Source organism: Populus nigra, chromosome 2 (assembly GCF_951802175.1).
Source record: "Populus nigra chromosome 2, ddPopNigr1.1, whole genome shotgun sequence".
NCBI lineage: Eukaryota > Viridiplantae > Streptophyta > Magnoliopsida > Malpighiales > Salicaceae > Populus > Populus nigra.
In genome coordinates this window covers 39963912-40034102 of record NC_084853.1, presented here as the reverse complement: position 1 = coordinate 40034102, position 70191 = coordinate 39963912, and the positions used below count along the sequence as shown (strand labels likewise).

The following is a 70191-nucleotide window of genomic DNA, read 5'->3' as shown; positions in this document are numbered from 1 at the left end:
GAGGAAGAAGTAACTGAGAGTCTCTTGAGAATGGAAGTGGAAACGGCGAGGAGAGCAGAATCATCGAAAGAAGAAGCTAGTTTGTCCTCGGATAATCGGAGAATTCCTGCCAATAGCTGTAAGCTGGGAGACGGGGAAATGTCGTCTGTTGCGAGTGGGAGTTGGTTTTGTTCACTGCTAGTGCTGCTGAGTGGAGAGGAACGGAGGACGGAACCGATGAGGATTTTTGTGGAGGAGAGGATAAGAGGCTTCCTCCTCCTCTCCACCATTTCTAATTAGATAGCAAAACCCTAACAATTTACCAAATTATGATTTTTAGAGAAGACCTCGAAGGATTGGATTGGATGAGCCTGCAAAGAGAGCAAATCGAAGAGTTTGCAATTTCCAGCAGCTGGTGCATCGTTGACGTCATAATCTAACCGTTTCAACGTTAGCAAACTTCTTGGGCCGGGCCGGGCCGGAGTTAACTTGAAAATATCTATACAAAGCCAGACAAGTAATAGCCGGGCTCAGTCATGCGGGCCTATGACCTAATATGGAGACATTTAAGATGCCTCGAAAAGGTTTTTTCGTTTGAGGTTGCCATCAGTGAGGCTAGTCGGCCGTTGCTAGCTTTTGCTAAAAGCGCGGGATAAAGCGAGGCGTTCGTGCGGGTGTCCCGCGAGCATTGCTGATTGCCAAGCTCAAAGTGGCGTGAGACATTTAAGATGCTTCGGAAGGGTTTTTTCCGTACAAGGCTGCCATTAGCAAGGCTAGGCGGCCATTGCTGGCTTTTGCTTAATGCGCGGGGCAAAGGGAGGTGTTCGTGTGGGTGTCCATCAAAACTTGAATTTGATTTACCGTTAAAGTTTAAGTTTTTTGAGTTTGTAGTGTTTGTCAAATTTATGTTATCTTGAGTTCGACTGACTGTTAAGCCTAAATTTTTTAAGTTTGTTGTGTTTGCCAGACTTATTTTATTTTTATAATTTTTTCTATTTAAAAAAATCTATAACAAAAAAAAATATTGATTCATTAGTTGTCCGCTAAGTTTTTAATATATAATATGGCATTAGGGGATTAAGACATTTTTAGAGAGACAATTAACTCGACAACGCACAATAAATATTGTTGTCTTTTGCCCCATAGAGTTATAATAAGGTGCCATGTCTTTCATTCTTTTCTTCCCCTTTTCTTTTACTTTTGCTAAACTTTTTTTCTTTCCAGAACTTCTAATTTTTCACAAGAAAAGAGCAATTTGACAATAGAGAGGATTTCTTTGGTTAGGTAAACCCAATTTTCTTTCTTTATATTTACATAAAACCTCTTTCAATTTTTTCTTTCCTATACCATTATGATTTCTAGAAAAGAAAAGAGAAATGCATATCTTGAAAGTGATTTCAATTTCAGATTTGAAAATGAAATCACTCGTCGAAGATCTCCAATTATAAGGATTGACCCTATATTTGAGAACAATGATGTTCAAACTTCTTTTGCTAGAAGAAGAGATGAGGACATTCCTTAGGAGGTTTCAAATCCGAGAGGACAATTGAGGTTGCCCAGAACTTATATAGATGACACACGAAGTTCAGTGACTTGAGACCAACACTGGCCAATGCTAGTCAGCTAGGAGATTATACAGTGGTTGTCCTTGAAGCTAGTGACTGTATTTCTCAGGTCATAAAAAATATGGTGGGGGTAATATTATCATTACTGCCCCTATATGTCTATATGATTTTGAATACTTGTTTCCCTTATAGGGATTTGTAAAGGATGTTTCAAGGTACTACAACTTTAATCTTGCTTGGATTCATCTCAATGGGCGGACCATTCTATCCTCGTTTGATAAGTTATTGAGGATTATGGATAAGGAGCAATGTTATACCTTGATCAATAGGTACAACTCTATATTGGACTATACCCATCCTAAGATCTTGTAGTGTCATTGAACATCATTATCACCCATTGCTCCCTCTATTTTTTTAAGTGAGAGGACTTTCCTCTCAAGGTGTTCTTTATATACCCATTTTGTCTATTGAAAAAGGCTAAAACCTAAGGGATTGAAAGTTCCCCTTTCAGTGCTACTAATCAAGGTATAACATTGCCTCAATACCCTGACCGTAGGCTCCTCATTCATAATCCTCAATGACTTATCAAACAAGGATAGAATGGTTCCACTAATTGGGATGGATCTGAGTAGGACTGAGGTTGTAGTACCTCAGAACATCATTTACAAATCCTTATAAGGGAAACTAGTATCCAAACTTATATAGACATATGAGGGTAATGATAATAATATTACCTCCATCATATTTGCTAGTGACTTGAGAAATACGATCCCTAGCTTCAGGGATGACCACTGTATAATCTTCTAGCTGGTTAGCATTAGCCAGGGTTACTAGGTCCCAAGTCACTAAACTTCATGTGTCATCCACAGGAGTCTTAGGAAATCTCAGTTGTCCTTTCAGGTTTAAAACATTATAGGGAATGTCCCCTATCATTTCTTTAAGCAAAAGAAGGTTAAACACCATCCTTCTCAGATTTAAGGCTAATCTTTATGGCCAGAGATAAGGGTGTACACAGTTCGGTTTGGTTCAGACTTAAAAAACCAATTGAACCGAGTTATATTGGTTTTGTAAAATATTAATCGGACTGAACCGAAATCAGGTTCAAACCGAACTGGTTCAGTTCGGTTAAATTTGGTTTTTTTGTCATAAAACTAGGAAACCTAATCCCATCATAGATCAAACACTAAGTTTTCTTTATTTGGAATTTTATATTTCCTGCTATTACAAACTTGAGCCGATAAGCGAGGAACAATACAGTTTAGCTAACCATTAAGAGGATTTTGTAATAGATCCATCTTTGTTACAGTAAAAAACAAAAGCTATAAATTCATCTTCGATCATTAATCATTGTTTCATGTTGATATGATTTGGATCCCTGGTCAAACCCAAGTACCGGGTTAAAATTTACCTTGCCGTCTTTTCTCTAATGAAGGAGTCATCTTTTTCTGTTGCAACTTGCAAGAATAAAGAAGGATCACGACGACTTGTGCATAAGTAAAGAGAGAAGAGAAGCTAGGAAGATGGAGAGGTGGGTTTGTGTTTGGCTAGAATCTAGATAATATGAGACTTTTAAGATGGAGACAAAAGCAGAGCAATTAAAACTTGATAAGGAAAGGAAGATTGAGATAAATATTCTCAAGGGTCAGGGCGAAGACTTTTTGTGAGGGCAAGAGAGGTTATGTTCGGGGTAGGTTAACTTCAGTATTTAACTATTTATATCCCTCTTAATTTATATAGCTTTTAGGTTTTTGGTTGGTCCGGTTTGATTTGTTAGTTTTAGTTTTAAAACCGAAACCAAACATGACCTATTAGAATTTATGGTTTTGAAAATCAGTTTAATCAGTTTTTCATCTTAGTTCGGTTTTTTCGGTTAATTTTTCATTGGTTTTTTCGATTTTCTTGGTTGACCGATTTTTTTGAACACCCCTAATCGGAGATCTTTGACGAGTGATTTCATTTTCAGGTTTAAACCTAAAACCACCTTCAGGAAATACATTTCTCTTCCCTTTTCTAGAAGTCATAATGGTAGAGGAAAGAAAAGATTGAAAGAGGTTTTACATAAGCACAAGGAAAGAAGATCTGGTTTACCTAGTCAAAGAAATCCTCTTTACTGTCAAATCGCTCTCATATTGTGAAAAATTGAAAATTCATAAATCAGGGAATACTAGAATAAAAAGGTTTAGCAAAATTAAAAGAAAAGGGAAAGATAAGAACGAAAGATATATGACACCTCATTATAACCATAGGAGGTCTAAAAGCCAATAATATTTATTGCGCGTTGTCAGATGATTTTTCCAAAAAACTATTTGCTTCCTTTTCCCTAGAAAATCCTTTAGATTAACAACGCCTAAACGCCTCTTTCTAAAGGAAGATAAGATGTGTATTGACCAATTGTCTCCCTAAAAATCTCTTAAGCCTTTAATGCAATATTACACATTAAAGGCTTGGGGCAACTGATAAGTTAATATTTTTTTTTGTTATAGATTTTTATTAATAAAAACAATCTTAAAAACAAAATGGGTATGACAAACATGCCAGACCTAAAGAACTTAGGCTTGGTAGTCAATCAAGCCCAAGGTAGCGTGAGTTTGACAAACACGCCAAATCCAAAGAACTTGAACTTGACAGTCAACCAAGCTCAAGGTGACGTGGGTCTCTCAAACATGTCAAATCCAAAGAACTCGGGCTTGGAAGTCAGCCAAGGCCAAGGTGGCGTGGGTTTGGAAATCATGTCAGAGCCAAAGCATTTGGGCTTGGAAGTTAGCCAAGCTCAGGTAGCGTAGGTATGACAAACATGCTAGACCCAAAGCATTTGGATTCAGAAGTTTTAAAACTATATATTTGATTCTAGATGATCCCCTAAAATAAAAGTATTGAAGACATGATAAACCGTTATCGTTATGTCTCTCCATCTAGAATAATTATGTGAATTATTCAAATTAATTAAATGTTTTTCCTATATTTATAAGTGTAGACAAGGTCTTTTAAGATATCTACCATACTTACTATCTCATTAATGATATGTAAGAAATAATTGTCTCCCATTAATATTGTCGAAAGCAAAGAGTTTTCTAGTCCTTTTCTCTCTCTAAAAACACAAGATTTATGAGGTATAAATACCCTCTGAACCATCCAGGTAAGAATTCAGAACTTTTTATCTCTTAAGATAAACTCAAATAAATTTCAAAGCATTAACCAACTTAAAATTCAAGAACAAACATCTTTGTTCCCTGAATTTAAAGTTATTTTAAGTCATTTATTTCCTTTCTTATAAATATATTGAATTTATCATCAGAGGGTCTTTAAGTCGCTCCCTTGATTGAGACTATTTTTTTGCAAATACTCAAGCTTTTACCATAAGCCTTGAATTTCTTAGTCTAAAGAAAAGATATCCAAGTATCTGAACATATTAATTAACTACTATCCCAAATACTAAATAACCTATTATTTACATATTTTGGATATTGGGACATTATCATTGGCATGTTCTATGGGAAATGAACAAAAAATCAATTCATTCATGTTTTTCAAAAGCTCTTTCAATGGCTGAACAACCCTGATACAACAATTGCTATGCCAACGACATGTCGGTAGCTATGCCTAGGCTATGCTTCACGTGGCTACACCAATAGTTATACAAAGCTACCACCACAGTTATGCTCCAAGATTACGCCCACAAACTACTTTTACAAAGAATTGTACATACAAAAGGTGTCACCGAGACTTGAGAGCTTTGATGATATATAAAAGGTAGCACTACCCACTATAAGTATTTTCTCTCTTATTCTTGCTAGGTCAAGTCTCCTAAACATATCTGTTTGCAAGACTTGGAGAGCTCTGATGATACTTGAAAAAACCACACAAATATTTTATACAATGTACACACCTCCATAAATAACCTAGATTTTTATAAGATATTTATATTAAATATTTTATAACATATTTATGAGATATTTATATAATAACATATGTTTGGTGATTTTTATGTTCATCTTATCAATCAAATTGGTTTGCATTTTGAATGCTTTTTGGTTTAGGGAGGAGCTATTCCCTGATAACTTTACTACCTTCTAAAAGATGAGAAAGATGTACACTTTACATTTGGAACCTATCGAGGGGATGGGATCGATAAAGCAGGCCAAGGGATGGCTTCTTCCAAATTCTGTCTAAATATTGCGGGGGATACCCCTTCCTCCAATCGCCTGTTTGATGCCATTGCGAGGCAATGTGTTCCTGTGATAATAAGTGATGGCATTGAGCTGCCATTTGAAGATGTCCTAGACTACTCAGAATTCGGTGTATTTGTTCGCGCATCTGATGCTGTTAAAAAGGGGTACCTACTGTATCTTCTTCGTGGAGTTAAGAAAGACCAGTGGACCATATTGTGGGAACGATTAAAGGAAATTGCTCCACAATTTGAATATCGGTATCCATCCCAGCCTGGTGATGCTGTGGATATGGTTTGGGAGGCTGTGTTACGCAAAAAATCTTCAGTACAATTTAGACATCACAGGAAGAACAGATATACGAGATCAGAGGCTTTGCTGAAGAGAATTTGACATTAGAAAATGCTACTTCAAAGCTAAAGAAATTTCTTGGCCTTGCATCATAGTAGATACATATGGTGCTCAGCTGATTGCCAGTTTTGGGATCAGATTTCAAGCTTGTTTTTTTCTGAATATCTGTAGGGGCGGTTTTTTTCCTGTCCACCATATAGGGATCTGTTTAGAGTGCTCAGGTAAGATGGCCTTTGAGCCGAACCACGGTTCCCTCTTCCCTTCGCTTGTGTTGACTAAACAAAAGAATAAAACATCTAAAAAAGACTTCGTTTCCAGTTATAAATTGATTTTTCGAAATTGCATCATATATTACTAAACTGAATACCGAAGAGATGGAACAGCACAAATCAAGAGAAGAATTCATTATGAAACCACCTTCGAGCCAACTACCTGAGCTGTATGGTATTTATAAGAGGAAGAGGAAGAAGAAGAAGAAGGCACTCAGCAACTGTGTTAAATCTCAGATTGAATAGTATTTATAAGAAGCAATCATAAATTAGGAATTTCTGAGCTCCTGACACCAGAAACCTCACAAATTAGGAAACCGCAAGTTTAGAGAATATTAAGTTCCAACGTGTAAAACCTTCCTAGGAAGGCCAAGCTGATAGTAATAAAGTAGTAAATTTTAAGGTTTAAGTAACTTCAATTGCAAATATAGAGCACAAAGGACAAATAGATTTTTAGTAGCTAAAAACATTCTATTTCTCAAAGAACAAGACTGGACTATTAGTGCTCTTGCAAACATAAATAATGTCAGAAACCAAGCAAAGTGAACAGTATATATAGTGAACAACTGCTCTGATTTAAGACTAAAAACTGTTGGATCTCAGCAATTTCTTCATGTCCAAATCATACTCCCTCAGGATCCACCTTCCCTTCATAGACACTCAATAATTGAGGTACTTCCTCTTCAAATTTGGTCACAAACCTCTCCAGAAAGCGCTTCTCCACAGGAAGCAACACGGTATTCAAGCTGATATCTTTCTTTATCAAACCCTTTGACCACAAAACCTGAATAACCTTACACCTGGGGATAATTCTCTTCTCTAAGCTTAAAAACAAGATAACAGGGCAATGCACAATCTCCTTTGAAGGCCAACCCATCTTGTTCACAAAAAAATCCATTCCTTTCATGATTTTCTTCTCCGATAGCATCATACAATGGGGATGCTTTCTAAATGCTGAAAGAATGTCATCTTTAGTCCAACCCCACCTCTTATAAACCTCAAAACAGCGTTCCCAAATTGACTTATTGCACTTTCCACAAAGGGCATGCACAGCCAGCACAAAAGTTGATTTATTTGGATCAAATCCCATTTTTCTCACTTCCTCTACATTTTCACTAAACTCTTTATGATTTTCCATCACAGCTTCAGGGAAATGTGTAAGCAATAACGAAATGCAAGAATGTGGCACGCCTACTTTTCTCAAAAGCTCAAGATTTGGTATAAGATTCTTTGAAAGATCCTCTAGAAATATCCAAGTGGTACGCTTAAAAGCAGAAACAATCTTTTCATCAGAACGCAAGATGGTTTTGAGAAAGTTATAAGAGGGTACAATTTGGTTTTCCAAGCTTCTAGTCAATAGGGTTGGGTCTGAAGAAAGAGTTCTGGCAAGGTGAGGCCTTGACATACCTAAAGAGAGAAAGAAGTCAAGTTTAGGCAAAAGTGTATTCGTAGGATTGGATAAAAGAAGAAATGGGCGCTTTTTAACAAGACTTGAGATCTGGGTTCTGGAGAATCCATGGTTTCTTAAAAGGGCCAAAACGGAGTCTGGTCTTTCAGGGGATTGAAACTGTACCTTTTGGGATGTTAAGATTGCAGATTCCAAGGGCAACCCACATGAATGTACGAGGTAGTTGATTGTGAAAGAGTCTTGTTCTGTTGAAATTTTGCAGCTGATTGGTTTTGGAAGCGGTTGATTTGGAAAAGAGACATGTGGGTTTTTGTTGAATTCTCGTGAGAAGGAGAAGTGTCTTTTGGAAGGGGAAAAGGAGAAGATTGATGATGGATTGTCCAATCTTACACAACGGATATTTTGGATGAGCTCCATGTTAGAACTTTCTGGAGGCTAAAGAATGCTTGCGACTCGCTGCTTGTAGTGAATGAGCGTACCGTCGGTTTAAACCCCCGCCATTCGCCAGGGTTTATTCGCCCTTATCGGTATTGGCTTGGCTCTCCACTTTTTGGAGGCTAAAGATTAAAGAATACTTGTAGTGAATGAGCGTAGCGTCTATTAGCCACAGTTTGATATTGCGGAAAAAATAGAGGTGGGTTAATTTTATTAAAAAAAATTTATATATTTTTATTATTTTAATATTAAAAATAAATTTTTAAAAATAAAAAAATATTTTTTTAATATATTATTTTTATAAAAAATATTTTAAAAAATAACTTTTATTATACTCCCAAACACTCAACCCTCTCCACTCATGATTTTTTCCGAGAATGGTAATAAATATCTACTAGCCCATTGTTGAACTGTGGGTTGTCATATTATTTTAATATATTTTTTTATAAAAAATATTTTAAAAAATAACTTGTATTATACTCCCAAACACTCAACCCTCTCCACTCATGATTTTTTCCGAGAATGGTAATAGATATCTACTAGCCCATTGTTGAACTGTGGGTTGTAATAAAATTTCTTTTGAGAGAAAAAAGTGGTTTAGGTATTAGAAATGTGTTTTCTAAAAAAAAAAATTAATCATAAATTAAAAGATATTTTGATCTAATTCTAAGATAGAAAAATATTTGATTTACCTTGGTTAACCTGGTTTAAACTGCAAAACTTAAGAGGATAATTTTAAAAAAATAATTGGAAAGCTCAATTCTGAATTAATTCAATTTTAAAAGATAAAATTGATGAAAAACAAAATTTGATTAAAAATCGGAGTGAACTTAGTAGACCAAGTAAATCTACGACAAAAATTATGCACGTAATTGGATTCAATAATTTTTTTATTTCAAAAATTATTTTTTATTTAATTACACGAGAATAAAGCGCATGATTTTTTTTTTATGTAAAACAATATTTAAAAAAAACATGACAGACACGTGGAGGCAAGATAACAAAGGTGGATCATTGACAACAAAAAGTGAAATTGCATTATTATAAATTTAGAGTTAAATAAAAAAATAAATGATTGATAATAAATGATGAAATTATATTTTTTTTTAATTGAGAGACAAAAAAAACATTAAACAAAAACAAAAAAATAAATGTCACGAATCAACCCATCAAACTGCTCTAGAAAATAGATTCAATTGGGTTAAATAATTTGTTTTATAATTTTCTTAAGCCAAATATAAAATATAAAAAAAAATAGAGCCTAGCTGTGTAGGTCTGGGCATTAAAAAAATAGCCTAGATGCGTGGGCTTTTCAGCCCAACCAGTGCACTCGAACCTATCTTATTTGTTTTCCAATTTTTTAAAGGGGTGGATCATTTTTTTTAATAGAAAAAACAATAAATAATGCATCATCTACTATCTAGAGTTTTCTAGAAAATTAGGAGTTTAATTTTTTTTTTAATTTAAAAATTATTTTTTATCCAAAACTTTTAAAATATACTGTCAAAACCCCCCAAAAAAAACCTCAAAAAATCAAAATTAATTCGAATCCAAAATGATTCTCGTGGTTTGATCTCCTTCCTTAGGCAATTAGAAGGGAAAAAAACCTATCACCTTTATGAAACAACAGACTGAGCAAAAGCAATTAATCTTGGGTACCATTGGAATCATAAGTCAATGCAAGAATTAATTTTTGAAAGAAACAAATTAAAATTTGGTACTGATTTGAATCATAATTCAATGCAATAATCAATTTGTGAAAAATCTAATGTGTTCATAACTGGTACAGGAACAGCCATACAGCAGACAAGGGCAGAGGGAAAAAAAGAGAAAAATTAAACAAGCTCAAGAACCAGAAGTCCCATTTACACATCAATTAGCCCTCATAATAATAACACCAAGAGACCATTAAAGGTAGCTGACAATTCCAGGAGAAAATGAATCAGTCAACAATTTAGCAACCTCTTCATCCTCAAAAGACTTCACCTCCATAACATGACACCTTACATAAACCAATGGACGTGGATGGAAGCAAAAGGCAAATACTTGACAAGAAAATGGGGACGTCTCTTCTACGTGCTTCCTCGCCCCATGGGTACCAATTGACCTTCAATTCATTACCAAAATATATATATATATATATATATATATGTATATATATATATCAATGAATGAGCAAAGAGACATCAACAAATATTTTCTTTTATATACTTGGAGGGGTTACGGGCGTGTTGAAGGAGATGTGGACAGTGCTCAGCTGCGAGACGGTTAGAATGCTTGTGAGTAGACGAAGATGAAGACGTAGTTTCATCCATGGCTAACACCTTGTGCATGTGAAAACGACCAACAAATACGGAGGAACTACGACAGGAGTTCAGGTAATTTGTTGCTCTTCTTAGTGATGATGATAATTTACAAGTTGTAATAAAAGAGTGATGGATTAGAAGCGAACAAGAGTCCAAACAGTTCAAGCATAGGAGGAGGGAGAGGATGGAAATGGAGAAAATTTCTTGTTATTAATAAATATGTGCTGAGAAATTTGTTCTTTTTTTCATAAGAAAATTTCTTTTTATTAATAAACACTTCCCATAGCTTCTGCTTTTTAAATTTAAATTGTTTTTTATCTGAAAAAAAAATCAAATTAATATTTATGGCTTTAATATGCTGATATAAAAAGAATTGAAAAAAATTATTTTAATATATATTTAATTGAAAAACATTTTTAAAAAAAAAAAACATGCAACACACATCTCAACAAGCATGGCATTGACGGACAACGTAATTTCCTACAATCACCTTTAGCTAAATGGAAAAAATAGGAGGAATACATTTTTTACAAATCAAATAATGGTCTACGTAACCTGTAAACTAGGCCGAAGTTCACATCCTGGATACAAATAAATTTGCTCCGTACGTAAATAAAAAACAACCATGTTTAGAATGTTGATCCTCCACATGCTCAACAGCATTTCTTTTCAAGGGTTTCCACTACTTGACAAATCAAGTTTCACAATCATATTCCGGCAAAAAGCTGCAAATCAGCCGCCAGCTGATGCACCTACAGACTCTGCAAGTTCTTCCAGGAGCTCCTTCTGCTCTAGAGCAGAACAAGCCTGCAAGAAACAAACATTTCCGAGGCCGTGGATTTAATGTTATATTCTTCTTACATTTGAAAACGTAAACTATTTAATTATTAAACCATATTAAAAAAGGAACAACAAAAAAAAAAACAAGAAGAATACTGCAAGTTTAAATACCTGAACTGCATTCTCTATATCGCCAGCAAGAAAAGATGTAAGCTCAAAGTTCACCTTCAACCGGTGGTCAGTGACCCTATTATCCTGATGAAATAACAAATAGAGGGGTTATAACCTTCCACTATTTTTTGGTTTGAGGACTCAAACTTGTCTCAATACCAAACAACATCAATGAAGCCAACTAGACATTGGCAGGTTTCAATTAATCAATCAGGTTCTATTTAACAGCACCAAGTGACTCTTAAACCTGCAATTCCCACCTCTTTATTTTACATTACCAATCAATTACAAAGTCTTCTCAATTTTCTTCTCACAAAGCTTTGAAGCATTTATCACATCTTGGCCATTTACAATCCATCATTGATACAATTTTACTTGGCTCTTAATAATCATGAAGAAATCTCGTCTTTCTGAAAAGCACGATTGGTACCACATTAAGCTCAAAGTAGAAAAGCAAAAGCAAAAACAATAAGCATACCTTGTAGTTGTATGTTCGAATCTTTTCTGCACGAGCACCTGTACCAACCTGCATTTTGGAAAATATAACTGAGGACACTTGCTTTAATGACCTTCATGCATAGATGATTTCTTTATGAATAACTAAAAGCTCAGTCATCAGTAGTGTTCTTTCTTCCCATAATAGATACTTTTGCGAGCATATTAAATGACCTGGAAGCAAGATATACCTGCATTTTTCGCTGATTTCTTATTGATTCTTGTTGTTCCCTGACCTTTATCTCATACCTGTCACAAGGTTGATGGATTATTATAAATTTACCAGAAAAGAAGCAACGAATGCAGCTCAGGTGTTAAGTCCATCTCTCAGTCTACCAATAAATAACTATAAGTATAAGAAGTGTACAAGTACAAGAAAAGTATGAGCATAAATCAAAATGATAGAATCATTCATTTAATGCAGCTATGCTCATAACTGTAAATCCCTCATGGAAGTTTAATCATTTACCTCCTCCAGGGAAAGGGTTGAAGAAATGAAGCATAGATGAAAATTATACTAAGAAAGTTTAATGTGTGAAACAAAAACAACTTGAACTTGCAGAATAAAGTCATGTTTTGGGTACTTATTACTCACAGTTTTGCTCGCAGAAGTTGGAGAGCGCGATTCCTATTCTGAAGTTGTGTCCTTTCTTCAGTACAAAAGATGCGGATTCCCGTTGGTTTGTGAATAAGATCAACAGCTGTCTCCACCTTGTTGACATTTTGCCCTGTGGGACAATCATGAAAAGGAACATGTTTACAGAGATATCTCTTTCCTTTTTCTTTCTGGAGAGAGAATGAAAGTCATGGAGAACTAATAGTCTGATGCTGAAATGTTAGCTCAAGCTTTCCTGTTGCGTACCTCCAGCACCTCCAGATCTTGCTGTTGTGAGTTCATATTCTTTTGGATCAATCACCACCTCAACTTCATCAACCTAGTTTACATGAAGCATAAGCACAAAGAATAAGACATGCTGATTATGAAGAGGACATAAATGCTAACATGAAGTTTACAAGCACAGTGACATATTGAACACATAATTAAGCAAAAAATAAACCATGTTCAGAAATTATGGAACCACTTTGATATTTTCCTTACACGTGAAAACTTTGTTAAAACAAATTCAGGATTTAAGTGAGCAATTTGCAATTCCTCCAAGCTTTGCCACTGTCACATGTATAGAAAAAAAATTGCTCAGGCATGATGTAATGTACCTCAGGCATGATGGCTACAGTTGCAGTAGAAGTGTGCACACGCCCCTGTGCTTCTGTTTGAGGAACACGTTGAACTCGATGGACACCAGACTCGTATTTCAATTTACTGTAGACACTTTTTCCTTTGACCTCCATCACATAGGTTTTGTATCCGCCTTTCTCAGCCTTAAAAAGGATTATGGCCAGTCAAAATGAAAAAAAGAAAAGAAAAGGGCTTGCATGTTTTTAGCTGATACAGCAGCAACACTATTACCTACCTCAGAACTTGAAATGACAGAGACCTTCCAAGAGTTCTGCTCACTGTATTTCTGATACATACGGACCTTAGCATTGAAAAAGATGCGTAGTATAAGGGTGTGCTCGAATGTTTTAGTGAAACTAAGGGGAAAGAAGATAAAAGAGTGCAAGTATATAGATAGAACAGCAATCCCTTAATAATAAAATTGATTCTACAGCAACAACCACATCCACATTATTAGCAGGGGAACCCAAAATTTTTGTTCAGCTATTGTTAGAAAGAAAAGAACACCTAAATACTCAATAAACAATATTGTTACTCCATCTAGAAAGACAACAGGCATAATCATTTTATTTCTTCGTACTTTTCCAGAAAGTCATCGCAATCTTTGTCCCATTTTTACACCCAAAATTTTTATTCTAGTCTACTTTCCACTAGTTTCTGGTTTAGAAACTTTTACATAACAAATTTGGAAGGTTGAGAGAAGCATGTACCTACAAGATCACCAGCCCATAGTCCAGCCTCGTCACCACCAGTACCTGCCCTAACTGCAAATGAAGAAAACAAGTAGATCTATAAAGTGAGTGAAATGAAGATAATTCGGAGGATAGGCACCAGAAATTGAGCACGAGGAACTGCATCAACTCTTTCTATATCAAGTACACAATAAGCAAAGCATGTATGCTGTAGCATAACCAGAATAACTCCAGGATATAAAATAAAATAAAACATGATCATACAAAGGACATAATTTTAATCCACATCCACAAATACATTCCAGAAGAAAAATAATCATCCAAGATTATGGTAATCATAAATTAAAGACAAGCACTTCCCGCCTCTTGTTTTGTCCATAATTTCAAAAAATTTAGGTAGTCAACAATTTCGATGTAAATGAACTAAAACAGCTTTATGACATACACATACATCATCACCTACATTCATGATTCACAAACAATTAGATAGTGCATTGTATTTGACAGAAAAGGATAATATGCATATATACCTTCAAGTAATATATTCCTTGCATCAAGAGGATCGCTGGGAAGCAGTAATACCTATCAACACGAGATGCGAAAATAAGACCCTAAACTCCAAAGTAAAATAAAAGCAAGATAAAATAACTGAAAACAACAACAGGAATGTGATGGCAAGAATGAGATGAGCACAGCATCTCCCTTGAAACTGCAAGACTCAACATCAATGATGAAACTAAAAGGACACTTCTACAAAAGGTCTCAAATTGAAATGACAGTGGTAATTTTTGTCCAAGCTATCAAGATTGAAATAAGATAAGCAGAACATTTCATCAAAATAATTGGACAAGCAAACTATTAAAAGAACTTATCCAAGAGACTAGAAACTGAACATGATAATGACAACATAGAAAGGATAAAACCGTAAGTTTCTCTTCAAGCTGTTTGAGTTCACTGGATAATGACTCAATTTCATATGCTATCATCTCTGCCATGTCTTCATCATTTCCATCCTCTTTCGCTAAAGCTGTCATGGATTATTAGTCCAAACCTCCTTCAATCTTATATTCCTTCTTTTTTTAACAATAAAAATAAAAATAAATTAAGAGAAAAGAAGTCGAAACCTTTAGTATCTTCTAGCATCTTTTCACAATCCTTGAATCTCTTAAAAATTGAAACCACCTAATTATCCAAACAAAATACAATAGCGTATCATAATTGAGTAAAAAATATGGAGTGATAATTTTTTTAAAAAAAGAGAGAGAAGAGAAATGGGATATACCTCGTCAAGCTCAGCCACAGACTGAGCCAGCTTTTGATATTCACTGGGATTTGAAACAACATCTGGGTCACCCAGCTTCACCTACACAATCAGAAAAAAAAAATCTAAAAACAAAAACCTCCCTCCTGTTAAAAATCAAATTATTTTTTTTTAAGGCAAATTTACTTACGGACAATTCTTTCCAAGTCTTCTCAGCAGATTCCAGCTTGGTTATCAAATATGGCTCCTGTATCATAACCAAACAGAAATAAGTATATCTACTTTTAATTACAGAGTCTTAATCAATTGCTCATTCATTTTTAACGCACCGCCATGCAAACGATTCTTGGAGTAGTGCTGCGAGAAAGAGAGGGTCGTAGGAAGAAGATACGACTTGGGGTTCGGCGAAAATGGTGGGGGTGTGGTATTGTTGGGGACATTCGAGCTGTTAAGCTCGTCGTTGCTAAGCTATTATTCATGCCTTTTCTTCTTCTTCTCGCTTGCTGTTTGCTAAGTTTCAGATAAAAAATTAAGAGGTTTTTTTTTTTTCACCCTTTTCTTATCTTTTTAAGACCTGAACTTGACAGGGAGAGAGAGCTATGGAGGAACTGATAAGGGCGGGTCTCTGTTCGAGTGATGTGGGTTAGGTTATCACCACAGATCTTCCTGCGTTTTCCCACAGCCTGGTTAGTTTATCCTCTCTCTTTTTTAATGGATATTTAACATTTGAGTTAATGCTTACTCTTTGATTTTTGTGTTTAAAAAGTAATTTAACTGTTTTTTTTTTCGAAATTAACTAAGAGAAAACCTAAAACATGTTGAAAAAGTACCAAGGAAATACCTTGATTTGTCGTGGATTAATCTCTTTTTTTTTAATAGTTTACTATGGATAATTGAATGTTTTTATATGGTCGATTAATTATTTTATGTTTTATTAGAAACATCTAGGCTCAGTATAATTACTTAATTATCATTAAACTTAAAAAATTAATGATCCGGAACTTTTTTGTATTTTTTTTAAATAGTTAAATGACTAAGTATCTTTAAGATATTAATTTTCTTTGTCTTATTTTTAGGGGTATTTTTGTATCTCTACACAATTTTTTTTTTTTGTTGTTAGATAGTTCGTTTATGGTATAGTTTTGAAATCCGGCCCGGTCCAATGGATCGACCCTAGACCTGACTGACCCAGAGCTAGAACTAGACCAAGTTTGAAAAAATAGAGAAAGTCAAAATCCAGGGTGACCGATGACCCGACAAGATCTAGTTGCAACTCGTTGACTTTTGTTTTTTTACTAAAATGATGTCATTTTGATTTAAAAAAACCAAATTAACCCGAGCGACCCGACAACCCGGTCAAAACCTGGAACCCGAGCCGAGTTTAAAAACTCTGGTTTATGGGCAATTTTATAATTTAAGAAGTGTATATATATATAAGTTGTTAACGCTTATGTGGACGCATAGGCGATGTGATCGGGGTCATTGAGTGCCAAACACAACCTTGTGCAGCAGCCTTTAAATCATCTCAATATTCTCCCATTATAAGGCAAGACGTATGGCCAATGGTGGTTTGGTTTGGCTTTCGCAACTTTTATTTTTTATTTTTCTTTTTTTCATATCCTCAATTTCAATACATACCCTTTCAAAATTCCAAAGCAACTATTTAATTTGTTATTTATTCATATTTGATCAATGTACTTTTGATTACTATTTGTATTATTTGAAAATCTTTTCTAATTTCATCCCTCTTTAATTTTTTTCATCTTTCAATTTTGATTTTGATTTTTTTTGCTATTTTTTTATTTGAAATAGTTTTTTAAATTGATTGTTTTTACAATTTCATCATTTTTTAATTTTTTTAATATCAAATTTGATATTTATTCTTCTTATTGCTATTTTTTTACTTTGATAATTTTTTAAATTTATTTTTTTATTTCTTAATTCAACATTAAATTCGTTGGGAATTGAGCTTTTTTTTTTAGCCCGAGTATAGGATTTCATGAGATGTGAAATTTAGAGATTAACACAGGTTTACAAAGTTCTTTTAGGTTTGTTTTTTTTTTTCTTATATTTTTTTTAAGCTCGTGTCTTTTCAATTTCAGACTTCAGCATTTATTCAATTAGAAATTAGGCTCTGTTATTTTTATTTATTTGCTTTCTATATAATTTTTTTACCAATTTAAAAAATAATCTCGGTTATCTCGGTTCTTTTTAGTTGTTATTTTTTTGTTGAATTTACTTTGCAAATCTTTTGAATTGATATTTTTTTTTATTTGATGTCATCTTTTAACATTTGATTAGTTGAGAATTTATTTATTTTTTTCAATTCAATCCTTCAAGGTTGAAGTTTTTTTTATATTGAACTTTATGATTTTTTAAATTTTTTATATATTTATTTTAAATGAAAGTTAATTTTGATTCATCCAGCTTTTTAGTTGTTCTAGGATCAATTTTTTATAGGACTTCATCTTTTGCACTTGATCTTTTCTATGTTTCAATTAAAGCCTCACTTTTTTTAAGTGAAGTCCTTATATAGGGTATGTATTCTAATCTCTAAGTCCTCATTGAAGTGTTCTTGCTATAAAGTTGATTTCTTTAATAAAAAATTTTAAACTTTATTATTGATGATAATTGGTGTTTTAGGGCATGATAATGTCTTTCAGGCCAACTCAATAACAACATTTTTATTTTTGGTGTCCTTTTCTTATTAAGTTTTCATCTACTGTTCAGTTGGTTAAACAGGCTGTCCTGTTAACTTTTGAGCAAGTATGGTGAAAGTAGCTTATAATGATGTCTAGGTCTTTATTACGAGTGTTTAGTGTTTGTGTTCTTAATTCACCCCTGGTTTAAGTGGATCAACCAAAAAGGATATCCTCAAGGATACATTACAACCCAACTAAATGTAAAAACAATAAGTACCAGTATGTGTTGTGGTTGCATCTCTGTGATCTCTACTATTATTATTATTATCTCTATTTTTGCTTTACTTTATAAAAAAATTGCTTTATGTTATGAACTTCAAAATTATATGGTGGTTTTTCTGTTTTCACGAAAAATAAAAAAAATACTAGCATATTGGTCTGCACTCCGTAGCGGGTCAATAATATTTTTTTCAAATGTAAAAAAAATACAAAGAGTATAGAGAATATTAAGTGTTTTGGGCTTGACGGCAATGCTAGACCCAAAATAGCATTGGGTCTGGTGGCCAAGAAGTTGAAATTTACTGGATTTAGTTAAACAACCGGACTCAATGCTAGTGAGTCCTACTAGGCAGCAGGACCCAACACTATTGAGTCATTTTGGCAGCATGACCCAACACTAAAAAAAAAGAAATTCAATTCAACTTAACCTCAAATGAAAAAATTTTATCATCACCCAACTTTTATACAATATAAAAAAAATCTCATCAATTTATTTTCTTTTTATTGTATGAAATAAATAAATAAATAAGAGAACATAAAAAAAATCTAAAGAGACAAATAAATAAAATTGAAAATATCTGGCAGCAGGACTGAAGGCTAAGAGAAAAGCAATTCAACCCAACCCAACCTCAAATGAAAAAAAAAAATATTATCACCCAACTTTTATATAATATAAAAAAATCCCATCAATTTATTTCATCTTTATTGTATGAAAAAAATCAATAAGAGAACAGAAAAAAATCGAAAAAACATTTAAGATGAAAAAAATATATTTGAAGGAACCAGATGAGTGTTAAGTATATGAGAATGAAAGAAATACATATGTAAGTCAGAAATAGACTAAAAGTATATTGAGTTTGAAAATTTATATGAATGAGCTATAATGAACGTAATTAGCATTGAAATTGAAAGTGATATTAATGAGCTAATAATGATATAATGGGTGATGAGATGAATTACCAAAATTAGTTAGTTGAAATAAAATAAATGTTCAGGGAAGCCAAGAAGGCCTAAAATTGTAATTAAGAGTTGAAATGTGGGATGAATTAAGGGTGCTAAGAAATGATGGAATGAATTAATTACGCTGATAAGATGAAAGTATTACATTAAAAAGGGCATGGATTGATGTGCTTATTGAAAGATTAATGATATTGGTTTCATTCATATAGTTGTAAAATATAGTAATCATGATAATATAAATACTCATTGTAATTTTCGTGATCTTGTGTGTTACAAGTATCTTTTTTTAAGGCTCTGCTTCAAATAAAAAGGGTTATCGAGCTGCTTGACTTGTTCTATCGGATAGGTACTAGTATTATCTAACAATTATATTGCAAACAAGTTTATGCATGTAATTTATAAGATATTGTAACCATACTAATATGTAAGTATAAGTTGTGTATCAATATACTTATGGATAAAATTATTGGAAGGTAAGCTTGATGATGTTATTGTGATATATATATATATATATATATATATATATATATATATATATATATATATCCTATTTTTCATGCACATAATTATCTGAAATGTGCAATTTGCATTGAAATTTCCAGGGTGTCGTGAGTTTTTTTTAATTAACGTGGGTGTCCTAATCAACTTGCGCGCACCTCGATTAATCTCACAGGCCCTGAAGTTAACGACCATGTAAGTTTTCAGGGACCATCATATTAGCAACTATAAGACGCGAACCTGAAACCACAAGAGAAATAAACATTTTAGTTTTAAATTCATACCATTGAACCACCTACTAGATGCTTAGCGTCATGAGTTTCTTATATGATATTGTAATGAGTAATCCTCGAGCCCTAAATTATCTTCTTTTTTTCAGAGTGGATAGCTTTTTAACAGATAACCTGAGAATGATTTGCTATTCTACTATGTATCATATGCCTAGGCATGTGCCTTTGCAAAATCCATTTTAATGTATTATACGTTGGAACAACCTTAAAGTTAGATTAAATTAATACAAAACTCCTAAAACCTAAAAAATCACAAGCATCTTTCATGACCATTGGATCTGCCATTGTTCCAAAAAAAAAAAAGTATTATTAATATTTTGCAAATACAAGCAACATTCATTCTACCAGGTTGGCAAGTTTGATGCGACATCATGCAGCCCAATAAAAGGAGGCCTGGCAAATGAATGCTGTTTGCAATAGTAAGAGGCCCACGTGTAGTCCTGATCCTAGAAATTCCACTATTCTGTCTCTTAACTCTTGTAGAGCACAGAGTTCAAGTATAAGATATCAAAGATATTGTGGGATTCCTCTTTTCTGCGTCTAATAATAATAAAGCTTAGGGTTTTGTGGTAAAGGGGCAGTTTCAGGTCTATTCATGCTGTTTATTGGGCAATAATTCGTAGGCTTGGACAAGCAAGATCATATCAATAAGCCTGATGGCATGCAATGTAGAATCATGCCCTTCATAGGATTAAAAATGGTGGGCTCACATGTTTTCTGCAAACCATAATTGAAACCACAGAGTTTGCTCGTCTGTCTAATGATTCAAAGGTCCTTTTCCCTTCATGTGCAATTCCCCCTTTGGCTTTCACTCAACCTTTTGCTCCCTCCACATACCATGGCTCGCATAGAGATAAAAAAACAAAAAAAAGGGTGTTTTTTTGTCTTCTTTTTTAATTACCTATTTGGCGTTGAAATAGAAATGTATCTTCTCTGAGTATGTATGTATATATATGTATATATATATATATATATATATATGTATGGGATAAAACATCAAAATGCTAAAATAAGCATGGATGAATTAGTTAAAACATTAAAATAAAATTGCAAGACATAAAATAAAATAAGTTTATCAAAACTGAATTTTTAATAAATTACTATTTGAAAATTACCAAAATAAAAAAATATTTTTTAGTAGATGAATCAGATGATTCACAACATTATTAAACCCAATTTAACAAGTTGATTTAGAAATCTCATGATTATATATATTTTTTTAATTAATTTTAGCTTTAAATCATATTATATAAAAATTATTTAATATGATTTAATTAAACTGATGAGTTCAAAGAAACTTGAATATTTAGTTAAATCATGATTTGATTTAAAAAATTAATATTTACATGTAACGGAATGGTAACGTTACATTAGCAAAGAGGGCACCATAAAGTATGGTGGGGCTATTGTGTTGGTTTTAACATACAATAAAGACACAAAAGTTGAAACGCACAAATACTTTAGTGGTAAGCACTGCCGTATAAGTGAAAATATTAAACCCACAAGGCCATCGTCTCCTTGCTTCCTGTTTGCATGTGTAGTGAATAGAGAGCTGAAATAGCTCCTCAAATATTTTGTCACCTTTCTTGACTCGAGACAGCAAGTCTCATTATTTTTTTTACTTTAATATGGATATCCGAGTTAGTTTATGTGTAACTCGATTAATTCTACAGGCTATGAAGTTAATAATCATACAAACCTCCAGTAATCATAATATAAGCAACCATATAATTCGAACTGAAACCATAAAAAAAACAAACCTTGATTTGAAACATTTATCACTGTACACCACATTGATCAAGTTCCATTATTGTTTCTTCAGGCAGCAGTCTCATTATTTAAGTCTTCTGATTGGCGCCAAGTAGTGTCATGTAGTGGAACTTGCACTGAAAGTGAATAGAATAAACATCATGTCACAGCATTACACAGCCAGAAAATATGCCAGCCTTCTGCGTGGCCTTTCTTGGTCCAATTCAGACAAATCAATCCCAGATCTTAGGCCTGATAACACACTCCTGGTCTACAGGGCTTAGTCATTTGGCAAAAGCCATGGACGGCATTCGATTCTAGACATTAAAATAAGATGCTGACTGTTTCAACGGAGGGGCAAAATCAAGACAGAAGGCAAGAGAGTTCAAAAAAAGAAGAAGAAAGCAGCCAAGCCCTCTCTCTACGCCTGCAAAATCTGTAAGGATGGAGGAATTAGCAGAGACCCCAGTATCTTAAAGAAAGAAGAGCTCAAAGGCAAATAGCACAGGATTAATGAACTTTTTATATATAGCTACCAATTAATTAGGTGTTATTGATAACATCACCAGCCGCAGAAAGGCTGGAATTGATGGAATCATTATTACCACTGATCGTGCAATCTCAAGTTATGATTAAGCCAACAGTCATCATAATTCATACATGCCAACACTAGATGTCTACTGACCCACATATATACATATATACATACACACACCAAGCTTTGTTTGAGGCAAAGTTCTAAATCAAACATGACTCGGAGGGTGGTAACCTCCTTTCTAAATTAACTCCTAGTATTTGCTTGTGAGAGCATGTGTTAATATAATTTTATAAATTATTTTAAATAAATATAAATAGCAATTAAAAAAATAGAGATCAAATATAATAAATAAAAATTTTCAATTAAGAAAATGATAAGAGAAAAGTAAATAAAAACAAAAACAATAAGGACTAAAAAGGATTTAAAACAAAATATATAGTAATGAAAAAGATTGATGATGAAATTTGATATAATCAGCAAACAACAAGACAATTATGAATTTTTTATAATTTCTAAAAAGTATTTTCTGTCCAAAGTAAAAGGAAAATACTTTTTTAAAACCTAAGCTAAATTTGTCTTTAACTGAAAAGTATTTTCTATAGTAAACAAACACAAGAAAGTTTTGAAAATGATTTATTTTGTAATTATTTATTTTTAATGCTCAACATCTTCATTAATTTATTGTGATCATATGAAGAGAATGTTTGGAAAAGCAACTCGCTGTATGTTTTAAAAATCTAAAATTTTTAATTTTTTTTATGTTTAAAAATATTTTTTTAATATTTTTTGAATAATTTTAATTTATTAATATAAAAAATAAATTTTAAAAATAAAAAATATTATTTAAATATTTCTCTAAAAAATAACCGTTATTACACCAACACCACGCAAGTAATCCAAAACTTACAGATGGAAAGAGAGTTCTGTACGCGTGTCGGTCCTCGACTCCTAGTAAACGTGGGATATGGGATCATCATCCGATTTGACAACTCATCCTCTTTTTAATTTTCCTGTAGATAGCTTAGCTCTTCTTTGTACTGGGTAGTTAATGCAATGTTCTTAGTGACTACGAAACCGAACTGTAATGTCCGAACTGTAACTATGGCGTGTGAGCGCTCAAAAAGCAGACTACTTTCTCTCAAAAGCTTACAGGTTCGCATCTTAGACTAAAATAGGATACATTAATCACCCATGAAAAAGCAGTTCAGGTTGGGGTGCTGTGGTTCTCATTACAACATGTTATCCAACTCATCCTCTCTTCATTCCACTTTTGCGAGCTTTACACTTAATATAGAATTAAATTAAGCTAATCTTTATGGGCGTAGCTTTCACTAGCCATGATTACATCCCCTAAAAGCACCGCAGCCCTTCAGGATTCCTGCAAATTTCTCAAAGCAAAAACCATGTAACAAAAAAGACTACATCTCACTGCCTTTCACCGAAAAGTGCTGTTGCACACCTCCAAAGCTCTTGACTTTCACCTTGTAAGCACTGATTAAAGTATATATATCATAAGTCTCCTCCCACAAAAAAAAAAAAAAACCCTCACTCTTGACTTTACATTGAGCCAGCAAGAACTGTTTATAAGGTTAATTTTTTAATTATAATGAGTTTTTATACCATATCCAGGTTTTTTTTTGTGTGTGTGTGTGTATAAAATGGTTTTGAATTTTACCCTAACTTCAACCTCATAATTCCACCTCTCTTTTTAAATAGAAATAAAGAAAGAGAGTTGTCCCTTGAACAACCTGTCAGAAGAAGAATAATAACTCCTGTTTTGGTTTGTACTAACAAGAGATGGGTTGTTAAAAACAGTTAGATTTTTGAAAGAGAGACACTCACTTGTTAGTTAGTGGGGTTGGTGGTGCAGAACTTTCAGACGGGAATCTAAGACTGAATTGCCGGGTTTCTTTTTCTAACAAGGAGATGGGTGTGGTTACAGTAGGTGAACTGAAGCCAAGTATATCAGGGAAGAGAGCATTTCGTCCAAGCTCAAGTATAAGGCATGCTACTGAATGGTAATCTTTTCTTCCCTAAACTACTTCTAACCAGCTTTGTCCCATGCTTGTCTTCATGTCACTAGCTATCAACTCCAATTAGCTGTTTAGTGACGCTTGTTTCTATGTACATTTCATAGTTCTAGCATAAAATCTTCTGATGCTTGCTCCGAGTTTTCAGCTGCACAACCTAGCTAGAGTATAATGCTTGAGAGGGTTTTTGTTATTAGAGAGATCACTGGAAGTTCGATATGTTGATTGGGTTCAGAATTGTAAGAAAGTGATTATAGTCTCAGAGGAAGACGTGATTTTTCTTCATCAAGTTCAGATTTTTCTTGATTAATATGGAAATAAAAAAAATTAAGGCAGGATGCTGGAAACTGTAAAGTGTATTCCCAGAAAAAGAGGTCTGGAAATTTTATTTTTTGTTTTTGAAAGATTCTTCCAACCTTGTTGTTTTCTTTTTGATGAAAAAAATATTCTATAACTTGAAATGTAGAACCTTGCACAATTCAGTAGTTGGTCTTCTGTCAGTCCTGCAATTCTTGTAAACTCAGAGTTTTGGATTTTAATCAGTCAAAAACAGAATCTGGTAGATTGATTATAGGATATATATATATATATATATATATATATATATATATATATATATATATAAAAGAAGATAAATAACTTTCTTAGACTTCCCTTACAATCCCCAACAGCATGCCTTTTGTAGGTCCAGTAATTTTATGAGCTTCAATAGCTGATTATGCTCGGCCATTAAGAGAAGAAAACAGCAGTTTTGACAGATCAAACATATGACCTTGACTTTCCATCTGTTCTGCCTGAATTGAACGACAAAGGCATGAGGCTGCAGATACATTCCCATCTTGCATCTTCAATTTTATGGATTGCAATTAGTTTTTTACCTGTTACCACTCAATGATTCGCTCGATTATTTTAACTATGGATAAGATCTAAAAAAAATCCCATAGGCCGTACAGTGGTTCAATGAGTATGACATAATTTCTTGAGACAAACACAGCTATCTCATAACTCAAAGCGACCCATATGCATCCTGTCATATCTATGTAGGCTGGCAAAATTTCGAAATTGTTTCCTTTGCACAAGAACAACCAGTTCTGCACTCTGCAGTTCAGTTTTTTTACATTTAAAACAAAAATAGAACCGTACTGCCTGCTGCAAATCTGCTTGGGCAGTCCCACTCATCGTTCAATAATTGAGCTCTTGGTTTTCCATCTGGGCCATCTTTGTCGATTCAGACAATGAAGATGAATAATTCAGTCCAGAGATATGAGGTTGTTACTTCATGATTAATCTAGTCCAGAAACACTTACATATAGAGTCCTTAAGCTATTTTGTGTATGGATAGAATTTGAGCACTTACTGTCCAGTGCATCTGTTTGGGATTTATGGTTTCAAAAATGGGAGTTCAGCCCTATGGTAGAAGCTCTTACATGGTCTCTAAATTATTGGCACCGACGAACGTGTAGGAATCATTTATTTCCTTTTTTTTGGATTTTTTTGTTTGTTTTCTATGCAGTCCCGCTTCAATCATTCTACCGTCTTGCAGGCCAATTTCGGATGTTTCTAGTGATCTTACAGTCGAAGTAGGAGCTGCAAACTTTGCACTTCACAAGGTAAGGAAAATCTAGTACGCTCATATGGGCATGCATTTTACAATAGGAATTTAGGATCTAAAACAGCTTCCTGATCTTCTTACCTCTGACACCTTGCCATCATTTGTGGTATTTAATACCGAAAATAATTTCTACTTGTTTAATGTTGTCGTACGTTAATGTTAAATAAATGGATTGTCCTATGGTGAGAAGAAAAGAAAAAACAAGAGGAAACTTTATACTTCACTAGATGCATTGATTTTATTATTCAAACTCTATGCAGTTTCCTCTGGTTTCTCGAAGTGGAAGAATCCGTAAACTGTTGCTAGAAGCGAAAGACTCAAAGATCTCGCGCATAAATATCCCTGCTGTACCTGGTGGACCAGAGGCCTTCGAGCTTGCTGCAAAGTTCTGCTATGGAGTAAATGTTGAGATTACACAATCAAATGTTGCTATGTTATGTTGTGCTGCCCATTTTCTGGAAATGACAGAAGATTTCGCAGAGAAGAACTTGGAAGCCCGAGCTGAAGCATATCTGAAGGAGATGGTGCTTCCAAACATATCAAGTTCAATTTCGGTTATTCACCGTTGTGAAACTCTATTGCCCATCTCGGAAGAGATCAACCTGGTCAGTAGACTTATCAATGCAATTGCAAGCAATGCATGCAAAGAGCAGCTGACCTCTGGCTTGTTAAAGCTTGATCACAACTTCCCTGCAAAAAGTATGCCACATATGGAACCAGAAACACCATCAGACTGGTGGGGAAAATCACTAGCAGTGCTGAGTCTTGATTTCTTCCAAAGAGTATTATCCGCAGTAAAATCAAAGGGTCTAAAACAGGATATGATTAGCAAAATTTTGATAAACTACGCCCATAATTCTCTTCAAGGCCTTGTTGGCAGGGACCCTCAATTGGTTAAGGGAAGTCTCTTGGATTTGGAGTTGCAGAAGAAACAAAGAGTCATTGTTGAAGCAATAGTTAGCTTACTACCAACCCAATCAAGAAAGTGTCCAGTTCCAATGGCTTTTCTTTCAAGTTTATTAAAAACTGCTATAGCGTCATCAGCAACTACTTCTTGCAGATCTGATTTGGAGAGGAGGATTGGTCTTCAACTAGATCAGGCAATTCTTGAGGACATCCTAATACCAGCAAATTCACATGGAAACAACCACTGCACCATGTACGATACTGATTCGATCTTGAGGATCTTCTCTATCTTTCTAAACTTGGACGATGAGGATGATGATGAAGACAACAACTTACGGGATGAAAGTGAGATGGTTTATGATTTTGACAGCCCTGGTTCTCCTAAACAGAGCTCAATTCTAAAGGTATCAAAGCTACTGGATAATTTTCTCGCAGAAGTTGCTCTAGACTCGAACTTGCTGCCATCAAAGTTTATAGCATTAGCGGAACTACTTCCAGACCATGCTCGTATTGTTGGTGATGGATTGTACAGAGCTGTGGATATCTTCCTCAAGGTTTGCAGCTCTTCCTACTTTTCTCTCTTTGTATTCACAGAAGCAGTGTTATTTCAACAGTCCACTTCATCTGCATGCCTCTAGATTTTTCATGTATAATATTTGAACACCATTTTGTGTTTTGTTCATGATCTACTTACAGGTTCATCCAAACATTAAAGATTCTGAACGCTACAGACTCTGCAAGACCATCGATTGCCAGAAATTATCTCAAGAAGCCTGCAGCCATGCTGCACAAAATGAGAGGTTACCTGTACAGATGGCAGTCCAAGTGCTCTACTTTGAACAGATCAGGCTCCGAAATGCAATGAACGGGGGACACAACCAGTTATTCTTTGGTGCATTAAATGGTCAATTCCCTCAACGTTCAGGCAGTGGTGCAGGAAGTGGAGCCATCTCTCCAAGAGATAATTATGCATCGGTTAGAAGAGAGAACCGAGAGCTGAAGCTTGAAGTAGCAAGAATGAGAATGAGGCTGACTGATCTCGAGAAGGACCATGTGTCCATGAAACAGGAGCTGGTAAGGACTCACCCTGCAAACAAGTTGTTCAAATCATTCACCAAAAAATTAAGCAAGCTTAACACCCTATTTCGAATCAATGGTCTTAAGCCCCTAGGGGGCAAGGCTAATTCAGAAACAAGGTTCTTATTCCAGAAGAGAAGGCGTCACTCGGTTTCATGACTGTAAATGTGTGGGAACAATTTAAAGTTCAAAAAAAGTGTATAGTAAATAATATATTGTGATTTTGGAGTGTTGATACTGAGTTGCCAAGTTTGTTCGAGAATATTGCTGCCTTAAGTTTTTGTTTGATGGGCCGTTGAAGGCAGCATGAGCTCAATCAAACTTGTTCTGTAAAAGGCCATGATGTCTGGAAAATATGTAATGCATGGGGTTTTTAGGGCACGCATTTCAATTTTCAAGCAACTCCTGATATCATCTACTCTGTCTTCTGCACGAACATGACAAAAATAAATTGGCGGGACTCTTCTTTAGTCTGTGTCTGGCACATGGGATGTTTGCGGATTCACAAAAATAAATTAAATTTTCATTTATATATATATATATATATATATATATCAAAGTTCTTAGAGATAGTTTTTAAAATTTACCCGCAAAGGAACCAAAAGTGGGGTTAAATTATACCCTCATCCTTGGAGCCTTGGAGGATATAATTTAACCCCTTAATTTCTTAAAATTTCTTTTCATTTTCTTTTTTTCCCCTCCAAATACACCCCAAAATAATTTTTTTCATCTCTTTTTCTTCAATTATTATTAATAATTTAATAGTTTAATAGTTTTTCTTTCTTTCTATTTACAAATCACCCTTCAATTTTTTATATATTAAATATTTTAAAAATTAATTTTTATATTTTAAAAAATGGTTGTTGTGATAATTATTTCCGTAATGATTGATTTTTATTTTTTTTTACTTTATATCCAAAATTCCATCGTAAAACTATGCTCAAAAGTAGCAATAAACAGCAAAATATATAAAATTAGAAACTGCATGCGCAATCATTCGGTCACAAAAATGATCACGATGTGATCCTCGAATGCAATCAATTCCTTTTAAGTTATGCCTCTCTTGATAATACATTTACAGAAAATAAAAAAATCCAAAAAAAGAAAAAGTAGGCCGTATAGACTAACAGACAGAACGAAATAAATTAGTTGTACTGGTGGTCGTGTCACAGATAATTCAGATACTGACCCAATCCAGAAAACCGAACACAAATTCAAATGTTCAAATGTTTTTGTGTTGGGAGTATTTTTTATTTTTTTATATAGTTTATTAGTGATTAAAACAACAATCAGGAATATAAATATTTTTTTCAATTTTTAAGTACAATAAAATTATTTAATTACATTTCAAGTCTCAAATAAACGTTATGTCATTTGGTAGGTACTTAATTTTTACAAACATTTATTTTTATTATTATATCATTAAATAAACTATGTTTTAAAAAATAAAGTTTTTAAATCTAGTGAACTCCATGATTCGAGTTACAAGTTTTGCAAGTTAAGCCGCAAAACTCGAGTCGATCCAATGTATCATTATCTCAATATTAAAAAAAAATTATGTTGAATTTTTTTAAAAAACAAAACCATGTTTTTACTGGTTGTCCGGGATTCCTTTGGATTTGCTAGGTCAACTGGGTTACACAGAGTAAACTCGCGTGCAAGTTAATTATAAACTTGGGTTAGTCAGGGAGTTAGGCCAAAAAGTTTCAAGATTGACTTGTTGGGTTCAATTTAATAACAATACCAAATAATTTTTTTTTTTAAATCCCATCTTTTGTCTTTTTTTCTTCTTTCAATTGGGTTTTTTTTAATCAATTTCATCTTTCAACATTTAATCAATTTTTAAGTGTTCTTCATAATTTGTTTTGATTTGCTTTCTATGAAGTTATTACAATTTCAAAAAAAACATCTTGATATTTAATTGATGCTAAATTATATGAGTGTTTATTTTTTATATTATATCATTAATTAAAAAAATAATTTAAAAATAAAATTGTTAAACCTAGTGGAGCCCATGAACTCGTTCGTAGGATTAGTGAATTAAGTCATGAAACTTGGTCGATCTAATATGTCACAATCTCAATACTTTTAAAAAATACAATCATGTATTTTTTTAAAAAAACTAAACTATATTTTTTACCAGTTGTTTTGGTTATCTTCCGACATATCAACTCGACTATCATATTAGAGCAACTCTCATAGGATTAATTTTAACTAGAGCTAAGTAAAAAAAACTTTGGTCGAGATAATTCACAGTTCACCTATTAAATCATATTTAATAACTATATTTATTGTTCATGGGAGTCTAAACATTTTTTTTAGTTTATTTTTTTATCCATGCAAAAAAAAAAGTTATAAAAAACTCTAAAAAACATGAGGGAAATATTATTCTCTCACGTACTCTAGCCTCACACTCATGGGCATTGTGGATTCACCGTGCCCATAAGTGTTTTTTTAAGTTCCTTTTTTGTTTTTTTGTTTTTAATTTTTTCCTTTAAGGTTCTAATTGGTGGTTAATTTAGCTAAAATTGTTAAGGGAGGGTGAAATTAAGAGATGATTTTTAAAATGTTTTGCGAAATGTTCAACTTAGTCTTGATTCTTTACTAATTATAACAATAGGATCCCTTCAATTTTTCATGTTTCAACAAAAAATAATTTAATTTGATCCAAAAATTTATTTTTTAGTTCTTAGTTTAAGAGAGGAGAGAGAAAATTGCTGGATTCCAACGACCCAGAGAGAAAAATATCATTTACACCGATTCTAACAACCAAAATAGTTGATTTTTATCTCAAATAATTCTATTTGATAAAGGGAGTTCAACTTAGGTATTTTTTTTTACATTGAAAGTACTTAAAAAACAAATCTGAACTCAAGAAGATTTTGTATTTCAGGTTGATTTTAGTTTTTAGAATGGTTTTTAGGGTTTTTTTTAAGTTATGTATTGGTTTATCAAGATGATTAGAGTGTTTTATAAATATTTTTGGGTTAAGAATATGATGAAAAATGAGTTTCTTTTAATAAAAAAGCTTGAGCTCTAATTTTCTAGCCAATATATTGTCCAAAATTCAGAAAAAAATCAGATGAAATGTTGTTTGATTTTATTTTTTTAAAAAAATTCATCCGTCTCATTTGCGACTAAAAAATTTAAGAACCCAAGCTTGCTAGCCTTACTAAATGGGCCAGATGCACTGAATTGACTTGTAAGGCCCATCAACACAACAACACATGGTTTTTTTTTATCTAAATTTAGTTTTAAATGATGCTTTTTTATATGTATTTTTTAATTTACTCTTAAAATTTTGTAATGTACAAAAATACAAAAAAAAAAAAAACTGTATATATGTATTTTATTCATAAAAAAAATATCTGGCCCGAGCTCCCTAAACAAAGAAGGATTCTACTCTGGCCCAACGAATAAGGCGTTGGTCTACGGAATTAGTGATTTTGACTTTTGAGTTCGTTCCCCGGTGGAGCCGTAGTTTTTTTTTTTCCCATAATATCTTTTCTTTCAAAAGTCAGGAAACAAAACGGCATCACTTTATAAACAAAAAGCAAAACAAACCAACCGTCTCTCTCTTCCAGCTTCCTTCTTTGAGCACGAAACGCAATTCAATTGAATTCAATCGCAAAAAGAGAGGGACTGATTGTCTTCGAGAAGGAAATATGCGCATATCTCTTTCTGGAATGCGAAGTGCTTTCCCCTTTTCAAGACTCGTAAGGTCCAAAACAGTTTATTTATTTAATAATAGTAATATTTAGGTTTTCAATTTAGAGTAAAATCATACGGATTGCTTGTTTTAAATTCTTATCAATCCGACTGAAAATTGTAGTTACTGTTTTTAATCGTATCTGATGATACAGGCAGCTTGAACAAGAGATGGAAACGGTGGTTAAGGTACTGCAGCCTGGACCTTTGGGAATAGTGGAGCACAATTTCTCTGCTGTGGAGATGCGTCAGGCAAATGCCATTGTCCGCACTGCAGTAGACAATTGGCGGAGGAATGCAAATCTAGAGAAGAGAAGCAGCGTGTTAAGAGATTTTATTCAGAAATAATCGCTGCATCATTTTTCCTTGACTATCAAATCATTAATATTTTCTAGATTTCTAAGCCCTAGTCAAATACTTCATCGTGATGTTATTACACCGTTGTCTTTTTTTTTTGTCAAATTTTCTCGGAAGAAGCACTTTTTTGAAGGATTTTATTTTCCGTTTCTGTTTCTTTTGCTACTTATTTTTAGAGACGAATTCCTTTAGGGTCTGTTTCTTTAGCCGTTGTTCGGTTCTTATTGAGGATCCCCAAGGTGCTTTTGATGACTGAAACAGCGGGATATCCTTTTGAAACTTGTATGATTTGCAAGCCTGGCCGCTGATATGGCTGCGAACCCCTGGTATGTTAGCTCCCTGTCAGCTTCATTTGTTCTAGTGATACAGTGATCTGCATGCTCAATTGGTTTTTTGGCTATCAGTTTCTTTTCCCCAAATGCTTGCTATATGTTTTCTGCAATGGTGGTCCAAAGAAAATGTCATCATTTCTTTGGACTATATCCTAAAAAGAGATTTTCTTTAGAGTCTATGAACTCTGGGATGTTACCTTGCTGTCAACCTTCTTTGTTTTAGTGGTGCAATGACCTGCATACCGATTGCTTTCTTCTAAGTCCTTGCTCTGTCTTGTGTGGTAGTTCATGGTAGTCAACCCCAAAAGTCCAAACATTTGTTTGGACCTTGTCCTAAAGAAAACTTTCTTTAGAGGCTACCAATCTTTGTATGTTACAATGCTGTCTGTAACAGCCCAGTTAGCTATGCAGATGTTGCCCAAATGCTTTTTTCTAGCCTCTCTTTTCGAAGTCCTTGCCATGTCTTCTGTGCAAGTTCCTACTGATATGTCTGCCGACAGCATTTTTTTTCAAGTACGTTTAGAAACACTGAAGTTTACTGCTTCCTTTTTGTTCCCCTTGTCTATGTATATTGGACATGTTCATTGGCTAGGTTCTTGTGTATATTTTTCTTTAGGTAGAACGAATGCTTTTTGCTAGTCTCTCTTTACCAAGTCCTTGCCATGTCTTATGTGCAAGTTACAACTTACATGCCGGCAGATTTTTTTGTGTTTTATAATTACTGAAGTTTATTGCTCCCCTTTTATTCCTTTTTGTTTATGTATATTGAGCATGTTCATTGGCTAGGTTCATGTGTACATATTTCTTGAGGTAGAACATCAGTGATCTCGAAGTAGAATCTAGAAGTTAATTCTTATTCGAGAATATATTCGAAGCAATAGAATCAAATGAGTTCCTTATCAGAAAGTTATTTGCAAGTCTTTATGTCATCATCTTACTGCTCAGTATTTCCAAAACTTGAATATGGAATAGATTGTGATATTGACTTATGGCATCATTATCTGGATTACACACTCTGACATTGATTCATCAAGTTGTTCATGCATGATGGTTCTGTTTGTGGTGATACGCTATTTTATCCAGAAAGATATGGCTGACTGCTGTATTCTCACTTTTATAGCTTTTCCAGATGCAATCCATTAGACGAAATTCCAACAGCAATGTTGATGCTTAAAAAAGCGTTTGAAAATTGATGTGAGTAATCAGGGAGCTTGGAGCTCAGATGTATTGAGGCAAAGCAGAACCTCAAGTTCAAGTCCTAACTTGGACAATCTTTTGCTAATTTGGTTTCCGTAGCAGTAAGTTATCTGTACTTCTAGGCCCAAAACAAAGAAATTACTCTCAAAATTGTCTAATCCTACCTTTCAAGCATAAAACAGGAAATAACCCATCACAACATGACTCAGAATGTGAATATTATTTCCAAACCACTCAATTTTATTTTTTTCTTCAAAATCTTTAAACATGATTATGTGATGCGACAACTCCAGCACGTTCTCTGAATCGATGCAGATAATTTGGTGGATCACGTGTCATTTTTCTACCGTTAATCCTAATGTGATCCCGTGTTCCATTTTCCCCACTTTTTATTTTTTTTAATGAGTTATCAAATTTTATTCATCAGAAAGCAACTAATTAGCAGAATGCTTAATCCTGAGCCCTGAAAATAACAACGAAAAAAAAAAAAAAACAACCAGGATGTCTAAGAAAACATAAGTGGAGCTTGACATCAAGAAATTTATTTTTTTATAATTTTAGATTCGAGTTATATGGTTACTAATATAATAGCCATTTGAAGTTTATATGGTTGTTAACTTCAGGGCTTGTGGAATTAGTTTAGGTGAGTACAAACTGACTTAAACATTCATGTTAATAAAAAAATAAAAAGAAATTATCAGTGTTTCATGCAGACAACAAGGAGACACATCCCTCACAAGATTTATCATTAATTTTTATCAACTCCTTTATCATTCAGCAATTCTATAGCTCAATGGAACCAGAACAGATTAAGAACATAAGGATTAGGCTCGACAACGAGAAAGGAATTAAAATTAAAAGCTGCAGGCATTGCAAGTTCCATCGAGCTATAGGATTACTGAGGAAGTACTTGACTGAAGAATGGGTGCTTTATAGGAGCCAACTTATAAGAAACTGAAAAAGGTAATCCAAGGCAACATAAAGATGAAAATAGGGTTTGATCTTCAACAAGATAAGATCAAATGGATATCCAGGCTGCAATTGACGACCATTTTCAGCCTTGTTCTGAAGTTAATGATACTATAAAGGGTGAGTTGGTGTAAAGCTACTTTTGGGGAGAATGCATGCCCGAAGACATGGCTTATTGTCTAGCTAGCCAGTTAACTACCAGGAGTAGGCAAATCAAGATGGCAGGAATATCACTTCTATGCGCGTTATGCTCAATCAAGAAGATCACGATCATGAGTCTCGACCAACTGTTCTTTGCTCTCATTTGGCGCTCGTACATCTACTTCATAAACTACATCATAAAGGAAGGAACAACAAGCTCCATGGTTCAGATTGTCCAACAAAAGGAAAATTTTGCAATCTGCCCTGTACAGATTTTATGGTGCTATAAGCATCTTTAGGAGGCAATGCTAAATGCATGTACTCTAACTTCTGTCACATTCAGTGTTTTTGCAAGGAACAGTTTTGATTTTTTGTTTTGTAGTTACTTTGCGTAAGGTTTTCAGCTGTAATGAAATTTCTCATTTATTATAAAGAAGGTTGACAAACGTTCACAAGTCTTCCCAGCCCTTGTTATCCTCAACACAAAGTGCTCATGCTCTGTATCTCACACATCAGACATCGGTGTGTGCTCCAAAATGCTTGATTTTGAACCCTTAGAAAGAAACAAAAGCTCAACATCTTCATCAAAGACAGCATAGATGTGTGGAAGTTCTTATTAGCAAACAAGAGTGATCCTGTCAGGATAAATTAAAAACTGAAACAGGTTCTGAACCATGCCTCTTATTATTTTCTGCTTCTCGGAAAAGAAGAAAAGGAAAAAAAAAAAACTAGTAGCTTATCTAAATGTTGAGCTGGATGACATGATCCATGTCCTGTGTCAGGGAGAAACAACTTATTCTAAATCCAAATAGCACCTGCTTGTATAAGCAATGGGACTAGCTGGTTCTGAATATGTAGGCTCATCACATTCCTTTCATTACCAACCAGCTGTTGGCCTATGAACACAGCAGGTACACTCTCTCGAAACCCAAGCTGCATTAATGCCCTTTCAATTTGTTGTCCATTTGGAATTCTGTCGAGGTCATAAACTGTTGGATTCGCTCCAAATCCTCGTATAAGTGTCTCGACAGAGTGGCTCATGCAGCAAGAACTCTTGCTGAAAATCACCACTGGCTTTTCTTGAATCAATACATTCACCACATCCATTGTCACAGTGGGCTCAAGAGTTTGATGTGGCTGTTGAGAGATTTTTAGAAGGCGTGCGAAGTGAGTATATTTCTGAAGATTGTTGAGAGTAGAAGGCTTTCCTATGAGGAGCTTGAACACATATGGTGGTTTATTTATACTGTCTATTTAGAGTGGTTGTATTGCACATCGTTTCCTGCTGGATAGAATATCAGGGACGACACGATAAGCTGATCAAAAGATTTGCCATTAGAAACTACTGTTGCCTATTTGATGATTACTTGATAGAGACCTGCCTATCTGCGTTTTCAATAGCAATTTGCATACGTGAAAAATGTAGTTTTCTGTGCTAATGACGAGGACTTGCAAAAGTTTTTTATCTTGTCCAAGATGCCGTACAAACATAAATTCCTTGTTATTACTCTACATGTTAATCTACCGATCACTATTTTTATGACAACGTTTTTCTTAGAATCTAATTCATGTTTGTCATTGTTCTTGCAGTTTGAAAAAATAAATTTTAGAAAAATTATAAATTGTTTCGTAGTCAAGATTTTATGAGAGAATTTAAAAAAAAAACTCATGTAAAATATATTGATTATGATAAAAGCAAAATGTAATTTCAACATCATCTCATCACATTACCAGGACCATGAATTCTAGTTTTCTTAAATTTTGGATGGGTGAGCATTTGATATGGCATTGAGACTTTTTGATAGAGCTTTTTACTGTGATGAACTGAGATTTAACGGGTTTAAAACCCCTAACAATCTATTTTCCGTTCTTAACAGGTTGAAGAAACTCGCTCGAGCCCAATTCCTACTCGGTAATTTATTAGGATCTTCATATTAATCTTTTAATATTTTATACTTATTTAATATATATTATTTTAAATAAAATACAACTTAAAATATTATAAGAATGAAATAACTCTTCAAATCTTCCTCTTCATTAAAAGATAAGACTCGTTGACTATAAATATTCAATGAATCTTTTAAGTTTCAAGTTCACAATTTTTTCATTCTCAATATTTTTAACATATATATTTAGTTTCAAAATTTATTTTTTTTAAACATCATTTATCTTTTCTTTTTTAAAAAATACTTACTCAAACATTCAAAAATCATCAAATCTACAAAAAAAAAACTTTTTATAATTACCAGTTATATTAACATATCAAACATCACATACAAACTATTAACCACTTTAACTAAAAAGAATATATTAGATTGTAGAAGCCAAAAAAAATTAATTGATTATTCAACACATAAATTTTATTTTTATTACTTAAATATTTGGTACCTCATCACTCAACTTATTTCAAAATCATAGAGCTACGGTTCTATCTATTTTGAGCATCTATCGAGGTGGATAAAGAATTGAGTTTATCCACGTACACTTTTTGGGGAGCAAGTTGTGTTTTCATGAAGAAAATCGAAAGCTCGAAAGAAATAATGCTTTTAGAAAGTTAATCTGACCTTAATATCATGGTTACGTAACAAAAACTACGTAACTATTCATTATATTATAATAATAATTATTATAATATATCTAAAACATGTAAGGAAAAAATTATAGCTTTCTTCACATTTTACTGTAGATTGTTACAATATTTTTTTTTTTATTTTTTTTAATGGATTTTTTATTTTTTTTAAATTATCTTTGTTGATTTTATTTTTTTAATATTAATCTGGTTAAAAATTTAGCTTTATAATTTTTTTAAAAACACTATGAATTGCTAGAGTAATTCCCCATATATATTTTTTTGTTATAATTTTTTTGTAACTTTCCTCATATTTTACTGTAGATTGCTACAATACTTTCTTTTTTTTTTCCTTTTTTTTTTATGGTTTTTTGTTTTTTTTTTAAATTATCTTTGTCGATTTTATTTTTTTAATATTGAGCTGGTTAAAAATTTAGCTTTGTAATTTTTTTTTAAAACATTGTGAATTGCTACAGTGTTTCCTCACATAGTTTTTTTGTTATAATTTTTTTTCAAAATTGTTTGTTGATTTTATTTTTTTAATATTGAGCTGGTTGAGAATTTAACTTTGTAATCTTTTTTAAAACACTGTGGATTGCTACAATGCTTTTTTTTGTTTTTTCCTTTTTTTGTATTTGTTTCCAAAATTATATTTGTCGATTATATTTTTTTAATTTATCAATTTTTTAATATTGAGCTGGTTAAAAATTTAGCTTTGTAATTTTTTTCTTTAAAATACTGTGAATTGCTACAGTGTTTCCCCATATAGGTTTTTTTTTTTATGATTTTTTGTAGCTTTTCTCACATTTTACTATAGATTGCTACATTGCTTTCCTTTTTTTTCCCTGTTTTTGGTTTTTTCCCTTCTTTTTGGGTTTTGGTGTTTTTTTTTCCAAAATTGTCTTTGTTGATTTTAGTTTTTTAATATTGAGCTGGTTAAAAGTTTAGTTTTGTAATTTTTTTCTTTAAAATACTTTGAATTGCTACAGTGTTTCCCCACACAGTTTTGTTTTTGTCATATTTTTTTTTTCAAATTTGTTTGTCGATTTTATTTTTTTAATATTGAGCTGGATGACAATTACAGTTGTGGCTTTTCTCACAAAACAATGTGGATTGCTACAGTGTTTCCCCACTTGTTTTTTTTTGTTTTTTTACTATAATTTTTTCCAAAATTATCTTTGTACAATAAAACTAAATCATATAGGGAAAGTAATGTAGCTTTCCTCACAAAACAGTGGATTGCTACAGTGTTTCCCCTCATAGATTTTTTTCCCAAAAATATTTTTGTCAATTTTTTTTAATATAAAGCTGGTAAAGAATTTTGCCTTGTAATTTTTTTTATTAATATAAAAGCTAAATCATGTAGCAAAAGGCTAAATCATGTGGGGGAAAATACTGTATCTTTCCTCACAAAATACTATGGATTGCTACAAATTATTCTATTCAATCTCTAAGTTTTTGATCACCAACACAATTTTTTTTTCCGTTATAGAATATTGGCTCCATCACACCTTTAGTTTCTATTACTTATCTAACACTGGTTTGTAATTATAATACTATCAAGCATATTTGTTTCATAACTAGCGACAACATGTAGACATGCATCTTGTATAAACCAAAAGATAAAGAAGTTTTCCAATACATTATTGTTTATCCAGATTCATTGTCACTATTGATTTAATAGTTATTTTTTTATTTTTTTTTGACATTTGAGCCTTTTAAATTAAAATTATAACCTAGTGGCATGTTCTTTTAGGGAGGGGGAGTTGAACTGAAAGAAAAAGATTGACATGAAAATAGCATGTAAAATAGATAGTGGTATTGAAATTTGTTTGTAAAGTTTATTTTAGTCCCTCATTTTTTTAGCAATTAGGTGACTGGTTCCTCTAATTTTTAAAAAATTAATTTTGATACCAAACTTTATTTATTTATTTTTTTCAATCTATTTTTTGGTGGAGGAGAGAGAGGGGGTCGCTAGATTCTGGTGTGGAGAGAAAGTTGTTGTTGGTAATGATTTCAACCACCACCACGATCGATTTGTGTCAAATTGTTAATAAGAGGTGTTAAGATTATGTTTTTATTACTTTTTTTTTTTTAAAAATGGATTATAGCTCGAGGATATTTTTGGTTGTTGCCCTTTAATTTATTTTTTATTTCAATTTTAACCCTGATTCTTTTAATTTGTATTTTTTATATTGGTTTTTTTTTATCGATTTCTTCCTTCAACGTTTCGTTTTATAGGGATTGAGCTTCATGATTTTTTTTCATGTATAGTGCTTTCAGTCTGATGACCTAGGTCACGAGTTTGAAAAGTAATAGGGGTTGAAATCTTTTTTTTTGTCTTATTTTCTTTTTTGATTTTGTCATTTGACATTTTTTTAATAAAAAAATGGCTTTGTGATTTTTTTCAATTTCATTTTCTATCGAATTCACTACCAAAAAATTGATAAATACAAACGGAAATACCGAAGAAATATTTCTATCAGTATATTTTCGAGGGATTTTACCGACGGAAATATTCTCTCAGTATATACTGAGGGAATTACAGTGGGACAAAAAAATTAAAACAAAGCAAAAAAAACGATGACGTGTCATTTTTACCAACAAAATTACCGACGAAATTTATTCCATCGGTAAATTCGTTGGTAAACTGTGAATATTGTTCATTATGTCAATTACAAAGAGAATCACCGACAGAATTTTCCAGAGAGCTCCAAAATTGTTCACTTTCCAATTGCCCTGTTAATTGTTGTCCTTTACGGACAAAATCACCAATGGATTGAAATGTCGTCGGTGTTATTTGGCGGTTTTCTGAAAAAATTCAATTAATTCAAAATTTTCATTTAAATATTATAGATGGAATCACCGACGGATTGAAAAATCATTGGGATTGTTGGCGGTTTCTGAAAACTTTTTATGAAATTGAAAATTTAAATTAAATATTACACACAGAATTACCGACAAAATAATTAAAAAATATTAATATTTAATTATCCGTCGGTAAAACCTTCACTAACACGCACCAATAAAAAGCCTGAATCCTTTTATTTCACAAGAGACAGACTTATTTCTTCTTCTTCTATTACTACTATTACTACTTCTTCTTCTTTACTATATGTAAAAAACATCAATATATATTTCTTTCTCTCCTCTCCTCTCCTCATCTCCTTCTCTTCTCTTTCATGCTCAAGTATGTCTTCTTATTCTTTCTTTGTTTTGTCCTCTTAGTTTTTTTTTAATTGATATGCTTAACGGAATTTTTTTTCTCTCCTTAGCTTCACTTGCAACTACATTAAGGTAATATTTTTTTTTCTTTTTTTTCATGATTTTTTTAACTATATTTGTTTTTTATTTTATTTTTAATTGTTTTTGTTCTTAATAATTGTATAAATGTTGTTGTGAGATTTTTTTTTCATATGAGATCAATTTTTAGTTGATTTATTTATAGGATTTTTAAAATTTAGCAATTGCAACTTCATTTTTTTCATATGAATTTTTTTAGTTGAATTTATTTTTTTGTTGCAAATTTTTTTGAGTTGATTTTCTTATTCTTTTTTTTCCAATCATTTTGAGTATATATTATAGAGTGTTGATTTATGTTAATTTAATTATTTTATAAAATAGATTTTTAAAAATGTTTTTAAATAATTACCGTCGGAATTACCGATGGTATTTTTCGAGGGATATACAGACGAAATGAAGCGGGTAATTTTTTTTATGTGTTTGTTTCGTCAGTAAATCTGTCGATAATAATATTCTTTTATTACTAACGGATTTACCGACGGACAAAAAATTACCGATGAAAGATTCACTGACGAAGCATTTCCGTCAGTGATTTCGTTAGTAAATTAATTACCGATGGAATATGTGTCTTACACTGATGGAAAAATTCCATTGGTAAAACTGTTAAATGTTGTAGTGATTATTCCGATTTCATGACTTAAGAAGCAAGTTTGTCAGGTTAATTCGAACAAGCTCGCCCTTTAATGTTCAGATTACATGTCTACCGTGCTGGCTTGGGTTGACTCACACCATTTTTTTTTATATCATATTTCATCTTTTCATATTTAATTGACTAAAAATTAAACAACATTATCCTTTTGTTATTGGATAAAGGGTTTTTTTTTTTTTATTTCATGTTATCGTGATCTTTTTTTCTCTCCATATGATTCAAATAAAGCCAGCTTATTTATTTGGTCAGGATTATAACCCGAGTTATTAAATTTCTTTCTTGTTTTTTTAAATACACTTATGATGTCTAAATATTTTACTGAAAAAATAATACGGACCAGCCTAGTATATTAACAATATACTAAAAAGCGTGGGGAAAACACTGTAGCTTCCCCACGCCTTTCAATTATACTTATATATAATAATAATAATAATTATATATAATACTAATTATTATTATAATTATAATTATTGTATATATATATATATATTGTTTTTTTTTTGTTTTTTTGCTTTTTATGCCTTTATAGATTTTTTTTTTGCTTTTTCTTTGTTTTCTTTCCTTTTAAATTTTTTTTGGTTTAATTTAGTTTGTTAATGGTAAAAAAATTTTATTTAGTTATCAAACTTTTATGACACAGATTTCGAGTTTGACGGGTTAACCTGGTTTGACGAGTTAACCCGAAATTTTTTTTTTTTTGCTTTTTTTAGTTTTAATTAATTTTTTTCATTTAGTTTAGTTTGTTAATATTAAATTTCTTTCTATTTAATTATTAGACTTTCATGAAACATATCCCGAGCTAGACAAGTTAACCCAGTTAATTATGGGTTAACCCGTCAAATTTTTTTTTTCACGGTGAAAAGACTGATGCCTTTAGTTTTTTTTTTCTTTTTATGCCTTTTACTGTGAACTGCACAGTACAGTCCATGGTGAAAAGGTTGATGCCTTCTTTTTTTTTTCTTTTTAATTAACTTTTTTTATTTAGTTTGTTGATATTAAATTTTTTTCTATTTAGTTATCAGACTTTCATGACACGGATCTCAGGTTTGACAGGTTAACTCACTTAATTCAGATTTTTTTCTTTTTCTTCATTATTTTTTTTCTTCATGTTGGTTTTTTTCTTTATTTTTTTCTTTTTAATTAATTTATTTAAGTATCACACTTTTATGACACAACCTTACAGTCAGATCCATATCCAAGACTATTGGGTTTGGTATTACAACCAGACCTACTTAAACTTGAGTCTTTCAAGTTTAATGTCATTATAAATATTACTCTTGGGTTAGGCATTGCAGTCAAACCTAAGACTCTTGGATATAATTTTGTAAAAAAACCTAATACTTTTAAATCTTGATTTTTTTTAATATTTTTATGTAAAAAAATTAACCCGCGGCATCGCGCGGGTCATGTAACTAGTATATTCTAGAAGGAGAAGAAGATAACCTGTGTAGGCACCACATTATCAATTTCTACACATTGCAAAACCTGGAAAAGATATACCACAAAGACATTCTTACAAGGAATCAGAAAACTTAGGCTAGTGCTGATTAATTACTATATTTTATCATTTCCCTCATGCTATTTTTTATAGGAAGTGATTTTCACTTTCCAGTCCAGTCTTAGATGCCACTTGATAATTATTAATTAAGAGATTCCGTTGGGGGTACCATTAATTGCGCACTAATTTCTTTCTTAATTATTATTTGTGATAAGCAGAAGGAAAAAAGCGGGAATACCTTTACGCACTCTTGGGTATTAGCTTTCCTTTCCTTTGTTTTAAAAGCTGATAGCCTACAGAGACATGGCACGCAGAACATGAAAATCTGGTTCAAAGCAATAGCAGCAAATTAATAAGAAAAAACTCGTCTCCCTGCTCATTTCATTTCCATCATGAAAATAAAACTTCCAAGAAGTGGGGTTAAGTATAGCTTTCTTTAGCTGTTATGATTTCACCATGTCAAAAGGTAATTTCTAGGAGGAATCTGATATATACTGGCTACCAGTGTCCTGGAAAGAAAACCTGACAGTAATTAAGCACGGATTATATGCTTGCATAACTGGCTTGATCACGAGAATTTACTTTATATATATATATATATATAGACAGTAAGTTCTGTTGAATTTTCAAGTCATGATCATGATACTTTGTCTTATTTACTTGATCATGCAAGCAAGCACAGCAAGTTTTACTTAACTACAGATGTATTATGTGAGCTCTATGCATGTGTAAATATAACTATAGAACCCTGCAGTCATCATTGTTAATATATTCGTCTAAGATTTTAAAAACTGGACAATTTTAGGTTAAATTAATAAAGCTCCTTCCAGTCATCATTCATTCAACTTAAACGGGAAACGGCCATTCCTTAAGGAATACAGACTAATGTTTCTTGATATATGGTGCAGAGATAGTTTATAGGATAATAAAATGAGCGTATTACACAAAAAAAAAAAAAAACATAAAAGAAAAGAACAACCAAACTATGATTTGTAAATGTTCACATTCGAAAATCATTGACACTACAAATAAGAATGTTATTAGTATAGCTAAAATTAGATTCACGACACTTTAGCCAAATCAATAGTTTATGCAAGATAACAAAGAAATTGAAATCCCAATCTGACTGCACCTTATTAAAAAATCAAATTATTTTTTATGAGCTAAATACTCTAAGATATGTCAAATGAAAGGAGGTTCCAAACCCAAATATGAAATGTACCTTTTATTAAAATAAACTACTTAAAAATAAAAAAATTCTAGAGTCTAAGGGATGCACCACCCTCTTCATTATTATAAGAAATTTGCTCATAATTATCGAGTACTAGAACAATAGAACAACAAATAATCCGGAATATCCAGCTCTACTGCACAAAATAGATGCAAGAATTGCTTTGCTAGAATCAACCCGTGTTTGAAAAGAAAATCATCTGTACAAATTCGAATTTGGACAACCAACTATATAAATATTTGTATTTTAGGTGCAACCATTTTAAAACGTACATTGTATTTGAAATAAATGACTACATAGACTGGAAAATGACAACAGCTGATCAAGTATAGCTGGTTAAGCATTGGAGAACCTCAATATAACCCCTAAAGTATTACCTTATTATCAATTGGATCCCAAAACTTTTGATTTTATCCATTTTAACTTTAAACCTTGGACGTTAAACAATGCCACCCCTTCACCTATCCCCTGTTAATTAGTACTTCCATCAAAGGTGCTAAATTATGTCCTAAAGAACAATCCTAGCATCCATTCTCAATAAATTTTGTTCTGCTTGTATAATAGGAGAAATGGAGGAATTTAATGAGATTTTGTGTTAATAAGTTAGAGCTTATTTCACGCAGTGGATGAATTAAAGCGCTTGAAGTGCACATACAAATTATTGTTACTAACATCAAATGGAATAGAGGAGTTATATTATTTGATCATATTGATTACATTTGGGACGAAATTGATATGATGAAGTAGTTTGGAACTCAATTAATAATAATATAATATATTAGGGATAATATTGTGAATATTTCTCCTTAAAAATTCATCTAGCATCCTCTAGAAATGGAATATTAGTAAAAGCAAAACTTGAGGACGGTTCCTGACATCGCAGATATATATGGTTCTCGCTATATCAGCAAAATATATAAGCTGGGATTTTAGCCTTGATGGTTAATTAAATGGTGGATTCGTGAAAGCTACTTTGAGGATCAATGCATTTTACAAGACATGGTTCCAGCTAGCCATTAACAACCAAAAGTAGACATCATGATCTTGAGCCATGGCCACATGCTTTTTACTTGCTCTCTCACTAGGAGCATGGTGGTCTCTGCTGCAATCTCTTCAATACAAATTGTATAGAATTAAGCTTGTTTACGAGGCATAGTTAAGTACTCTGTACACAAAACTTGTGTCAAATGCATCTGGGATTTTTTTTAATGAAACAGTTTTGAATGTTTGTTTTGTACTGACCTTGCTTATGCTTTTTAGCTGTTTTCTAGCTAGGTTAGCGTAAGTTGCTTTTTTGATATCGAGATTTCTCATTTACTAAAAACAAGGTTGGGAAATGTTTTTGCAAGTCTTCTCAGCCCCTCAATACACACTGCTCATGCTCTCTATCTCACATACATATCACACGGGTGGGTGCACCGAAATGCTTGATTTTGACACCTTAGAAAGAAATAAAAGCAGAACATCTTTATCAAGGACAGCATAGATGCGTGGATGAACTTAGTAATTTGCAAAAAGAGTTATCCTATCAGGATAACTAGTAGCATTAAGAGGTTCTGAGCGATTGCTCTTATCATTTTCTGCTGCTTGGAACAAAGAAAAGGAAAATAAAATAAAAATACTAGTAGCTTATCAGCCGCATGACATTGATCCATGTCCTCTGCCAGGGAGAAATAACTTAATTACTCTAAATCCAAATAGCACCTGCTTGTATAAGCAATGGGACTAGCTGGTTCTTGACGTGGAGGCTCATCACCTGCCTTTCATTACCAACCAGCTTTTGGCCTATGAACACAACAGGTACGCTCTGTCGAAATCCCAGCTGCACGAGTGCCCTTTCAATTTGATGTCCATTTGGAAGTTGGTCTAGCTGATAAATTGTTGGATTTGCTCCAAAACCACGTATTAATGATTCGATGGAGTGGCTCATGCAGCAAGAACTCTTGCTAAAAATCACCACCGGCTTTTCTTGAATCATTGCATTCACCACATCCATTGTCACAAAGGGTTCAAAGAGCTAGTTTGAAGTGGGCGTGAGACGTGAGTATTTAATGAAGATTGTTGAGTCTGAAAGGCTTTGCTATAAGGAGTTTGAATAACTTTGGAGGTTATTTATAATGTAGATTTAGAGTTTTTGGTTCCTGCAGGATAGAATATAGTGGCTGACGGAAAACTGTTCAGAATCTGTGTAATTAGATTCCCCACATCAACTGCAATTTGCAGACGAGAAAAATGTGCTTTTCTGTGCTAATGACGAGGACTTGCACGACGCATTTCTTGATCCAACCTGTCTAATATGCTGTACAAACATCTATTGCTTTCATTAACTATGCTAATCAAACTCCTCAGTACTTTTTCAAGATATAAAAGTTTTGGGCATAACAGCGAAAACTTGTTGGAGTGTAAAAATGCCGCTTGTAGAAAAGGAAGAGGTGGTAAGAACAAGAATATACATTTTATGACACGAAACTCAAGTTGTAACTATCAATACTTACTTAATATTAAAAGATAAATAAAATAAAAATAGAGAATTAAGAAAATAAGAGAGATTTTTTTTTTGAGTATGTGAAAATATTTTTATTAGTTTTGGTGGGACTAGATGTAATTTTCTCTCTTCTTATATATATCTTTCTCATATTAAATATTGCTAGTTATAACTTTGAGTACTATAAATATTGTTTTAATAAAATATAAGTAAATGGTCATAATTAATATCTAAGCGGTTTAATACTATTTTTGTATAAGTAAAAACATTTTTATTATTTTTTATGAGATCATGTGTTTTTTTTTTCTTGTTTTTATATATCTCAAATTGAGTAAGTATTACAATTTATAACTTTAACACTATAAAATTTTCCAAATAAATTATAAGTGAATGATCATAATGCTTGTGTGGTTAAGTACTATTTTGATAATGTTATTAAATTCAAATTAGATAATAAAATTAAATTAAATTGAAAATTCAATAATTGACCATCTAATCCATCTGGATTAATATTAAAGACAAGATCTATAAACTTAATAAAACTTAGTTAAACCATGGAGGTTAAATTCAATTGATTCGACTATTAAGGTCAAGTATTAACTCGTGTTCAAGCAAAATAAAAGGAAAAAAATGGTAGCTTTCGGGTTAGAGTACTTTGATATATACCTTCCATCTTTTAAAATTTTACTTTTACCACTTCACCATTTTTCGTTTTATTTCACACACACACACACACAATCACCTTGCGTTCGACCAGTAGTTTACAGATTGAACTGATAATCTAATAACATGATTTCTTTTTATGTGAAATGGCCAACACTAAAAGGGGGAAGGACGAAATGGACACTCACAAGAAAGCAAACCCAACAAAAGTTCAAACCCTCTTAATTTAACCTAGTGGTAAGCTTTTGTTTTCAAGAATCTAAAAAGCTGAAAGGAAAAAACTTTAAGCCTTTGGATTCGATCCAGTGATGGCTCTTACTAATCTAGTTGCTGCTGCTTATGCGTGTATTTCAGAAGTTTTTCTTGAATACTTAACATTATTTTTTCAAGAATTGTGATAGCATTTTTATTTTTTTCTTGGAGATCAGGAAGAAATCCAAAATAAGTTTTTAGTTTCACATGTTTCGAAATCCTAGAGTTCTGTTCCGTCAATTTTGAGCATATACTGAGGTGGGTAAAGAATAATTGGGTTTATCTCTTGGATATACAGGACACTTAATTTCCTCTATAGCAACAGTATCTGTATATCGCAAGTGAAAGAGAAATGATACTTTCTTGAAGACAATCTGCTCTTAAAAGCACTGGAGAATAATCCTGACTACAAACTGAAGAATTCCTATCTACTAGAAGGAGAATTAAGAAGATACCCAGTGGAGCCACCGCAATATCAATTTCTACACACTGAAGAAACCACAAAAAAAATAATCCTGACTACCGAGTCAAATGGACCCTCTAATGTTTTTTGTAGCTATTTCGGGATTGCAAGAATTGCTATGGTCCTTGCTCCATTAGCAGCACTTGTCACAGAGACATGTCAAGGCAACTTTTACTTCCAAGTCCTATCCCAGATGTCACTATTGTTTTAAACGCCGCATATATTCTTTGATTTCCTTTCTACTGTTTCTTCATCTGCTTTGAATTCACAATACGTGTAGATAAATTCCAGGAATTAGGTGTGCTGATTATGTATGGCTCATCACTTCATCATGTGTGATGTCAGTTTAATGGTGCTTATGCTACCTAGGGCAGGATTACACAGAGGATGCGTTTAATGCCAACTTTGGTGATCTTCTGGAGGTGGAATATGAGAAAAAGAAAAAAACGCACTTTGAGGTTGATTCCAGACATTGATCGCGTGTACCGTACAGTGGCATAATATGTTTTGTTTGTTGGTTTCTTTTTTTTGAAATCCGTAGATGCCGTGAAAACAATAATTTAAATATTTTTTGGAATTTCAAAGATTTGGTTGGACAGTTTAAAGTCGTTTATGGATTGAGTGATCTCATAGCATTTCATATACTTTCAAAAACACTCTGCAAAACCAATTATATCAAATAATAATTCATAATGCTTACTACAAAGTAAAAACTCAAACTTAAAAGAAAATAATTTAATAGTAAAGCATTCTAGGACATCAAATCAAAACTAAATGAAAAGTCTCGTAGAAACAAGCAAGACATACCAACTAAAAAAAAAAAAGTAAGAATTCTCACAAAAAATTCACTCTTAACTTCGATCCTCATATCAAATGATATAAGCCGACATAACACCCTAAAACATTAATTAAACATCTTAAATCATCCAAATCTTAAAATCAAACTTAACCAACATAATCAAGTATAAAAACATCAATATCTTACCTTATAAACCCTTATCTCTAACTTTCGCTTCTCGTTTCCTCTTCTTCCTCCTCTTTCCTTATTTTTCCTTCTTCCTTTCTTCTTCTCTTAGGGTTCTCTCTAGAAAATTGATCCTCTCTGTTTTTTATTAACTTCCTATTTATATTTATCAAAAATATATGAAAAGACCCAAAATGTCCCTCAATTATTTATATCCTTAACTACTTATCAAAGGGTATAAATTTCTTTTCCAATCCAATGTTTTCAGCATATATATTACAAAAATGCTTTTAGGATAGAGGGATCACTACGCTTTTCAACCCTTTTAGGATAGAGAGATCACTATACTTTTGATTGCTAGTTTCTTTTTCCAGGTGTTTCTATATCATTTGTATGTTACAAAGCTTCTACAAAAAAATAAAAATAAAAATAATGAAAACATTTTATTTATAATACCGAGCCCCTTGAAAAATATCACATATATTATTTCAGGATAATTTTATAAATTTATTTATTCAAGTCTTTAATTGATTTTTATAGTCTAGAATTATAATTCCTTGTATTAATTATATTATAGTTCTCAATCTCCAAAAACTTATTTACAATCAAGTTACACTTGATCAATCATCACATTTTAATTTCTAACCAATGATTTTTAATGTGTGTAACTCATTATGTTTCTAATAAGTTGGTTCAAATAAAAATTATAATCTTAAATAAAATATGATTAAATAAATTAAATATTTTAATTTATTAACAATTCAATAATTAATTGATTTATATTTGAAAATAAAATGTACCACCTAACAACATGTCATAATTATTAAATATTAGGAAAATCATATGTGATTTGACATTATATCATGAAATGTATATGCTATGTCAAGTTATGTTTGTTCTCCACACCATAGTCATTGATTATTTGAATAAGATTTGAAACTCTTTCCAAATCTCATTTCACATTACTCAAGGATTACACAATCAATACTATTTAAGAACAAATAAAATATTTTCTCTAATTTATCTAGGGTGATGAATTATCTCTTGATCACTAAAATATCTTCATATATTTCATGTTATATGTCATCACTCATTTCGACCCTTTTTTTCAACATATTTTTTAAAAAACTAGAAATAATACAAAAAATACCAAAATTCTTGAAAATTATGTTTTCAATGTGATTTGGCCAATTTCTGGTCATTTCATAAATTTTTACCATTTCACATATTGTTTTTGTATTGATATTTTTTTTAAAATAAAAAACTCAATAGAAAAAAAATAAGAGAAAATCAATCTAACAAAAAGAGTTTTTTCAGTGAGTAAAATATAATTGCAAAAGTAATAAGGACTAGTTAGTTTATAAATAATAAGTGCAAAGTGAAAAGGAGAGGGGTGAGGGGGGGGATCAAAGTTATCTTATAAAAAGGAATTTTAAAAATTTGAAAGGTAGAAGAACTCTTTAGAAGAATCAGGAATGTGGAAGAACTCTTTACAAAAATTAGGAAAAATGATAGAAAAGGTGGAAGGGTTGAATCATCGTAGTGTAAATAGACATACACACCTACACCCTTCACATAATATAATATTCCAACAAAAAAGAGACCCTACATAAAAAAACACTTTCTCTCATCCTTTCCTACACACACACACACACACACACACACACACACACACACACACACATAAAAACACTCATTAAAAAAAAAATTCAAAGCACGAAAGCAATAATAAATAAATAAATAAAATTGTGGCCTTCACAACCCTCTCTCTTTAAAAAAGCCAAACAAAAAAGCAAGCCACCAGCCACCAGTCACTAGTGGTGGAAGAGAGACAATAACACCACGTCGTCCGCCCATCTCCAACTTTGTTCCCAATATCAGTCATAGATGACGACAACAACACAACCACTACCACTGTGACCTCCAAACACCAACTGCATCAACATCCTCATCTATGCTCACTAACGACCATAACTCATTCATTTCAAACCAAACAAAATCACCTGCCTCCATTGTGTTTTTCTTTCCTCTACCATGGATATAACATCGTTTGCTCTCCTTATTAACGATAATCATTGATTTCTCCACCAATGCTAATAACTCCTTCCACAACCAACACTAACACCAACATTATGATAGAATCTCCCTCTCATGATGACAACAACATCTGTAACCTATAGAGAGAAGAATTATATAGGAAGAAAAATTACAGTAGAGAGAGCTGAAATAGAGAAAGAAGAAGAGAGAGAAAGCCAAAGCTTGATGTGTCTCGGTCTCTTTCCTTTGAGAGCATGAAGAAGCACTATTAGTCCAGGAGTGAAGAAAAGATAGAGGAGACTTGGATCCACCAACTCACTCTCCTCCAGCAGTGGTGGCGTATGAAGTCATGCACCAACAATGGTGGAGGTGCGTGGGTACACGTGTTGTGACTGTTCCAGCAATCATTTGACTTTGACTTCAATAGATCTCGGACATGCCAAACATCTCAGAAGGTCAATCCATAAAATCAAATCATTTTTTTATATATTGCTACAATATTGTGAAATTTGGGATAAAATGCTTATTATTGTGCATAATTTTTGGATTGTTTGGACATTATTGACCTGAATTAATGTGTGTTGTGATTTGAGATAATTTTTATGAATATTGAATTGGACATGAATATTATGAGAACTTATTTTGAATGATTGAAATTATTTTGTTAGGGGCTTATTAAATTTTTTGAATATTTGATTTGATCTTGTTTTTAATGTTAATGAATATGGTTTTATTAATTTTGATTTTGTTTGTTGGTTGGGTGGATGAGATAAATTTTTGAAAAGTTGTAATATGAGGTGGTTATGTGATTTTTTAAAAAAAATGTTGAAGTAAGAATAGTATGGATATATTGTTGACAAAATGATGATGATGAAGAAATATGCATATATAAAAAAAATACAAAAATAATTAATCAACCCAAGATGGTATGGTCCAACTTAATTTAGGCATTTTCTTCTTGATGTTTATTAATAAAGAAAAATATAATAATAAAATTTTCATTGTATTAATTGTTCATATTAATTGTTAATTGATCCAAGATGGAATATCTTATACTAAGCCCTGTTTTCGAGATGTCAATTATCGGGTAATAGGATCAATTAATATTACATCGATGAATTAATTTTTTATATTAATTATTAATCGACCTAGGATGATATGATCCAATATCGGGTCTTGTTATTTAGATGTCAATAACTGAATAATAGTATCAATTAATACATGATCTCTAGAGTATTAATTAATTCAGTCTCTACATAATCATTCCATTACACAATTTCACAAATTCAATTCGATAATCTTATCATTTATTAATGGAATGGTCCAATATCAGACCTTGTTCTTTGGATGCTACTAAATAGATAATATGATTTTTTTCAAACCATAATAAGTCTCATATATAGGTGTGCCTATTCTAAATAATCTAGGATGGATTGATCTACCTTGTTATTTGTACATTATTTAGTCAGTTGACCATGATCATGAATATCTCAACTTTATATTAAATGATTCTTTTATCTGTTAAAAGACCCAAGATGGAATGATCTTACAACATACCCTATTTTTTAGATGTTAATTAATAGATAATAGGACCAATTAATACGGTCCACCAAATGACCTAGGATGATAAGGCTCAATTTCAGGCTCTATTCTTTGGACTTTGTTACGTGGGTATGACAATATTTTGAATAAAATACATATCAATTTGTGCAAATCATATTAAAATATATTTATCATTGAAAACAAACAAAAATATTGTTTATCTTAGATAAGATATGTAGAGTGATGTCTATCTTCTTATTATATATATAACTAGCCCATTATCTAGAACTTTTGATGACTAATTAGGGTTTTTAATTATTATAAAACTAGGTGGCGACTTATATTTTTTTCTTTCTATTTTACCTCTTTTTACAACTTAATTAATATTTAAGGATAACTTAATTAATATAAATTAATATGCATACGAACATAATTATAACAACTTTATAAATTTATTTGTAAAGTATTTGTCTCAAGTACTATCTTTATTCTAGAATAAATAAATCAAATATCAATAAATATTAAAGATAAAAAAATATCTTTATTAATATAATAAATATATTTTTATATAAACAAAGTTAATTCTAAAAAAATGTCTCCAAGCGAAACATCAAAGTTGTAGGGAGAAAATTAAGTTCTGAAAATTTTATTCAAAGATCATTGACGGTCACTAGCCAACAAAATTAATTTAAATAGTCTACAATACCCATTTATCCTTTCACTTGAACTTCAATCTGTCAAACAGGTCCATGTATTCATCTGTTAAACATCCTACTTCAATCCCACATGTATGTGGGTGTACGGGATGGATTAAGGTTCTAGGTGACTAAATTTCATCAGGTTAAGCAACATCTGCAAAAGAGGAACTTTCCAGCAATTTAACGTAGGCTCATGTCTCTGACATCTACTTCATATGGAGAGCAAGGGACCACAAACACCATGACTCCATATTTCCAACATAATGTGGTAGAAATAAAGTTCTACCAGTAAATAAAGTTGTCCCATTCATAGCAGTATGTACCTGTAAATGAAGTTCAATATATAGCATTGGTTAATATCCTCGATACAAAATGTTTGTGCTTGATTTTGAGCCCGTAGAAAGAAACAAAAGCAGTGCATCCTTATTAGGTACAGCGTAGATGCGTGGAAGTTCTGAAACATTGTCAGGAAAAATTTAAAACATAAAGAGGTTCTGAGCAGTGCCAACTATCATTTTGTCTTAATGGGGAAAACAGCAAACAAAAAAGAAACAGTACTAGTAGCTTATCTAAATATTCTGCGGCGTGACATGGATCCGTGTCCTATTGCGTAGAGAGAAACTACTTATTCTAAATCCATATTGCACCTGCTTGAATAAGCAACGGGACTAGTTGGTTCTGGATGTGGAGGCTCATCACCTGCCTTTCGTTACCAATCAGCTGTTGGCCTATGAACACAGCAGGTACACTCTGTCGAAACCCCATCTTTACTAGTTCCCTTTCAATTTGTTGTCCATTTGGAACTTGGTCTAGCTGATAAATCGTTGGATTTGCTCCAAATCCACGCATAAGCGACTCGATGGAGTGGCTCATGCAGCAAGAACTCTTGCTGAAAATCACCACTGGCTTTTCTTGAATCATTACATTCACTACATCCATTGTCACAACAAAGGTTTCAAAGAGTTTGAAGTGGTTGTTGAGAGACTTTAAAGGCTTGAGACGGGTGTATGTTGATGTAGATAGTTGAGACTCTAAAAGGCTTTGTTATGAGGAGCTTGAATACCTATGGAGATGGAGGCTATTTATACTGTCCATTTAAATGGTTGAACTCCACAGAGGGATAGAAAATGAGGGTTTGACGAAAAACTGTTAAGAAGATGTGCCATTAGATTCCCCAGTTGCCTAATTTAGGATTTACTTGATTAAGACCTCCCTAGCTTCCTTCCTAATAGCAATTTGCATACGAGAAAAATGTGGTTTCCTGCTCCAATAACAGGACTTACATGACCCGCTTCTTGATTCAACCTGTCCAATTAATACACTGTACAAACATAACTTGCTTGCATTACAATATTAGTAATTAAACGTTCAAGATATAAAAGTTTTTGGGTTGGTTATTCAAGGCAGTAATTTTGATAATAAAGATTTTTTTCTTCTTAGTGTTCCCCTTGAAAAATCGAAGAGCTTCAGTTCTATCTAATTTTGAGCATCTGCATGCTGAGGTGGAGGATGGGTTGGGTTTATCCACTTGAATAAGACACTTTCCTCTATAGCAAGATTCGCACAAGTGCAATTTGAAGAAAACCGAAAGCTTGATAAAAATGATGCTTTTAGAAAGACTTAACTCTGTACTCTTCCCTTAGCAGCAGGGTTATGTAACAAAAACCACGTATTTGTTGATATGTACTAGAAGGAGAACAAGGCACCCAGTGGAGCCACCACACTATCAATCTCTACACATTGCAGAACCTGGAATGATATACTACCTACCTGCTAAGACATTCTGATCAGCAATCAGAAAACAAAAGGTTAATGCTAACAAATTACTATATCATTGCCCTCATGCTCTTCTGAGTGGGAAATGACCTTTTCTTTTCCGGTCCATGCTCTACACACGAGGCTTATAGCTCAGTGGCCTTGGCAGGCTTTGCCCTGCCTGAGTGCCCTGGTTCGAGCTCTCGTGTGTACCAAACACATGAGGGTTTAACTGCTGTGGTCAATTCGTGTGACTTGTTCCGTCCCCGTCCCGAGTTCGACCCTCTATGTGTACGCCTGTCACCCCCGCGGTGCCTTACCTGCTCCTGGGCTTGCAGGATGTCCAGCGGGCCGTGGGGAATAGTCGTGGTGTGCGTAAGCTGACCCGGATACCACACGTAAATAAATAAATAAAATGCTAATGGGGGTTTCCCCAGTATATTGAGCGGTAGCTTTGCCTTACTTTGTTTAAAATTCGGAATCCAGGTAGATAGGCTACAAAAACAAGAATATTTCCTTCACTTCAAAGCAACAGCTTTAGCAATTAAAAATGCAAGCTGCCCGGACACCACCCATGATAATCAAAAAAAAAAAAAAAGCACTCTGCTCTCACTTATTATCAATTCACTCTCTTGTCAACGTTTCTAATTCCTTACATGCTCTGCGATTTAAGTTTACACATAGATTGATTCTTATTTTATTTCATCAATTGAACTTCTAAAAAAATGGGGTCCAATAGAATTACTTTCTTTTAGATGTACTGATGTCAGTTAATATTGTGTTTAAAATTTTAAAATTCATGGACAAACTGATGATGGAAAGATATTCCCCATGTGAAAATACCTTGAGAATTCAAGCATGAACAACTCTATTTGCAAATACAGTTCCATCCTCGTCACCTTTTCTTTTGGGCTTACACAACTTTGAATCATTAGTGTGATGCAGCCCCTCTTCCAATTTTCCTTGTGTTAACATCCAAAATATCTATTTATCTAGGTCACACAAGCTATATCTGCTTCCTGGAAAGAAAAATAGACAGAAAGTACGGAGGATCATCCGCTTGCATAACTGGCTTGATCATGAGATAAAGCCAAAGGCTTAGATTAGCTTGCAGGGCCACTTGAATATGTTTTGCCTTCAACCCAGCTACTAATATATTCATGTTCATAACTCTTTTCCATCTGTTCAATGTACAAATTAAGCATGATCATGATGCTCCGTCTTATTCTCTTAACATATATGCGACGTATGCTTTGTAAATGTAATTACAGAACCTGCAGTCTTCGTTATTAACAAGTCTAAGAAAATGGAGAATTATAGATTGAATTATTAGAGCTGATCGTAGCAGTCATCATTAATCACGCTTTGATGCCATGCTATTAACAGGAAAATGACAGAGAGGATAAGTACAGCTGCTTAAGAAGCCAACCAAGAATGTCAACTTTGGTGAGTCAAGTAGAGTAGGATTGTCTAGAAATGGAATATGAGAAAAGGCTGAACGCGAGCGAGGACGGTTCCTGGCATCACAGATATAGATTAAGATTCTTGAGATATCATATCAGCAAAAATATCCAACTTGTCGGAAATTTCATTTCCTCATTTCTTTTTTGTGAGCTACCTCCATTAATGCTTTAATTTCTAGACGATAATGACGAAAAATTTAAAACCATACTTTCACGTTTCATTAATGTATATATATGCAATCATGCAAGTACAACAAAATATATGAAAGTCACATCAAGATTTCCGTATGAAGTCACATCAAATTATATGACAGGATCAGTTTCTTATCGATATATAAATTAATTATGCCCTAAATCTCCAGTTAACAAGACTACTCATGACAGCACGATGAATTTCAATCTCATGATATTCTTCAGTTGGATACAGGCATCTTACTTTTATTTTATTTTATCACATGGTTTGCTTTTCCATGTTCCTAGTTGTTTTATCGATAGAAGGTTAAAATAGTGTAAAAAGATAATATAAATCATGTTATAAAATTTTATTTATTAGTTTAAATTATTTAGTTGAAATAATTTTTTGATATACTATTAAAATTTTGATGACCAAGCGGCTATAATTTTGAATTTCATCATCTTTATTTATTTAATAAAAATTAAATCCAATGTAATGTAAGCCTGTGTCATTTTCAAGTTTAAAGAGTTTTTATTTAAAAAAATATGTTAAAGAATAATATAAATTTTATTTCAAAATTTTATTTAATAGTTTAATTTTTTTAGATTAATATAATTATTCGACAGAAAATATATATCCAAGAGCTTGTATCGTTTTTCTATTTGTCATTTATCTATATTTATGTCTGTGAATGAGCGACGCAGCTGCACATCACTGTATACATACATTTTGATTTTGATAGTCAATCTTGACGAGCATAACATCCTTTTTCTATCGATGAAGAACAATATTATTGATAGACTCCAGATAGCATAATAAACCTACGATCCAAGTAATAAGAATTAAATCAATTTGAATTAACCTATTAAATTTGTAATTTAGATCATAAAATTAAAATAAACCAATAAAAAAACAAAAAAAAACCACTAAATCCATTAAAAAAACAATAATATCAAGTGTGAAATTAAAAAAAATAAGTAAAACATAATAATTTACTTTTCCAAGTTGTTTTATGGTCAGGAGAGTATATATCCAAGAGCTTGTTTCCTTTTCCAAGTTGTCATTAATTTATCTATATATATCTTTGCGAACTATGCAGCTGCACATCACTATTTTCATATATTTTGATTTTGATCGCTAATATTGATGAACATAACATCCTTTTTCTACCACTGAAGAAAAATATTATAGATAGAACACTATAACACAGATAGAGGCCTAGATAATAAAGAAGTCTAGTTGGTAGCTTGCGTCTTACTGTGAGCTAGATTAAACTTTTTTTTAACAAGAAAAAAATGTTTAGGTTATGAAATTTTTTAAAGAAGTGTGTATATATATATATATATATATATATATATATATATATATGAAAAAGTTAGGTTATTGCCAATAAAATATTAAGAGATAAAATAAAAAAAATCTAATATAAAAAGCTTAAAAACAAAATAAATAATTATTAAAAAATACCCACTCTCAAACCAACCCTTGAGATAGATCCTCCCCAAGTTAGAAATGTTTTGATGACTAGGGAAATGGGACATTATACGAAAAGAATTTTGACTTCAATACAAAATTTGACCAACCATAAATGGTAAAACCTTAATAGATTTTCTTAGGGGTGAATAAAAAAATAAAAAAAACCAAATCGTGAAAAAAATCGAGCCAAACTGAAAAAATCGAGTCAAACTGGTTTGAACTGGTTTTTATTCTAAAAAACCAAATCGAACTAAACCAAAATTGACCAGTTTGAACTAGTTTCAGTTTTTTTAAAAAATTAATTTAATTTCTTTTTATAAAAACTAAACTGAAAATAATCACCTCTAGATTTTGTTGATAAGTGTACTTTTAAGAATTCAAGGGATATATTTGAACTGCAATCTTCAATTATAGCTTCTATTACACCTGATGTGCCAATTAAACAACCACAACAAGCCCTTCGCTTGGAACTTTTATGTTTATGGATCTTTCAATATCAATGGAAGTGGAGTTGGAATATTGTTTATTAGTCTAGAAGAGCAAGTCTTTAAATATAGGTTTGCTTTGAATTCCTAGCTACAAAAAATGTGAAAATTATATAAAGCTTTTCTACCTAGGTTGTGTCTAGCAAAAGCTCTAAATGCATATCCTTTGAAAGTTCACAGTGATTCTAAGCTGGTGGTGGGTCAATTTCAAAGAATATATGAAAGCAAATGGCCTACAATCCAATTATATCTTTAAAAAGTTTTACTTCACTTGAAAAATAAAAACAAAAAATTTTCAATCAATAGGAAAATCTCCTATCAAAATTGACCAATTCTAGATTTATATAATGCCTTTTAACCTAAGTTGGGTTATATCTTAGGTCTTGAGTATCCAAAACTAAAAAATCTTACTTCTAGAACAATTACATGAATTATTCATATATGAGGTAATAATCTCCCTACACTTGTAGATGTATAAAAGGTTTTTTAAAGGATTTACTTCACTTACCATCTCATTAATACTATGTAAGGGATATTTGTTCTCTATTAATGCCACCAAAAGTAAGGGACTTTTCAATCATTCATTTCTTTAAAAATGACAAGGTTTAGAGGTATAAATACTCCCTGAATCATTCAGGTAAAAGGCTCAAAACCTTTTTATTTTTTAATAATTTTTATATATGTTAGAGCATTAACCACCCTAAAATACAAGAATTAACATTATTTTTTTTTGGAATTTAAGGTTTTTTTAAGTCATTTACCATCTCATTAATACTATGTAAGGGATATTTGTTCTCTATTAATGCCACCAAAAGCAAGGGACTTTTCAATCATTCATTTTTTTAAAAAGGACAAGGTTTAGAGGTATAAATACTCCCTGAATCATTCAGGTAAAAGGCTCAAAACCTTTTTATTTTTTAATAGTTTTTATATATGTTAGAGCATTGACCACCCTAAAATACAAGAATTAACATTATTTTTTTTTTGGAATTTAAGGTTTTTTTAAGTCATTTATTTTCTTTCTTATTAAGCTACTGATTTTATCATCGAAAGATTTTGAAGTCTCCTAATTAAATTATTTTTACAGTTACTTAAGATTTATCATTAATTTGATGCTTCTTGAGCTAAGAAGAAGAGAATTATTTATTTGAATATCTTGATTAATTATTACCCACAAACTAAATAACATGTTACATAAAAATTTTGGATTTTGAGAGATCATCCAATTGTCAATCAACTGAATCTCTGCAAATTAAAGGCAATTAATACCAATGTGCTCAACCAATGTTGCAAATGGATCATGTAATTAAGCTACAAGTCTCCTTTATTTAGCATCCACTAGCATTTAGTACAGACCGGAGATTAGGACATGGTTAACAGAAATTAAAAAAAAAAAAAAAAATTAATCCTGACCGCTGAAAAACGATCAGGTAGGTATTCAAGAGACTCTATAAAATATATATCTAAAGCCTTGTTTGATAATCTATATTCAAGCCCATCAAAATGCGAGCACTAGCAAACAGTACTGAATTAAAGCAAGTGCAAATTTGACTTATGACTGCCATTTGATCAAATCCATATAGCTCCCGCCTTCCTGAGCAATGGAGCTAGCTCATTCCTGACTTGTAAGCTCATGACTTGCTTATCACCACCAACAAACTCTTGGCCTATGAAAACAGCTGGTACACTTGGCTGACATCCTAGCTGCTGCACTAATGCCTTTTCAATTTGCTTCCCATTTGGTATTTGATCCAGCTCATAAACTGTAGGATTTGCCCCAAAGCTAGATATAAGTGTCTTAATGGAGTGGCTCATGCAACAAGTGCTCCTGCTAAAGACCACCACTGGCCTGTCAGCAACCAACCTTTTCACCATATCCATGTCTACGAAGAATAGAAGTTGGCAAAGTGAATGTTATGACTTGTGAAGTTTGTTGTGAGAGATTAGAGGGCTTTGCTTTGAAGAACTTGTCATCCTTGGATGGTCTATTTATACTAGCCATTCGGAGGGGGTAGCTTGCATTCTTTTCTTCTTTCCCTGATAGAATATCAGCTGAAATTAAGGGAATAAAATGTTAAGAATATGTATTCAATTTGATTCCCTATGTACTCTGATGATTACTTGAGGTTGACCTGTAGAATCATACTTTCTATCCTGAAAATTAATTGACATGCACAGTGTGACAATAACAAGAAAATGATAGATTCCCAAGTCAATTTAACTACGTACTGTATCCTTAACCTATCATATCACTCAATAACCTCTCCGAGAAATCTAATATCTATATGACCTTTGGGTTTTCTTTTCAAGAGTTGGGTTACACAGGGGTGTACTAACCTTCCCCGGCCTGATGGTTAACTGACTTAATTGACCAAGTGATTTGGCCCTGACGATGTACCGTCATTTCTCGGTGGTTTCTTGAGTGTCTTGTATTAAAAATCAAAGGCCCAATGCCTTTTGCCATAAACGGCATTTTTTGAACATATGTCTAATTAACTGTGACAACCTCGTGTTTCGAACATCTTGTTATGCTGCAACTCGTTAAACCTGATGATGTCTCAAACATTCAGTCATCCGTTACAGATTTTGTATACAATATTCAGCATTTCGAAACCCTTTCAAGGCATTTTGCCATTTCATTCCGTTAAAGGCTTAATTAACCCCAATACCAATACCTTTGAATTTCTCCTACCTTGTTTTCTTTATGAGCATAAGCTGAGGTGGAGAAGGAACTTGGGTTTATCCAACTGTTAGCTCCTATCCTTTTCCATGTAAAGATTCGCACAATTTTAATGCAAGACAACCGAAAGCTGACAGAAGGGCAACGAAAAGAAGAAATTTGCATATAGAAGATGCTTGTCAAAAAGCGATTCACCCTTTAATTGAAGATCGCATAGAAAGATCACAAAACTACGTACGTAAGGGCCGTACAAGAAGATGGTTTTTTGAAGATCCACTGCATGACCTTATCATCTACTTTGACAAATAACACAGATATTCTCTGCATGAATCACCTGATTAGTGCTTGTAAACAATGGAAGAGGCCTACTAAAAATATTATATTATGATCAGCTAGCATCATCAAGTTAATTTATTTCCTTTTTCTTTATTAATAACCCTGTCTTTTATCATAAAAGAAAAGAAAGTTTCTATATTATATTTAGGCAGCATATATGTGGTCGGTCAGCACTTCAAAGTTTCAACAATTGCTGAGCTTTGACTTAAAAGCACAAGAAAATATGGGGCTAGCGATCTTTATAGTATCTTGGTTTACTTCACCTTAAATTAAGCATGGACTCAATATTGTGCTGATTACAGCACTAGGACTCTTAAAGCATATTTACTAGGGTGATATTCCTGAGAATTCGAGATTAAGATCTCTCATTGTGGAAGAATTCTATCACTTGTCCACCCTTTCCTGAAAGCAATTAGAATCACAGTTCTGACACGTGCCCTTTCTTCTTTATCTGCGTAGAATGTTGAAATTCTGTATATTTGATGAAAGATACCATGCAAAAACTACAGCTATAAGAAATGGCCACGTTCTGCTGTCTAGAAAGCTCCCCTGGGCAGGAATATAATAGCTCAACCGGCTCATGATAAAAGGAAGGGTCACTGATGTAGAGTTTTCTGGTTTATGGTATCTTTACCTTTTCAATACATTTTTTATTAATGAAATTAATTAGACTTTATCAACACGTGCATGATTTTATGGACAGCTAGCATTCCGGTTTTATGAAAATTTGTTGGAAGAAAATTAGTGTGGTAAGAGTTAATGGAGAATAATGCAATAAGCAAAACTAAAATACAAGAAGATTTAAGAGGAATACAATCTTATTAAGTTTTTTTTATCTTGTGTATTTCTCTTTAAACTTATATGAATTGTGCTTCTTATTATCTACTGTAATATCATAAACTCAAACATTTTTAAAAACCTTTTAGGCAACATCGATAATATTTATTGTCTAATAACTCACAGCTGACCAAATGCTAAATCTTTTGATTATAAAATAAATAATTTACCACGTGATTCAAAACACATATAAATACTATCACAAAATCATTATCTATCATGGTACTTAATTTCATTACAGAATTCTTGTCTACTGTTTATTATTATTGTACTTGATATATAAGGTTTATCAAATAGGAGAGATATAGGGATGATTTTTCGACCCACCCGGATTTTGATCCGGATTTATGGATGAAGGTAGGATCGTCTGGTGGATCCAATAAGAATCAGGTGTACGAACTCTCCAACATTATAACCAAGAACTTGCAGGCAGCCCGTAGTGTCTCAACCATTGGGAGCTCTCAATCAATATTGAATACCTAGTCTCAAGAGTTTGTGGCCTTGCAACAACACACAGCTCATCTCACCAAAAAATATGAGCAACTCTCGATGGATTATGAACAACTCCGCCAATGGTTATGGACATGAGATCACAAATGGGTAGTACGTGTATACCTTTTTTTTTGGCAATATGATCCTAGAGATGACCAACCTCCCCCTCCTCCTCCTCCGCTATTGTTCTAGTTTAATTTTTATTTGTACAAATAAAATTGTAATGAATATTTGAGTTTTATATTATTCAAGTTTATTTTTACATATTTCAATTTTATACAAATTTATTTTTTAATTATTCTATACAATTTTACTTTTAAAAATATTTTTAATTATCATGGACAAAGTTACCAAAGGACTTAATCCGTCAGTATTTTTCAAAGAGTTGAAAAAACTTTACTGCATATACCACTATTCGTCGGTGATTTACTGATGGGAATACTGACAGACACAACCCGTCTGTATATTCTAGAGAGTTAAAAAAAATTACTACATATGTCATTATCACTGAAGAAATTATGTCAGCGGAATAATTTTGTCGGTATAATTTTAGAGGATAATTTTTTTTACGCATATTTTTCATCTATAAAACAATTGATTTTTAATTTTTTTTTACCGTTCGAATTAGCGACAAATATAGAATTAACAACGAATGCATTCCGTCAAAAATTAAAATTATTAAATGTTGTAGTGGGTTCACTCAATCTCTCACTTGCAATGCAACAAATATATATTAGTTTGTAATTACCTTGCAAGTAGGACATAGAGGATCGATCATGAGAATATATGATCATGAGTTTCAATATGGAGGAATAAAATTTTGTTTTGGTGGATGGATACATATCTACAGGTAGAAGCCAAAGCAAAATGCGAGGTCAGTTCCTCGCAAGACAGAGACATGTGAATTGCATTGGCTTAAGTTACCTAGGTTAATGCTCGTACAAAGTACAGCACTTAGGATTCCATCTCTTTCTCATGGACCTAGCTAGCTAGATAGCTAGAAAGCCAAGTTGAGAAATTTCAGATAGAAGTGGTTCAAGACAGCTTGATGCTTATCTTTTTTCAAGAACTACTGAAAGTTCTTAGAAACTTCATCGATAATATATACTCAACAATCTTTCTCGAGATAAAAGTGCAGGTATATATGGAATAGAATTCACAACACATGACAAGATCACTCATCTTTGCTCAGAATGATTCTCTAAATCTAAAATTTAAACGATCTCTGATCTTCATGGCAAGCTGAATGTCGTTCGTGTCATAAAATTCCCTAGCTAGCTATGGTACGGTGATATAAATGGGCATCTTCGAGCCTTGGATAGCCGTTTTCTGTGGGTTCTCCATATACATTATTCCATGTTTTGTTGTCTTTATGCATGATGTGAATGCTCACGGGATTTGGCAGGCTGCACATTTTGCACAAGTTGGAGGCCAAATTGTGAAGGCCCTCCCCTGAATTTTTGTTCAAAAAAACAAACATCTTGTGAGGATATTTCAATATTTCTTTCCATAATTTACTCCCTTTCCCCTTAGAAAGGAAAAAAAAAAGGAGTTAGAATGATTTTTAAGAGTTTTTTCATCAATTTCTCGATTGCACCCTAACAGAAGAAATGCTTTCAAAAAATCATATTGTTTATGATAAGAAAAACAAATCCCTGATTTTTGTTTTAATTCAAATGAGTATTTGTTTTTTGGCTAAAGTTGAGTGAGGTTTATTCCAATTTGGCCCAAGATATACTTGTCGGCACGAGGAATTAAAGCATACGTGGGTGCATTCTATCTGTAGCTAAATTAGTTTTAATTGGCAACTAATTATCGTACCTGCTATATTTATTTAGTAAAGATCCTCGTTTTTTATTTATGTTTTTTTTTTCTTGTTTTGATGAAACATGTTTTTTTTAATAAAAACTTAAGGTAATTAAAATAAATATTCATAAGAATCATAAAAAAATAAATTAATTCAAGAGAACATTTAGTTAAAATTTGATTTTCTTATTTTTTATTTTGATGAAATTTTTTTATATTAGGAGCATGTTTTTGAAATAAAAATTTATCATAATCTAAAAAACGAGTTAAAAAAACTGAAAAATCATGTCTCCTTACATAAACTATGTGCTTCTATAAAATAATAAAAGAGTAATTAATTTATGAAAACTATATAAAAAATATAATAATAAAATATATATTTTTATTCTTATTGAAAATTCTTGTGCAATATTTTTTAAAAAATAATTTTAATATATAATTATCCGTATATTACCATTAAAATTTCTAATCATATTTTAAGAAAATTAATTAATTAGATAATTTTTAAATACCATTTTATTTATTTATGTTAAGAGAATTTTATTTTAAAATATATATAAAAAATCAAGGGTCAAGTTAATGAAGCTCATGTGAGTCTAGGTTTCAAAGGACGGCCTCAAATCAGAGTGTGAGTCCATGTGAGCAGCCACCAGGCCTAAACCCAATGATGGAACCAATGAGCTGTAAGACTCTAACCCACCAGACATTTATCTAATAATTGTATTGTGCCAAGCACGGTCCATATACCATGTGGGTGCCGCCCATCATCAGCCCACCCAGCCGTTTGACCAAATGACCCCTTTTTTGCTTTGATAAAAAAAAAATTGAAAACGAGACTCAAATAGAAAGTTATGGTAAAAAATTCTGGCTGTAAAATGTTTTTTTATTGGAAATATATTAAAATAATTTTTTAAAAAAAAAACAAATCAAAATCATTCAAATATATATATTCAAGACAAGCATACCCAAACTCGGGTAGAAACGCGATATACATCACCGCCGGTGCGGAATGTTAAGACATGAGTGGATTGGAATGAATAGTGTAGGTGGTGTCTAGAGTTATTAGCAAAATTTTAACCAAATCTAAGAGTTTTGGAGCTTAATTTAATTTTTGCTTGAAATGATTTTTTATTTCTATTTTATTGGAGCGAGGATGGCTTTAACTTGTCTTTGGATGAACAAGGTGAAAAACATTTGAGTTTAGAGATTTTCTGATGATGTCTGGGACCAAACCTGCAGACCAGAAGAGATGGGCGGATACGCGCCGTCAACAAGTCATCTACAAGTCTATATATCTACAGACTGAAACACGATCAAGCCTGACCCCCGGACGGAGGCCTAGCCCGTCTTTTTTCTTATCCAAAATTTTCCTTTTTCATTTTGAAGGAAGTTCTTCTGTTTTCTATTCATGTTTTCCCTTTTTTTTTCACACTCCAACGTTCCTGCTCTTTTTTTTTATTTTCTTTTTTCAAAATATATTTACTATTGAAATATTACAAAGCATATTTTCTTTATTCCTTCCAAAGATTCTTCCCTCTTTACATTTATCAACCAGATGTTGATGAAATTTAGTGCCCTGTCCGTATACATTTCCTCAATCAGATCCAGCTACTAAAATAAAATAATTGGAGACAATGTTAAACAGCGCACATATATTGATGAAATTTCCCACCATTCCAAAATTCACACGATTGTCAACCTTGATGATGATGATGATGATGATGCTAACAATAATGAATTCTACACAACCCAAAGATTCAACTTAGAGCGGACAAATATCTTGTTCCTCGTGAAGTGAAGATGCACAGGTGTAGTATTACATACCTCCTATTGGGTCAAATTTGGAATAACAGAATTATAGTGCTCCCCAAGACCAAACGCATGCTTATGGTACGACAACATAATGCTTGCATTTGATGAACCAGCACCACCGTCAGATTTGTACTCCTTTCCCATCTCCACATCAGGGAATGATCCTGAAAATATCTTGATATGCCTCCGGAGGCAGTGAGTTAGAGCCCCAAGCTCCAGCTGCCCTCCCCATGCTGTTGTAGACTCAACTTCTTTACAGTAATTCTCGAATCTATCTGAGAGTGAATGATCAGAGTGTTCTTCGGTAATAGTATCTGACAGGAAGAAGGGGAGGAAATCTGGTGAGTTTTCCCTCATATAGGCAGCCACCAATTTTCGAAGCTCTTGGTAATCATATGGTGCTGAACCTCCAGAAAGGAGTGCCAGCTGATCTTCAACAGCTCGGTAGAGGCAGTGCCCATCTGGCTTTATTTCATTTATAGTCAACCCGAGGGGTTCAAGCTTTCTTTCCAGTTTTTCATCTTCAATCATTCGATCACTTACAAGGTTGCTCTGCTCTTCTTGTATTCTTTGTTCTCTTTCTGCTTCTTGCTGAGCTCTTTTCCCCCGTCTCTTTGCGCTCTTGCTGGGCTTTGAATGCTCAGGCTGGTTGGTAACAGAAACCCCCGCTACAGCCTTCACCAAGTTGTCAAGATTGCTACTCTCATTTCCATTAGTACTGTTGTAACCTAAAGAAGCAAGTTCTTCAGCATGTTTTTCTTTTAGCTTTGCAGATAGTTGAGAGACCTCTTCCTCGACCAACTTTTTCTTAGCTTTCTGTTCCGCCTTGCTACCTTTTGCAGCTGCCTTTTTCATTTCAATTTCTTTGTTCTGCAGCTGTGTTATCTCCTTTCTGCTCACATAAAAAATTTTAGACACAAACACCAATTAACAATTCGCCCAAGTGTTAAGGGGCAGAAGAAATTACCAATATTATATTATAATCAAATATAATGTTAAATGTAAAACTAAGGTAAGCAACAGGTAGACTTTCAGTGCAAGTCATTTACAAACTACAGTTCTTTTTTGCCTTAATTTTTGTAATCTATGCATCTCAGTTCCATAGCAGTGACAATAGCTACTCCTCGTAACAAATGAAACATAAGGTCACCACCATCATAGCAATAATGGTTATTTCCTCATACCCTACCCTCAAAAACTGGTACATTAGAAAGCTATGTGATAACTGAGTTTTCACACAATACCAAAAATCTCCGCTACATCTAAAATAGTAAAGAAAACACTGAACCCAAATCATAAATAAATGGATCAGTAATAAATCGATGATGCAGATTATAGAACAATATACCTGTGCCGAGAAAGCATTTCATCACGGGATTCCTCTTCCTTTTGAGACACATTGGCCGGAATTGCCTCAGTTGGTTGATCCTGTATTTCTTGAGCATCCGACATTTGGACTACACTGTGATAAAAAAAATGATAATTCAGAACCTGGGATGTAATTGAACCAGACCGTCCGAAACAAATAACTACAAATTCTACAGAGATTAAAACCAGAACCTAATTTCCTAACCCCAATCATAATATAACGTCTGCAAGACTGAAATATGGATTCTCCATAGAAACCCAACTGGTAGATTAAGCTAATTACATAAATCCCATACTCAAAACCATATTTTTCGAATTAGCAACTATTCAACAGATAAAATTCACAGAACCATGAATGAAAACTTCTTCAAGTTTAGCTTAGACAGAGAAGAAGAAGTCTAACCTTTAAGAAATTGAAGAAAAAGTAAAGGAAGTGGGTTGCAGGCGGCAGAGCTCGCTGACAGCGATACTAAGAAAGGCGGCTGTTACAGCTTCGCAGGTCTTGGGATCCCTCGGGGTCGATAAAAAAGAGTTTCTTTTATTTTGTGTGTGATATAAATAGAAAGGGCAGAGGGAGAGTGGCGGCCCAAAACAAAAGGAGAAGGAAGGAAGGAGGGCCCTTCTTTTACACTAGGGTTTTAGAGTTTTTAACATAATTGGGGCATCTGGTATCTGTACTTGTTTTATTTTCTTAATTCAGTCCCTGTACGTTTTCTTATATATTTCTTATACTCTCTTATTGTGACAAACTGGTGGCCGGAGATATGGCTGTCTTGAATCTTTGAGAGGTTCGGCTCGATGATCTTCTCTTTGCACGATGACTGATTTAAGCTTTAAAGGAGAAAAACTATTATTCTTGATGCAGAGGAGGCTCCGAGTAACACAAACATCTTTCAATATATATATATAGATCGATTCTGGATAATATTGACAATGATTTCGCCTGATTTTCTTTCCTTTCTTAGCACAATTTGATCGCTAAAACGTGGCAATTTGGAAGCTGAAGTCCTCATAAAGGTGAGCAAGGATGTTGCCGGGGCAGAGTTATGAACAAAAAGACCGTTGCCATCTCCTTCATATTGGGATGTGAAGTTTGCTCAAGGCTTGGTCCTCAAGCAACCAAGATTTGTTTTGGGCTCTTTTGAACCGGGCTTTGTGAAACATGCCCTTCATGTCCATTCACTCACGAGTTAGCCTTAAAACGCTTCTTTTCATTCTGATTTGCAAGAGAACACAAAGGAATTTAAGGTTTTGTTTGTTTGCAGATAAGTTTTTTTTGTTTTTGAAAAGTGAATTCCAAGATAAGTAAATTTCTAGAAAATAAATTCCAAAAAAGTAATTTAAGAGAAAATGTGACCAGAAAAAAAAAAGAAGTGATTATCCTTCATAGGATTTAATTATAACTTAATCCATTAACTACCATTTACCATTCTCAATTTAACAGTTTTTTTTTTCTAAAAATAGCAACAAAATCAAATTTAACAAGCCCAAAACACCATTTAAAGATCAAAAAACACTCCCCCAGGATAAAATGGGTGATGACTATATTACCTGAGCCCAACAAAAATAGACCCAGGTTGTTGTTTGGGCCCAATTGCCTTTAGGTTCAGGCAATAACAAAGAATGGACCTAGGTGCTGCCTAGGCTCGTACATAATTAGGTCCAAGTGTAGCGTGTGGACCTAATTAATTTTGGATATTGGGTGTGCACCTAACACCCATATTGGGTACACGTCCCAGTGCACCAGGCATTGGACACACACAGAGTCAGAATTAAAGCATAAAATTTTCTATATAAGATATAACTTAATAATCTCAAGTCTAAGAATCACTTATATACACAATCCTCACGTGAACCTTTCCATAAATATAAGTGATTTTTTTATATGGAGTTCTCATACGGGTCAGTTCAATGTGCATGTCATCTGACAGACATCTAAATATTAGTTCTAGGCATTTCTTATACCCCAACTTATAAGAATAACTGCTTCTTTTCATAAAGAAAATAACATGATATGTATCAGTCTCAACAACTCTAATTAATGTCCAATCTTAATAAAACATTGATCGAGAACATTTAGAAATAATGTTTTGAAGTAATATATAGGAATCCTATAATTATAATGACTTTATAATTTTCTTTGCAAAGTATTTTTGTCCCGAAAGCTTTATCTTTACTCTAGATTTATTAATCAAATATTAGATTCATTAATCAAGTATTTGATGAATATTAAAAATAAATAAAGTCTTTATTAATGCGCACACACACACACACACATATGAACAAGGTCAATGACACGTGTAACCAACCGATTGGCTACATTGCATATACAATTACAATTAGCCCAATTGTTAGTAATGCTTTGATTATGATTTGAATTAAAGCCACCAAGAGCTAAACTCGATAAGGTTAAATTTTTTCAATCCCAAGAAAGTTAATAAGGATAATAGACCTATGTCATAAATCACACATGTGTGTAGCCTGAAACAACAAGGAATAACGCAACTCGTCACTTTTTGATTAGGAGAAGAGCACATTCGAGTCTATTTTATTGGACTTTTATTTGGTTTTATTATTGGATTTAGTTTTATTTATTTTAGACTTCGTCTTATTTTAGTGGGTTTTTAGCCCAATTGTTAGTAATGTTTTGATTATGGTTTGAATTAGAGCCACCAAGAGCTACACTTGATAGGGATGAGTTTTTTCAATCTCAGGAGAGTCGATAAAGATAATAGACCCTTGTCATAGATCA

The 70191-nt window shown here is 32.7% G+C and overlaps 11 protein-coding genes across 17 annotated transcripts in view; 3 read left to right on the top strand and 8 right to left on the bottom strand.

Annotated features, from left to right (window-relative positions):
- LOC133682362 (peroxisomal ATPase PEX6) overlaps positions 1-408 on the bottom strand; it is a 7815-nt gene extending 7407 nt beyond the window's left edge. For 2 of the 4 annotated variants that reach the window (XR_009836666.1, XM_062105677.1), the window contains exon 1: positions 1-408. This exon is cut by the window's left edge and continues 4 nt beyond it. Coding sequence is in view for 3 of the 4 variants with exons in the window: in XM_062105677.1 (XP_061961661.1) it covers positions 1-269 (269 nt within the window). In the remaining variant the exon portion in view is untranslated. The other 2 variants (XM_062105675.1, XM_062105676.1) reach the window with 1 other exon arrangement.
- Positions 409-4060: 3652 nt separating this feature from the next.
- LOC133682973 (probable arabinosyltransferase ARAD2) lies at positions 4061-6103 on the top strand. Its single transcript, XM_062106499.1, has 2 exons — positions 4061-4318; positions 5603-6103. The coding sequence occupies exons 1-2, from the start codon at positions 4061-4063 to the stop codon at positions 6101-6103; spliced, it is 759 nt and encodes a 252-aa protein (XP_061962483.1).
- Positions 6104-6758: 655 nt separating this feature from the next.
- On the bottom strand, positions 6759-8309 carry LOC133682030 (transcription termination factor MTERF8, chloroplastic-like). Its single transcript, XM_062105266.1, has one exon. The coding sequence runs from the start codon at positions 8153-8155 to the stop codon at positions 6953-6955; it is 1203 nt and encodes a 400-aa protein (XP_061961250.1). The 5' UTR covers positions 8156-8309; the 3' UTR covers positions 6759-6952.
- A 2630-nt stretch (positions 8310-10939) lies between these two features.
- On the bottom strand, positions 10940-15791 carry LOC133682600 (peptide chain release factor APG3, chloroplastic). The gene is made up of 15 exons (XM_062106011.1): positions 15445-15791; positions 15306-15362; positions 15137-15217; positions 14979-15036; positions 14778-14881; positions 14385-14436; positions 13877-13926; positions 13398-13463; positions 13141-13305; positions 12788-12860; positions 12521-12653; positions 12117-12174; positions 11909-11956; positions 11431-11514; positions 10940-11286 (listed from the first exon to the last, which is right to left on the bottom strand). The coding sequence occupies exons 1-15, from the start codon at positions 15592-15594 to the stop codon at positions 11212-11214; spliced, it is 1254 nt and encodes a 417-aa protein (XP_061961995.1). The 5' UTR covers positions 15595-15791; the 3' UTR covers positions 10940-11211.
- Positions 15792-23188: 7397 nt separating this feature from the next.
- On the top strand, positions 23189-28081 carry LOC133683119 (BTB/POZ domain-containing protein At1g03010). 4 transcript variants are annotated; one of them, XM_062106647.1, is made up of 5 exons: positions 23199-24089; positions 24787-25560; positions 25645-25711; positions 25974-27173; positions 27316-28081. In XM_062106647.1, the coding sequence occupies exons 2-5, from the start codon at positions 25484-25486 to the stop codon at positions 27853-27855; spliced, it is 1884 nt and encodes a 627-aa protein (XP_061962631.1). In that variant the 5' UTR covers positions 23199-24089; positions 24787-25483; the 3' UTR covers positions 27856-28081. The 4 variants fall into 4 exon arrangements, with proteins under 4 accessions (XP_061962629.1, XP_061962630.1, XP_061962631.1 ...); XM_062106645.1 differs by lacking the exon at positions 24787-25560 and having other exon boundaries at positions 23189-24089; positions 25615-25711; XM_062106646.1 differs by lacking the exon at positions 24787-25560 and having other exon boundaries at positions 23191-24089.
- Positions 28082-31215: 3134 nt separating this feature from the next.
- Positions 31216-32161, top strand: LOC133682090 (uncharacterized). Its single transcript, XM_062105354.1, has 2 exons — positions 31216-31417; positions 31560-32161. The coding sequence occupies exons 1-2, from the start codon at positions 31362-31364 to the stop codon at positions 31750-31752; spliced, it is 249 nt and encodes an 82-aa protein (XP_061961338.1). The 5' UTR covers positions 31216-31361; the 3' UTR covers positions 31753-32161.
- A 2883-nt stretch (positions 32162-35044) lies between these two features.
- Positions 35045-35598, bottom strand: LOC133681431 (monothiol glutaredoxin-S6-like). Its single transcript, XM_062104476.1, has one exon. It carries the CDS (start codon positions 35505-35507, stop codon positions 35199-35201), a length of 309 nt encoding a protein of 102 aa, XP_061960460.1. The 5' UTR covers positions 35508-35598; the 3' UTR covers positions 35045-35198.
- A 9559-nt stretch (positions 35599-45157) lies between these two features.
- On the bottom strand, positions 45158-45710 carry LOC133681643 (monothiol glutaredoxin-S6-like). The gene has a single exon (XM_062104735.1). The coding sequence runs from the start codon at positions 45644-45646 to the stop codon at positions 45338-45340; it is 309 nt and encodes a 102-aa protein (XP_061960719.1). The 5' UTR covers positions 45647-45710; the 3' UTR covers positions 45158-45337.
- Positions 45711-52779: 7069 nt separating this feature from the next.
- LOC133681592 (monothiol glutaredoxin-S6-like) lies at positions 52780-53795 on the bottom strand. Its single transcript, XM_062104678.1, has one exon. The coding sequence runs from the start codon at positions 53691-53693 to the stop codon at positions 53385-53387; it is 309 nt and encodes a 102-aa protein (XP_061960662.1). The 5' UTR covers positions 53694-53795; the 3' UTR covers positions 52780-53384.
- A 5614-nt stretch (positions 53796-59409) lies between these two features.
- Positions 59410-60054, bottom strand: LOC133681393 (monothiol glutaredoxin-S6-like). Its single transcript, XM_062104431.1, has one exon. The coding sequence runs from the start codon at positions 59987-59989 to the stop codon at positions 59678-59680; it is 312 nt and encodes a 103-aa protein (XP_061960415.1). The 5' UTR covers positions 59990-60054; the 3' UTR covers positions 59410-59677.
- Positions 60055-65884: 5830 nt separating this feature from the next.
- Positions 65885-68040, bottom strand: LOC133683105 (OVARIAN TUMOR DOMAIN-containing deubiquitinating enzyme 5). The gene is made up of 3 exons (XM_062106627.1): positions 67843-68040; positions 67420-67533; positions 65885-66963 (listed from the first exon to the last, which is right to left on the bottom strand). Exons 2-3 carry the CDS (start codon positions 67521-67523, stop codon positions 66087-66089), a joined length of 981 nt encoding a protein of 326 aa, XP_061962611.1. The 5' UTR covers positions 67524-67533; positions 67843-68040; the 3' UTR covers positions 65885-66086.
- Positions 68041-70191: the final 2151 nt, after the last annotated feature.

Excerpts from the sequence above, each read along its gene's own strand:
- LOC133682973 (XM_062106499.1), top strand. The coding sequence starts at position 4,061 with ATGGGTATGACAAACATGCCAGACCTAAAGAACTTAGGCTTGGTAGTC. Across the intron at positions 4,319-5,602 it reads TGGAAGTTAGCCAAGCTCAG|CTTTACTACCTTCTAAAAGA; the intron begins GTAGCGTAGGTA and ends ATTCCCTGATAA.
- LOC133682030 (XM_062105266.1), bottom strand. The coding sequence starts at position 8,155 with ATGGAGCTCATCCAAAATATCCGTTGTGTAAGATTGGACAATCCATCA.
- LOC133682600 (XM_062106011.1), bottom strand. The coding sequence starts at position 15,594 with ATGAATAATAGCTTAGCAACGACGAGCTTAACAGCTCGAATGTCCCCA. Across the intron at positions 15,363-15,444 it reads CAAGAATCGTTTGCATGGCG|GAGCCATATTTGATAACCAA; the intron begins GTGCGTTAAAAA and ends GTTATGATACAG. Across the intron at positions 15,037-15,136 it reads CTGTGGCTGAGCTTGACGAG|GTGGTTTCAATTTTTAAGAG; the intron begins GTATATCCCATT and ends TTGGATAATTAG.
- LOC133683119 (XM_062106645.1), top strand. The coding sequence starts at position 23,998 with ATGGGTGTGGTTACAGTAGGTGAACTGAAGCCAAGTATATCAGGGAAG. Across the intron at positions 24,090-25,614 it reads ATAAGGCATGCTACTGAATG|TCCCGCTTCAATCATTCTAC; the intron begins GTAATCTTTTCT and ends TTTTCTATGCAG. Across the intron at positions 25,712-25,973 it reads CAAACTTTGCACTTCACAAG|TTTCCTCTGGTTTCTCGAAG; the intron begins GTAAGGAAAATC and ends AACTCTATGCAG.
- LOC133682090 (XM_062105354.1), top strand. The coding sequence starts at position 31,362 with ATGCGCATATCTCTTTCTGGAATGCGAAGTGCTTTCCCCTTTTCAAGA. Across the intron at positions 31,418-31,559 it reads CCCTTTTCAAGACTCGTAAG|GCAGCTTGAACAAGAGATGG; the intron begins GTCCAAAACAGT and ends CTGATGATACAG.
- LOC133681431 (XM_062104476.1), bottom strand. The coding sequence starts at position 35,507 with ATGGATGTGGTGAATGTATTGATTCAAGAAAAGCCAGTGGTGATTTTC.
- LOC133681643 (XM_062104735.1), bottom strand. The coding sequence starts at position 45,646 with ATGGATGTGGTGAATGCAATGATTCAAGAAAAGCCGGTGGTGATTTTT.
- LOC133681592 (XM_062104678.1), bottom strand. The coding sequence starts at position 53,693 with ATGGATGTAGTGAATGTAATGATTCAAGAAAAGCCAGTGGTGATTTTC.
- LOC133681393 (XM_062104431.1), bottom strand. The coding sequence starts at position 59,989 with ATGGATATGGTGAAAAGGTTGGTTGCTGACAGGCCAGTGGTGGTCTTT.
- LOC133683105 (XM_062106627.1), bottom strand. The coding sequence starts at position 67,523 with ATGTCGGATGCTCAAGAAATACAGGATCAACCAACTGAGGCAATTCCG. Across the intron at positions 66,964-67,419 it reads GAAATGCTTTCTCGGCACAG|AAAGGAGATAACACAGCTGC; the intron begins GTATATTGTTCT and ends TTATGTGAGCAG.